This window comes from Odocoileus virginianus, chromosome 3, assembly GCF_023699985.2.
Source record: "Odocoileus virginianus isolate 20LAN1187 ecotype Illinois chromosome 3, Ovbor_1.2, whole genome shotgun sequence".
In the NCBI taxonomy this organism is placed as follows: Eukaryota; Metazoa; Chordata; class Mammalia; order Artiodactyla; family Cervidae; genus Odocoileus; species Odocoileus virginianus.
Window position 1 is genome coordinate 11,646,319 of NC_069676.1, and position 72,089 is coordinate 11,718,407.

Sequence of the window (72,089 nt, forward strand, 5' to 3'; positions counted from 1 at the left end):
TCTTAGCTCCCCAACCAGAGACTAAACCCGCACCCCCTGCTCTGGAAGGTGAAGGCTTAACTACTGGACCACCAGGAGAAGTTCCCAGTCATAGCTTTTAATTCAGAAGTTGAATCATTATTGGACTAGTTAGCTTATTGATGACATACAATCCTAATAGAATTTAATGATCTTACACTCTATTGTATGAGAGAGAGCTAGAATCCTGTCATGTCCCAGAGAATTCATTTATAGAATGAGTGGAAATCCTAAATTGTGTCTCAGTCCACACAATTAAATTCACTTTCCTTTCTCTTTCACTGTCTCTCCTTTAAAAAAAAAAATTATGATTCACTACTTGTTAAAATAATAGAATATTGTAGATTCTATTAAATGTGAAATGATAGGTCCCTTAGAAAATCACACAGAGGCATATGAACCCTGCTTTATGCTTTGTTTAGGCCTACAGGACATGACTGGAAGGAATGAAGGGGCAAGCAGGCAGGAAGGGCCCAGCATACATGCTAAGTCGCTTTAGTCGTGTCCCAGCTCTTTGCGACTCTATGAGCCGTAGCCTGTCAGGCGCCTCTGTCTGTGGGGTTCTCCAGGCAAGAAAACTGGAGTGGGTTGCCTGTGCCCTCATCCAGGGGATCTTCCTGATCAAGGAATTGAACCCAAGTCTCCTGCAGCTCCTGCACTAGAAAGTGGATTCTTTGCCTCTGAGCCACTTAAGAAGCCTAAACTTGAGGATAACAATATCTAAACTTTACTTTGTTGTTACTGCAATGCATCCATGAAATATTTAGCACCCACTTTGTTTCATTCTTACTCACGTAGTTGTATCAACTGGATATCAATTTAGATGACCAGTTTCAGGCTCAAAGTTATTAAGAGCTTACTCATTGTCATTCCGGTACTAAGTGGAGCAGATCAGTTCAGTTCTGTCGCTCAGTTGTATCCGACTCTGCGACCCCATGAACCACAGAATGCCAGGCCTCCCTGTACATCAACAATTCCTGGAGTTTGGTATTTACCCAAACTCATGTCCATTGAGTCGGTGATGCCATTCAAACATCTCATCCTCTGTCACCCCCTTTCCTCCCACCCTCAATCTTTCCCAGCATCAGGGTTGTTTCAAATGAGGTCACCTCTTCACATCAGGTGGTCAAAGAATTGGAGTTTCAGCTTCAACATCAGCCCTTCCAGTGAACACTCAGGACTGATCTTCTTTAGAATGGACTGGTTGGATTAAAAATTAATTTGTGTGTGTATGAGGCTCATGCACTATCCATTCTGTTTCCCTACACTTTAGAGGGTTTAAACAGAGGTTCAGAAATCTCTTCCAAACTTTCTTTTTTTAATTAATTAATTTGTTTTAATTGGAGACTGATTACTTTACAATATTGTATATGCCTTAATACTGTTTCTTGTTTCCTGACCAGCACCCTGACTCTACTCCCTTAGAAGTCCGCAGAGTATAAATTACAAGAATGAAGGCACAAGTTGATAATGAAGCAAAATTCAAGGTCAAAGGCAAGAGAGAGAAGTGCCTTGAATTGGATAAGGTGATGCTTTCTAGGATCCCCAACTTCAGCTCAGCCTGCCTTCCTATAACCAATGTAGTGAAAGGTTGTTGCTGAACCCACAAAAAGACTCCAGGATTCTTGGCCTCCGGGGGAGAAGAATTCAATCCAGGGCCAGAGATGAGGCTTGATTGCTCAGAGTTTTTGTGCAATAGAGTTTATTAAAGTATAAAAGGGATAGAGAAAGCTTCTGACATAGACATCGGAAGGGGGCAGAAAGAGTACCCCCTTGCCTGCATTAGCAATGGAGTTATATACTCCCAAATTAGTTATTACAGTGAATCAAAAGAATGTCTGGATATTGTAAAGACCTCACCAGACCTACTCCCATAATTTACATTTTGAAATAACAGAATTAGCCAGACAGAAGGTTTTTTCCAGAGACTGTCCTCAAGCAGGATACATTATTGTTATATAATCCTAAGGAATGTATAGGGACAAAAAATGTTTGTCCTTTCTTCCTCCTTGAGAATTCCAGACCACTCTCTCCTTGGGGACCCCTAGACTTGGTGTCAACCTGCCTAGGAAAGGACTCACTTAGTAGCAGGTGCCACACATGGTCTCCACCGAGCCTACTGTGAACACCCAAAAGGAACAGCACAGCGAGCAGGGGGTCTGTGCCTGGGAAGAAAAGGAAGAGAGTTTGCTTTTTGCTATTTTTATTTATAGTGGCTTGATAAAACTTACATATGCCTCAAATTCTTAACATTCGTGAAGAGTTCTCATCAAATCCAACTCTCTAATGAACAGTTGAGCAATTTAGGACCAAGGCCATTCTCAAACCCTAAGTTAGCTGGGATTCTCCAGACAAGAATACTGGAGTGCGTTGCCGTTTCCTTCTCCAAGGGAGAAGGACAGTTTAGAGAGATCTATTTCCTGATCATGTAGAAAAGATGCCCAAGGAAGATAGAAAGTGTGGGAGGAAAATAGAAATTTAAATGAGTTCTTGGATCCCCACCACTAAAAACAACATCAACTTCATAAGCCTTTGAGCTGATATATGCATTTTGGTACCCTCCTACTGGCTCTCCTATCTGTTCTCTGCTTTGGTGATGAGAAAACACCCCCCCCCACACACACACACCCTCCACTCAATCCGTCCTGCATTCGTGTCTCCCACTGCACTTGGCACTCACTGGGTTGCGCTTGTCTCCACTGGACCAGGACTAAGGGATGCAGATCACCTGCCCCTCCCTTACCTGGTGTTGGATGAGGGCTGAAGCTTTGTGGTGAGGACTGGCAGCAAGACAGCCTCAGGTGTGGGTTTTCTGGTGCAGACAAAAACTCTGGAAGGAGAAGACACACAGGTATGGAGCCCATTGGACTGGAGCTGGTTAACTGAAGGGCTGGGAAGCACAGGTTGACTATTTAAAGTGATGCAGCCTAGAGACCTCAATACACTTAGGAAATAATTGTCTACGGTCTCTTAAACTCTAAGAATTTGCTAATCTCACGGAGGAGGAAAAGGAGAAAAGTGAATGTATTAGGAAGGATCTAGACTCGTCAGCTTCTCAGGGGAGTTTGACCTCTACTCCTCAACTCTAACTTCCAAGTTTTTTTTTCCCTTCTTATTTCAATTAGAGAAAACTTGTGACTTTCATATCTGAAAGCCCATTGATCCACCTAACACACAGAAAATAAGCATAGGAAAATTATAGAAACAGTATGTAACAAGAAAGAGAGAACTGTGTTTATTTTGTGAAGATAGGAGCAAGAATGCCCATGACCAAGAGTCCTGGGTCATATACAATGAAAACGAGAAGGGTACACTGACGTGCTATGCAAAATCCTAGAAGGGCTACGAATCATTTGGGACATCCAGATAATTTCCCAATTACATTAGAGATATTCTAAGAGGAAAAAATGTGTAAACAGAGCAGAGAGCCTGATAGGTACATGAAAGCTATGTGACCACAGAACAGAATCACTTATTGCACATGTTTGGTTTTGCTAAATTTTCCACTCCCATGAGTCAAAAAAAGATACCACAGTGTTGAGATTAGGGTATTCTGCTGATAATCCTCCACAGAGTACTCTTAATATCTTTGTTCCTTAGGCTGTAGATGAAGGGGTTCAGCATAGGGGTGACCACAGTGTACATCACCGAGGGCACTGCACCCTTCCTGGGGGAAGACAAGACGGCTGAGCTGAGGTACACCCCGAGGCCTGTTCCGTAAAACAAGCAAACAATGGACAGGTGAGAGCCACAGGTGGAGAAGGCTTTGGACTTAGCCGCTGATGAAGAGACTCTCAGAATGGAGGATATAATTCGAATATAAGAGTAAAATATCCCCGAGAGTGGAATCCCACCAACGATGGTACCAATGAAATAAATTAATATTTTACTGGTGGAGGTATCAGAACAGGCAAGGTTGAGGAGTTGAGGAGGGTCACAAAGGAAATGAGGAATTTCCACATTTGTACAGAAAGTAAGCTGTGACATCATCAAGTAGTGCAGCAGGGAGGTCAAAAGACTGACGGCAAATGATGCCAGGACCAGCAAGATACATAGGCGGGGGTTCATGATGACCAGGTAGTGTAGGGGGTGACAGATGGCCACCAACCGGTCATAGGCCATCACTGTCAGAAGGAGACTCTCCAAACCTGCGAAAAGGGACAGGAAGGTCACCTGTGCTAGACAGCCTGCATAGGTGATGGATTTGCTGTGTGTCTGGAGGTTCACTAGCATCTTGGGGATGGTGGTGGTGCTGATACTGATGTCAGCCAAGGACAAATTGGAGAGGAAGAAGTACATGGGGGTGTGGAGGTGGGAGTCAGAGCTGATGACCAGGATGATGAGCAGGTTCCCAAGCATGGCCACCAGGTACATGGACAGGAAGAGCCCAAAGAGAAGGGGCTGTAGGTCTGGATCATCTGAGAGGCCCAGGAGAAAGAATTCTGAGACACCCGTTAGATTCTGTGGTTCCATGTAGAGGGGGCACCTTTGAAAAAGAAGAGAGTATTGAATAAACAATTGTAGGGGTATACAGACAGTACTCTTGCCTGGAAAATCTTGTGGATGGAGGAGCCTTGTAGGCTGCAGTCCATGGGGTCGCTAAGAGTCAGACACGACTGAGCGACTTCACTTTCACTTTTCACTTTCACGCCTTGGAGAAGGAAATGGCAACCCACTCCAGTGTTCTTGCCTGGAGAACCCGAGGGACAGGGGAGCCTGGTGGGCTGACGTCTATGGGGTCGCACAGAGTCGGAAACGACTGAGGTGACTTAGCAGCACATATAAATGTCCATACTTTGGATTTAATCAATTCACAAATATTTAAAAAAAAATTTAGCCATCTGTATGTCTTCTTTGGAGAAATGTCTGTTTAGATCTTTGGCCCGTTTTTTGATTGGGTCATTTATTTTTCTGGAATTGAGCTGCAGGAGTTGCTTGTATATTTTTGAGATTAATCCTTTGTCTGTTGCTTCATTTGCTATTATTTTCTCCCAATCTGAGGGCTGTCTTTTCACCTTGCTTATAGTTTCCTTTGTTGTGCAAAAGCTTTTAAGTTTCATTAGGTCCCATTTGTTTATTTTTGCTTTTATTTCCAATATTCTGGGAGCTGGGTCATAGAGGATCCTACTGTGATTCAAGTCGGAGTGTGTTTTGCCTATGTTCTCCTCTAGGAGTTTTATAGTTTATGTTCTTACATTTAGGTCTTTAATCCATTTTGAGTTTATTTTTGTGTGTGATATTAGAAAGTGGAATGCAAACTAGTACAGCCACTATGGAGAACAGTGTGGAGATTTCTTAAAAAACTGGAAATAGAACTGCCATATGACCCAGCAATCCCACTTCTGGGCATACACACCAAGGAATCCAGATTTGAAAGAGACACATGCACCCCAATGTTCTTCGCAGCACTGTTTATAATAGCAAGGACATGGAAGCAACCTAGATCCCCATCAGCAGATGAATGGATAAGGAAGCTGTGGTACATATACATCATGGAATATTACTCAGCCGTTAAAAAGAATTCATTTGAATCAGATCTAATGAGATGGATGAAACTGGAGCCCATTATACAGAGTGAAGTAAGCCAGAAAGGTAAAGAACATTACAGCATGCTAACACATATATATGGAATTTAGAAAGATGGTAATGATAACCCTATATGCAAAACAGAAAAAGAGACTCAGATGTACAGAACAGACTTGTGGACTCTGTGGGAGAAGGCGAGGGTGGGATATTTCAAGAGAACAGCATCGAAACATGTATATTATCTATAGTGAAACAGATCACCAGCCCAGGTTGGATGCATGAGACAAGTGCTCGGGCCTGGTACACTGGGAAGACCCAGAGGAATCAGGTGGAGAGGGAGGTGGGAGGGGGGACCAGGATGGGGAATACATGTAAATCCGTGGCTGATTCATGTCAACGTATGACAAAACCCACTACAATATTGTAAAGTAATTAGCCTCCAACTAATAAAAATAAATGAAAAAAAATTTTATTATGACACAACTCTGAAAATTCTTGCAACCCTCTGTATACTACACTAGTGAGAATTTCCAAAAGATTTATGCATGCAAGAGTATTGCTTCCATTTTAAAAATTGAAACATTATATTTTTCTATAACTATCTCTACAAGTTATGCTAATGGACATAATCAACCACATGCTCTGATTTTCAAGGTGTAAAACTAGAAATATCTTTGAAGGCTGACTAGGAATAGTCTTTTCATGATACAGTGACATGAAATTTTGAACCTTATATAGGGAACGATGGGGCTTCCCAGGTGGCTCAGGTGGTAAAGAATCCACTTGCCAATGCAGGAGATGCAGGAGACTTGGATTTGATCCCTGGGTTCGGGAAGATCCTCTGGAGGAGGAAATGGCAACCCACTCTAGTATTCTTGCCTGGAAAATTCCATGGATAGAGGAGCCTTGTGGGCTATGGTCCATGGGGTCATAAAGAGTTGGACATTACCGAGCAACTGAGCACAAGGAATGACATTATTATAACTATTATAACTCAGATTTACAAAATGGGCCGGAGAATGCATTACTACCCATAGAAAACCCCATCATCCATAATATTCATACAATAAAGATCCCTTGCAAGCGGTTTGGTCCATTCTGCTAATTTACCTATGAACTCACCACATCTCAAAAGAAGGAATTTGTGGTTTTACTTCTATTGGATCATCTGGGACTAACGTAGGTTTTAAAAGAAAATAATTTGGTGAGACAGAGCCCTGGGGTGGGAATTAGGAGGACTTTGTCTGAGTTCCACATGTTTCACCCACTTAATGTGCAGTGTATGTAAATCTCCTCACTTCTCTGCACGTCTCTGCACTTCTCACGTTGAAGTAGGGCCAATAACACCAATTTGTATAATGTGTGGTGTGGAGGAAGGGGAAATTTCCTCTTCTGCCCCTCTAGAGTTATTGTGGCTGGGATAATAACAAAATTGACACAAGACAGATTAACAGGAGAAAAAGAAACAAATTTGAATTCCTGCACATGGAGGTCTCATTAAAATAGGACCTAAGAAGTGGCCAAAGCAGGCAGCTATTATCTTTTTTAGGCTAAGAGACAGTAAGTTGATGAGGAATTGAGAGAAGAAATGTAGGCTTTTGGTATTTCATGAGTGAAGAATCTAAACAGATTTAGGCTTGGGGTGGTAAATAAAAGAAACAATAAGATTTGTTTACATTGGCTTCGCAAAGAGTCGGACATGACTGAGTGACTGAACTGAACTGAACTGAATTGAACACTGGCTTCTAGTCTCCAAATTCCCTTTCACTGATCGTAAGGGGATCTTTCCACTCCCGATGCAGGAGTGCCCATTTCAAGTACGGATATGAGAGTTGGACCAAAAGGCTGAGTGCCGAAGATTTGATGCATTCGAACTCTGGTGCTGAATAAGACTCTTGAGAGTCCCTTGGACAGCAAGGAGATCAAACCAGTCAGTTCTAAAGGAAATCAACCCTGAATTTTCACTGGAAGGACTGATGTTGAAGCCAAAGCTCCAATACTTTGGCCACCTGATGCGAAGAACTGACTCATTGGGAAAGACCCCAGTGCTGGGAAAGATTGAAGGCAGGGGGAGAAGGGAGCGACAGAGGATGAGATGGTTGGATGGCGTCACTGACTCGACGGACATGAGTTTGAGCACACTCCAAGGAATAGTGAAGGACAAGGAAGCCTGGTGTACTGCAGTCCTTGGGTTAAAAAGAGTCAGACACAACTGAGAGACTGACCAGCAACAAATACAGGCTTCTAGGCTCCAAATTCCCTATCTTTGATCATAAGGTGGTCTTTCCCACTCCTGATGCAGGATTGCCACTTTCATGTCAGAGATTTATTCCCTGCTTTTCCAGGAGACAAGGGAGTTTCCCTCTTGCACTGGCTTCTTCTCAAGCAACTTCTGTAGAAACTAATCAATAAACCATTGCAGCACCTTTTGGGACCAACCTCCTTAATCCTCAGTAGTGGCACATAAGAGTGGTCAGTACTTAAGAAATATTCAGTTACAGTTAATTTATTTTTTTAAAGTTTTTTTTAATGTGGACCATTTTTAAGGTCTTTATTGAATTTGTTACAGTATTGTTTCTGTTCTAGTTTTTTGGCCATGAGACATGTGGAATCTTAGCTCCTCAACCAGGGATCGAACCCAAACCTCCTGCACTGGAAGGTGAAGTCTTAAGCACTGGACCACCAGGGAAGTCCCCAGTCACGGCTTTTAAATCAGAAGCTGAATCATTATTGGGCTATTTATCTTATTGATGAAATACAATCCTAATAAAGTTTGAATGATCTTACATTCTATTATATGAGAGAGAGAAGCCTGTCATGTCCCAGGGAATTCATTTACAGAATGAGTGGAATCCTAATATGTGTCTCAGTCCACCCAATAAAATTAGCTTTCCTTTTTCTTTAACTGATTCTGCTTTAAAAAAACAAAAACTTTTATGTTGTCACAGCCAGTGCCCTGTGAAAACCTAGAGGAATGTGATAGGGAGGGAAGTGGGAGGGGGTTCAAAAGGGAGAGGATACATGTATACCTATGGCCGATACATGTTGATATATGGCAGAAACCATCACAACATTGTAAAGTAATTGCCCTCCAATTAAAAATAATAATAGAGTTAAAAATTTTTTATGATTCACTATTTGTTTAAATAATTATGCTGTACACAAAAAAGAATTCTACTTTTTGAAACTTAGTAATGTTTATCTTTTTGCCAGTTTTTCTAAATGATCTATGGCCATCTAATAACAGCATATGAGATACAAAATTTAAATATATTTGTGTAGGATATGATTAATATAGATTAATTAAATATAAATTTATTATATTTAAATTATTAATGAAATAATTCAAGATGTTCCTCTTCTTATTTTTCTGCATTTGATAAAATATTCTCAGAGAAATGTTAGTATGCCTCACTATGATTATATATTTTTTCTTTTCCCTTATATTTCTTCTGATTTTTGCTTTATGTTTCTTTATTGTTAAGGTGTCTAATGGTATATGATGTCTATCTTTGTGAATTGTACCTTTGACCATTAAAAATATTCATCTTTGTTTCAGACATAGAGGACAGACTTATGGACATAGGGAGAGGGGAGGAGTGGGTGAGATATATGGGGAGTAACATGGAAACTTCATTACCGTGTGTAAAATAGACAGCCAATGGGAATTTGTGTTATGTCTCAGGGAACTCAAACAGGGGTTCTGTATCAACCTAGAGGGGTGGGACGGGGAGGGGGATGGGAGAGATGCTCAAAAAGGAAGGGGCATATGTATACCTATGGCTGATTCCTGTTGATATTTGACAGAAAAACAACAAAATTCTGCAAAGCAATTATCCTTCAATTTAAAAATAAATAAATTTTTTAAAAAATTCATCTTTGTTTCATTTAAAATGAATAATTTTTTAAAAAGAAAAAAATAATTGAGTGTTGTAGATTTTATAAAATGGAAAACAATAGGTCCCTTAGAAAGTGACACAGAGGCAAACAAGTACTGGTTTATGTTTTGTCTAGTCCTATAAGATATTGTGCTGCCATCCATGGGGTCACAAAGAGTTGGACACAACTTAGCAAGTGAACAACAACAACAGGAGACTGTAGGAAGGAATGAAAGGACAGGCAGGAATGCCCCAGCATATGGAAGCCTTAGCCTTACTGCCTACTCTGTGTTTCTGAGAACCCAGCAAGGGTCTATTCGGTATTTAACAGAGATTTTTGTTCTTATAGCCTATTCTGTGCCAAGCAAAGAGAGACTCTGAGGAATCAGATATGAATAAGACTCAGTTTTCCCGGGAGGCCTTCAGAATCTATTTGCACAAGGACAAGAACTATCACATAAAATGTTCTTTCAGGATCTGGGAAAAACCAAACCTCAGATCACAAAATATTTTAATTGAGTAATTGATACTTAAACTCATGGACAATAATAATAACAGCCATACCTAAAATTTACTCTGCCATTATTGTAGTGCAAATGCATTCAGGGAATATTTAATTACATGCTTTTTACTTCTTTTTTCATTCTTACTTAGGCAGTTGTATCAACTGGATATAAATTTTGATGACCAGTTTCAGGCTCAAAGATATTAAGAGCTTGTCCAGTGTCATTCAGATAATAAATAGAGCATAAGATTCAAAATTAAATTGTGGGTTTCTGAGGCCCATGCACTGAATGTGCACTCTGTTTCCCTGCACTTCAAAGAGCTGAAGCAGAGACTGAGAAGTCTTTTCCAAACTTCCTAACATATACCTTTATACTGTTTCTTGTTTCCTGATCAACACCCTGACAATATACTCTCTTAGAGATCTAGAGGTGATAAATGACAAGAATGAAGGAGCAGGTTGACAGGGAAGCAAAATTCAAGATCAAAGACAAGAGAGAGAAGTGCCTTGAATTGTCACAAACTGATACTTTCTCGGATCCACCTGATCAACACCCTGACAATATACTCTCTTAGAGATCTAGAGGTGATAAATGACAAGAATGAAGGAGCAGGTTGACAGGGAAGCAAAATTCAAGATCAAAGACAAGAGAGAGAAGTGCCTTGAACTGTCACAAACTGATACTTTCTCGGATCCCCAGACAGTTAAGAACTGGCCTGCAATGTAAGAGACATGGCTTTGATCCGTGGGTTGGGAAGATCCCCTGGAGAAGGGAATGGCTACCTACTCCAGTATTCTTGCCTGGAGAGATCCATGGACAGAGAAACCTAGCAGGCTACAGTCCCTGGTGTTGCAGAGTCGGACACGACTGAGTGACTAACACTTTTAATTTTTCACTTTCACCTTCAACTCAGTCTTCCTTCCTATCACTGATGTGGCAGGTGCCACACATACTGTCCGTTGTGTCTACTGTGAACACCCAAAAGGAAGAGTACAGTGATCAGGGGTCTCTGTGTGCTGTGCTGGGCTTAGTTGCCCAGTTGTCTCTGACTCTTTGTGACCCTATGGACTGTAGCCCACCAGGCTCCTCTGTCCATGGGGATTCTCCAGGCAAGAACACTAGAGTAGGTTTCCATGCCCTCCTCCAGGGTTTCTTCCCAACCCAGGGATCGAACCCAGGTCTCCTGCATTGCAGGCAGATTGTTTATCATTTGAGCCACCAGGGGAGGCCAGGGGGGTCTCTGCCTGGGATGAAAAGGAAGAGAGTTTGCCTTTTGGTGTTTTCCTTTTTAATAGCTTAATAAAAGTTCTTCGATATGTCTCAAATCCTAAACATTTGGGAAGGGTTGATTTATCATCAAATCCAACCCTCTTATGAACAGTTGAACAATTTAGGAACAAAGCAGTTCTCATGTGCTAAGTTGGCCTTTGTATGCCAGCTAAAGGGCTTTTTATTTCTTTTTCTAAGTTTGAATTCTCATTTAAGATTTTTTAATTGGAATATAGTTGATTTACAATGTAGTGTTAGTTTCAGGTGTACAGTCAAGCGAATCAGTTATTCACATACATACATCGCTCTTTTTTAGTTTCTTTTCCCAGATAAGCCATTATAATGTGTTGAGCAGATGTGCTGTACAGTAGGTCCTTATTAGTCATCTACTTTATATATAACAGTATGTATATGTCAAACTCAATTTCCAGATTTATCTCCCACCCTTACCCCCTGGTAACCACAAGTTTCTTTTCTACATCTGTGACTCAATTTCTGTTTTGTAAATAAATTCATTTATACTGTTTTATAAAAAAGAGTCCACATATAAGTGATATCATATGATATTTGTCTTTCTCTGTCTGACTTACTTCACTCAGTATGACCATCTCTGGCTCTAGCAATCTAAATATCCCCTGACAGATGAGTGGATAAAGAAGATGTGGTAGATATATACAATGAAATATTACTCAGCAATTTCAGAAAAGAACGATATCATGTCATTTGCAGTCACATGGATGGAACTAGAAATTACTACGAACTTTTCAATAAACTCATATAGGGATTACATTTTCCCTAAATTCACCCTTGAATGCAGTTTGGATTGCCAGGAGAGAATACGGTCTAGGTGCCCTACCGTATTCAATGTTTACATTAAAATCTGACTTTACTCCCTTTTTATCACAGGGATTGATAAAAATTGCATTAAAATACTGTGATCTTATCCTCAGTTGTAAAATAATGATAATGCACATTACTGTCTTTTGAGGCTGGTAATGAATATAAAAAGAAAGAAACAAGCTACTTAAAAACTAAGCTTAAAAAAAAAAAAAACTAAGCTTAGCCCCTGGCATGTCGATACCTACCTAAGAGTTTGTGATTCTGTGTTTACAGTCATCATTTTCATCACCATCACCTTCATGATCATTTGGAGCACTTAGGAGACAATTTGGAGGGACTAGATGCCACGATCTTAGTTTTCTGAATGTTGAGCTTTAAGCCAACTTTTTCACTCTCCTCTTTCACTTTCATCAAGAGGCTTTTTAGCTCCTCTTCACTTTCTGCCATAAGGGTGGTGTCATCTGCATATCTAAGGTTATTGATATTCCTCCTGGCAATCTTGATTCCAGCTTGTGCTTCCTCCAGCCCAGCGTTTCTCATGATGTACTCTGCATATAATTTAAATAAGCATGGTGACAATATACAGCCTTGATGTACTCCTTTTCCTATTTGGAACCAGTCTGTTGTTCCATGTCCAGTTCTAACGGTTGCTTCCTGACCTGCATATAGGTTCCTCAAGAGGCAGGTCAGGTGGTCTGGTATTCCCATCTCCTTCAAGTTGGCTTAAAGCTCAACATTCAGAAAACGAAGATCATGGCATCTGGTCCCATCACTTCATGGCAAATAGATGGGGAAACAGTAGAAACAGTGTCAGACTTTATTTTTTGGGCTCCAAAATCACTGCGGATGGTGATTGCAGCCATGAAATTAAAAGACGCTTACTCCTTGGAAGGAAAGCTATGACCAACCTAGATAGCATATTAAAAAGCAGAGACATTACTTTGCCAACAAAGGTCCGTCTAGTGAAGGCCATGGTTTTTCCAGTGGTCATATATGGATGTGAGACTTGGACTGTGAAGAAAGCTGAGCGCTGAAAAATAGATGCATTTGAACTATGGTGTTGGAGAAGACTCTTGGGAGTCCCTTGGACTGCAAGGAGATCCAACCAGTCCATCCTAAAGGAGATCAGTCCTGGGTGTTCATTGGAAGGACTGATGCTGAAGCTGAAACTCCAATACTTGGGCCACCTCATGCAGAGAGTTGACTCATTGGAAAAGACCCTGATGCTGGGAGGGATTGGGGGCAAGAGGAAAAGGGGATGACAGGGGATGACAGAGGCTGAAATAGCTGGATGGCATCACCGACTCGATGGACATGAGTTTCAGTAAACTCCGGGAGTTGGTGATGGACAGGGAGGCCTGGCATGCTTCAATTCATGGGGTCACAAAGAGTTGGACATGACTGAGCAACTGAACTGAACTGATGGCATGATTAGGTAGACCAGATGCCCATGGGAGACAAACCCAGTGTGCAGGGGAAATAGAAATTTAAATGAGAGTTCTAGGATCAAAATATCCAACAACCTCAACTTTGTAAGCCTCTGAGCTGATCTTTGCATTTTGGTGCCCTCCCACTGGCTATCCCAACTGCCTCACAGCCTTGATGGTGAGAAAACAAGGTTCCCCCAATCCCTTCTACCTTCAGTGTCTTCCACTGCATTGGCACTCACTGGGCTGGGCTGTGTCTCTGCTGGAGCAGGGATGAGGGATGCAGCTTGCTTTCCCCTCCCCTACCTGCTCTTGGATGAAGAATGAGGCTTCAGACTGGAGGCAAGATGTACTCAAGTATGGGCCTCCTGGTATAGACAACAACTCCAGGAGGGTGAGACACACAGGTATCAAACCTATTGAACTTGAGCTGGCTAACTGAAGAGCTGAGAATCACAGGCTTATTTACAGTTATGCAGCCTTGAGACCTCACTTCAGGTACCACATAATTTGCCAGATTTGTCCAAGGTCTCTCAGTCTCTGAGGATTTGCTAATTTCATGGAGGAAGAAAAGGAGAAAAAAGAGATTTAGACTTGTCCTCTTCTCGGGGGAGTTTGACCTCTACTCATAGTCTCTGACTTTCACAATGTTTATCTCATCATAATATTCAGACAACTATTTTTTCAATTAGAGAAAACAATGTGACTTTTTAATATGCAGATCCACTGTATCAGTTATGTAATTTAGAGAGATTTACATCTTCTAAAACATGATCTTTTCTATTTCCTTAATTAAGACTTCTGTCTTGGGCAACCTTATTTTTTATTCTATGGTTCTGGTTTAGAGTTTTGGGATATTATGTTTGGAGATTCATGGGTTTTTCTTTTTTCTACTTTGAGTGAGAGTTCCAACTCTAGTTCTAACATTACAGGATTTTAAATTTTAAGTTCTAGTTAATTTAATATTCTAGCTCTAATTTTTCTGCTCAGTAGTTGTATGTTATTGCATGCATGCTCAGTCATCTTTGACTTTTTATGAACCCATGGACTATAGCCCCCCCAGGCTCCTCTGTCCATGGGATTTCCCAGGCAAGAATACTGGAGTGGGTTGCCATTTCTGCTTCCAGGGGATCTTCCTGACCCAGGGATTGAAACTGGGTCTCCTGTGGCTCCTGCCTTAAAGGCAGATTCTTTACTCACTGAGCCACTGTGATATTTTACACAACTGTGAATTTTGACATATTATCTGGAAACTTGCTAGCTTGCTTGACCATTTCAAGGAGTCTCAGAGAGTCTACATTCAAAGTATAGGTCATCAGGAGTTCAGTCTTATCAAGGATAAGTATCTGATTAACTAGGATAGTATCTGATTCCAAGCTCACTTTCATGGTTCTTGGTAGGATTGAGTCCTTGGAGGGCCAGAGGACTCCCTTAGCTTTTTACCAAATAGGCCTCTGACAGTGTGGCACCTGGCTTCCATCAGAGCAAGGTGGTCAGTTGGTGGGAGCAGGCTGGCAAGATAAAACCTGAGCTGTTCTACATATTAAAGTTAAAAAGGACAGTCCAATATTTTTCCAAACTCAATTCATTGAAAGGAAATCACTGTATCCAGTCTATACTCAAGGAGACAGATATATAAGGGCATCAATATAGGAGGAAGGGTTCATTACAAGCATCGTTGAAGCTACCCTCACATAGACCTCACAATTTTTCAGGAGCTGACTCTAAGAAGAATTGAAACTATAGAGATGTTTCTGTGTTTAGTAGCCTTGTCTCCAACCTATCACAATATCATCATTTCAAGAAAAATTCACTGGAGAAGACCTGGCACAGGGAAAAGTTTGCCCTGTTGTGGGTACTTCTGCAGATCCTGCCATGCTTCTTCTGGCCATACAGTCAGGAGTCCAGAAGTAACTTCCTTTAGGCATTGATTACTGAGGGCTGAATACACCTAACATTGGAGCAATATGTCCCTCATTTTTGATAGGACATATTTTTTTAATCATTTTACAGTACACAGTTCAATGGCATTAGTACATTCATATTGCTTTGCAACCATCACCACCATCCATCTCCACATCTCCAGAATGTTTTCATCTTCCCCAACTGAAACTCTGTGCCTATTAAACACTAACCACCAACTTCCCCTCCTCCTCCAAAAGCCTCTGGCAATCACCATTCTACTCTCTCTCTCTCTCTATGAATTTGACTATTATATCTGTGAGTCATTCAAATTTTGTCACTTTGTATCTGTTTATATAACATGACTGGGGAAATGTTAGATGGAATGGGATGGAGAGTCATTAGAAAAATTGGGGATCAATTTTGCTCTGATAGGTTCTCTCCCATCTACTCCTTGGGAAACACGCAATCCCATTTTCCTAGGAAAATTCCAGTTGATAAATGTTTATGAAAACTTAATATTAACAGTGTCCTGTTTCAATTTCAAAATAATCTGGTTTGGAAATGAAATGAAATAGACATCCCATTTGCTCAAAAATCCTTAAGGAGTAAAAATATATTAGACACCTTGGTCATTAAATTAGGGTTTGCATGTAGGTGTGCTAAGTTGCTTCAGCCATGTCTGATTCTTTTCAGCACTATGAACTATAGCCCACCAGGCTTCTCCACCCATGGGGATTCTCCAGGCAAGAATACTGGAGTGGGTTGCTATGCCCTCCTTCTGGGGATCTTCCTGACCAGGGATCAAACCCGTGTCTCTTATGTCACCTGTATTGGCAGGAAGGTTCTTTACCACTAGCGTCACCTGGGAAACAAGTTAGGATTTAGTTTCACCTAATACATAGGAAAAAAATCATAGAAAAAGTACATAAGAAGTAAATTTCTCCCTCCTGAGAAAGAGGGAACTATGATTATTTAGTAGATAGAGACAAGACTACCCATGATGAAGAGTTTTGAGCAATGCATGATGAAAGTGAAAAGGGTATACTGCTGTGTATGCAGAATTCTGGAAGGGATATGACTCATATGAGGTGTCCAAATAAGCTCTCAATTCCATTAAACTTATTCTAAGAGGAAAAAGCTGGAATCAAGATTGCTGGGAGAAATACCAATAACCTCAGATATGCAGATGACACCACCCTATGGCAGAAAGTAAAAGGGACTAAAGAGCCTCTTGATGAAAATGAAAGAGGAGAGTGAAAATGTTGGCTTAAAACTCAACATTCAGAGAATGAAGATCATGGCATCCTGACCCATCACTTCATGGCAAATAGATGGGGAAACAATGGAAACAGTGAGAGATTTATTTTGGGGGGCTCCAAAATCACTTCAGATGGTGACTGCAACCATGAAATTAAAAGACACTTGCTCCTTGGAAGAAAAGCTATGACCAACATAAACAGCATATTACAAAGCAGAGACATTGCTTTGCCAACAAGGGTCTGTCTAGTCAAAGCTATGGTTTTTCCAGTAGTCATGTATGGATGTGAGAGTTGAGCTATAAAGAAAGCTGAGTGCTGAAGCTTTTGAACTGTGGTGTTGGAGAAGACTCTTGAGAGTCCCTTGGACTGCAAAGAGATCCAACCAGTCAATCCTAAAGGAAATCAGTACTGAATACTCATTGGAAAGACTGATGCTGAAGTTGAAACTACAATACTTTGACCACCTGATGTGAAGCACTGACTCATTGGAAAAGACCCTGGTTCTGGGAAAGATTGAAGGCAGGAGGAGAAGGGGATGAGAGAGGATGAGATGATTCGATGGCATCAACATCTTGATGGACATGAGTTTGAGTAAGCTCCAGGAGTTGGTGATGGACAGGGAACCCTGGCGTGCTGCAGTCCATGGGGTCACAAAGAGTCAGACATGACTGAGCTTCTGAACTAAACTGAAGAGGAAAAAAATGTGTAAGCAGGAAGCAGATCCAGAAAGACACATATATACTATGGGACTGCAGATCAGAATTTCTTCTTGCACATGATTGACCTTACTGCCTTTTCCAGTCCTATGAATAGAAAGAAGATAGCATGGATGTTGACCTTAGGCTATTCTGCTAATAATCCTCCAGAGGGCAGTCTTGATGTCCTTGTTCCTCAAGCTGTAGATGAAGGGGTTCAGCATAGGGGTGACCACAGTGTACATCACTGAGGTCACTGCGCCCTTCCTGGGGGAAGATGAGGCAGCTGAGCTGAGATACACACAAAGGCCTGTTCCATAAAATAAGCAAACAACTACCAGGTGAGAGGCACAGGTGGAGAAGGCTTTATACCTCCCACCTAATGATGAGATTCTCAGAATGGAGGACATAATCTGAGTATAAGTGTAAAGGATCCCTGAGAGTGGAATTCCACCAAAGATTGTACCAATGAAATAGATTAATATGTTATTGGTGGAGGTGTCAGAACAGGCAAGGTTGAGGAGTTGAGAAAGGTCACAAAAGAAATGAGGTATTTCCACTTCTGCACAGAAGGTAAGCTGTGCCATTACCAAGTAGTGCATCAGGGAGGTCAAAAGGCTGACAGAAAATGACACCAGGACCAACAAGCCACAGAGGCGGGGGTTCATGATGACCAGGTAGTGCAGAGGGTGGCAAATGGCCACCAACCGGTCATAGGCCATCACTGTCAGAAGGAGACTCTCCAAACATGCAAAAAGGGAAAAGAAGGCCACCTGAGCTAGGCAGCCTGCATAAGAGATGGATTTGCTGTGTGTCTGGAGGTTCACTAGCATTTTGGGGATGGTGGTGGTGCTGAAACTGACATCAGTCAATGATAGGTTAGAAAGGAAGATGTACATGGGAGTGTGGAGGTGGGAATCAGAGGTGACAGCCAGGATGATGAGCAGGTTCCCAAGGATGGTGACCAGGTACATGGACAGGAAGAGCCCAAAGAGGAGGAGCTGAAGTCCTGGATCATCCGAGAGGCCCAGGAGGAGGAACTCTGAGACACCTGTTAGATTCTGTGGTTCCAGGTTGATGGGACACCTTTTGAAAAAGAAGAGAATATTGAATAAATGAATCAATTGTAGAGGGACCCAGATAACTGTCTATGCTTTGGATTTAAGTGGATCTCAAATTGTTTAGGCTTGAAGACCATACATCCCACGGTCTTCAACAATACTTCTTAGCTGTGAACACATATTTTGTTATTGTTGTTCAGTTGCTAAATCATGTTCAACTCTTTGCAACCCCATGAACTGTAGCATGCCAGGCCCCTCTGTCCTCCTCTGTCTCCTGGAATTAGCTCAAATTCATGTCCACTGAGTCAGTGATGCTATCTAGCCATCTCATCCTCTGCTGCCCGCTTCTTCTGCTGCCCTCAATCTTTCCCAGCATCAAGGTCTTTTCCAATAATTTAGCTCTTTGCATTAGGTGGCCAAAGTATTGGAGCTTCAGCTTCAGCATCAGTCCTTCCAATGAATATTCAGGGTTGATTTCCTTTAGGACAGACTGGTTTGATCACCTTGCAGTCCAAGGGACTCTCAAGAGTCTCCTCCAGCACCAAAATTCAAAAGTATCCAATCTTTGAAGGATCATGAACGTGTTGTGGTGAAGGGGTTTGCATAATTCAATGAAACTATAAGACATGCAGTGCAGGGCCACCCAAGATGGATGCATCATAATGAAGAGTTCTGACAAAATGTGGCCCACTGGAGAAGAAAATGCAACCCATTCCAGTACTCATGCTATGAGAACTCCATGGACAGTATGATAAAGCCGGAACACATCTTCACTGATGCCCAAAATACTGACAAGTTTTTTGTACACCTACTTTAAAGGTATGAGGCCAAAGAATTGGAGAGAAGTAATGACAATTTGAGATCAGAACTTAATGAACACAGTAACATATTTGTCCCCTGCTTTTTTTTTTTCATTTATTTTTATTAGTTGGAGGTCCATTACTTTACAATATTGTAGTGGGTTTTGCCATACATTGACATGAATCAGCCATGGATTTACATGTGTTCCCCATCCTGATCCCCCCTCCCACCTCCCTCCCCATCCCATCCCTCTGGGTCATCCCAGTGCACCAGCCCTGAGCACTTGTCTCATGCACCCAACCTGGACTGGTGATATGTTTCACACTTGATAATATACATGTTCTGATGCTATTCTCTCAGATCATCCCACCCTCACCTTCTCCCATAGAGTCCAAAAGTCTGTTCTATACATCTGTGTCTCTTTTTTGTCTTGCGTATAGGGTTATCGTTTCCATCTTTCTAAATTCCATATATATGCATTAGTATACTGTATTGGTGTTTATCTTTCTGGCTTACTTCACTCTGTATAATGGGCTCCAGTTTCATCCATCTCATTAGAACTGATTCAAATGAATTCTTTTTAAGGGCTGAGTAATATTCCATTGTGTATATGTACCACAGCTTCCTTATCCATTCGTCTGCTGATGGGCATCTAGGTTGCTTCCATGTCCTGGATATTATAAACAGTGCTGCGATGAACATTGGGGTGCACGCATCTCTTTCAGATCAGGTTTCCTCGGTGTGTATGCCCAGGAGTGGGATTGCTGGGTCTTATGGCAGTTCTATTTCCAGTTTTTTAAGGAATCGCCACACTATTCTCCATAGTGGCTGTACTAGTTTGCATTCCCACCAACAGTGTAAGAGGGTTCCCTTTTCTCCACACCCTCTCCAGCATTTATTGCTTGTAGACTTTTGGATAGCAGCCATTCTGACTGGCTGTCCCCTGTTTTTGAAGGAAGTGTATGAAATTGAAAGTATTCTTTTCTCTCATTTTTTTAAAAAAAAATCTGATTAAAGGACACTAAGAAACACTCAAATGTACTGTATCTTATCCAAATGCAGTACAGGAAGTTTCCTTGATGTGCATCTTAGTCCTAAAGAGCTAGAGTCATGTTAACTGGATCCTAAATTAAAATGAAATGTTCAGAGATAGCATTTCTATGCAAATTAAGGGTTTTTCCATATTTACTTGGTTTTATGTCATCCATCTTCCGTGGAGATAAGGGTGGGTTGTCAGGTCAAAGTTCCTTCACATATAACTCAAATACAAATATTTGGCCTTGGTGAACTTCATATTTTGATAAATATATTTTTGTTGAAAGCATAAAATAATACAGTGTCATTGGTCCTGATTACTATACGATATGCCAATGATTAAAGAATAATTCACTTTTAATAAATGCTTAGTTTTTTTCATTTTTGAAGTGCTATATTCTCTCATAGAAAGGTCTGAAGTTGAGTTTGCCTTTTGCTGTTTTTGTTTGTATGGCTAATTAAAGCTTCTTAAATATGTCTCTAAATTATTTTAGTTGAGTCTGAGTCTTTGCGACACTATGAATTGTAGTCTGCCAAATTCCTCCGTGGGATTTTCCAGACAAGAATAGTCCATGGGATTTTCCAGACAAGAATACTTGCGTGGTTGTCATTTCCTTCACCAGGGGATCTTCCTCACAGGGATTGAACCTGCACATCTTGTGTCTCCTGTATTGGCAGGCAGGTTCTTTACCACTAGCACCACCTGGGAAACTCCAATGTATCTCTTCCTATACATTTGTGAAGGGTTGATTTCTCATCAAATCCAACTCTCTTACACACAGTTGAAAAGTTTAAGACCAAACTAATAAAAATAAATGGAAAAAAAAAAGAAAAGTAAAGTTTAAGACCAAAGCCTGTTCTCAAATGCTATGTTGGTCCTCTTATACCAGCTTTTTAAGTCATTCTTCCTTATTGATAAATTACATTTCTCCTACATTCACCTTCCTGAAGGCAACTCAGGTCTTCATTTCTCCTGACAGGTCAAAACATGATGTAATTTGGGAAAAATCAAAAGGGGAAAAGCTAAACACTAATATCAGAAAAATAGGGTAAAAAGTATACTTTCCATCTTGGGCAGGAAAGCTTGTAACCCCTGATAAACAGTGGTAAAATATTTAACCTCGTTTCTTGGGATTGAGACTATGTACCTCTTGAAATTTACCAATAAAAGACTTCATAAGGAAAAAGCAATATATGAGTAGTTTGTATATCTGTAAAGTTGTTGTATTAATTGAACTGGACTCAGAGTTGCTCTGATAGCTCAGTTGGTAAAGAATCCACCTGAAATATCAATAACCTCAGATATGCAGGTGACACCACCCTTATGGCAGAAAGTGAAGAAGAACTAAAGAGCTTCTTGATGAAAGTGAAAGAGGAGAGTGAAAAAAAAAAGTTGACTTAAAACTCAACCTTCAGAAAGCAAAGATCATGGCATCCAGTCCTATCACTTCATGGCAAATAGATGGGGAAACAGTCGAAACAGTGACAGACTTTATTTTGGGGGGCTCCAAAATCACTGCAGATGGTGACTATAGCCATGAAATTAAAAGACACTTGCTCCTGGAAGTAAAGCTATGACCAAGCCAGACAGCATATTAAAATGCAGAGACATTACTTTGCCAACAAAGTCCATCTAGTCAAATCTATGGTTTTTCCAGTAGTCACATATGGATGTGAGAGCTGGACTATAAAGAAAGCTGAACACCGAAGAATTGATGCTTTTTAACTGTGGGGCTGGAGAAGACTCTTGAGAATTCCTTGGACTGCAAGGAGATCTAACCAGTCCATCCTAAAAGAAATCAGTCCTGAGTATTCATTTGAAGTTCTGAGGCTGAAGCTGAAACTCCAATACTTTGGCCATCTGATGTGAAGAACTGACTCATTTGAAAAGACCCTGATGCTGAGAAAGACTGAAGGCAGAAGGAGAAGGGGATGACATAGGATGAGATGGTTGGATGGCATCACTGACACAATGGATATGAGTTTGAGTAGGCTCCAGAAGTTGGTGATGGACAGGAAAGCCTGGTGTGCTGCAGTCTATGGGGTCGAAAAGAGTCAGACATGACTGATTGACTGAACTGAATGGAACTGAACTGAAGTACATTCATTTGTTTCACTACATAAAATGAACATAGTATATCCTGAGGGATAAGTTTAGTTTTCAGTTAAGGAAATTTTTGTACCATCCTTCATAATACACAAATGAGAATTTCCAAAAGATATATGCACACATTATTGTTTCAATTGTAAAAATTGAAACCTGTACAATTTTACTATTAATTACCTGTAATTGTTTTCCTGATGGAAAAATCAGACCAGATCAAGGACACATTCTGATTTTCAAAATTAAATCAAAAAGATTCCTGAAATCTGACTAGCAATAGTTCTTCATGATAGAGCCACGTGAAATTCCTGTTTTGTATAGCCACTGTTATTTCCATGTGTCAAATTTTCAAAATGGGCTGGAAAATGCACTACCATTCATAGAAAATCTTATGGCCCATAATATGTATGCAAAAAGTCCCCTGCAAACCATTTGATACATTCTGCTAACTCATAGATGGACCCATCAAATCACACTAGGATAAATTCATCGTTCTATTTACTTCTATTTGTTCATCTGGGACTAAAGCAGGTTTGGAAAGAAAGTAATAAGTTGTTGCACTCTGGTGCAGATGGTCTGGTGCAGACCTTTGTCTGAGTCCCACATTTTTCACCCGCTAAACATGGAGTTTGTGGAAATCTCCCCACCTCTGGGCACTGGTACTCCTTACATTGAAGTTGGGTGAATAACATCCACTTGTAGGAGACGTGGGTTATCAAGGAAGGAGAAATTTCCCCTTCTTCCCTCTTGGGTTCTTGTGCATGGAATAATAATAGCATCAACACATGACAGATTAATAGAAGAAAAAGAAACACATTTGAATTCATGCACATGGAGGTTTCATAGAAATGGGACCTAAGAAGTGTCCAGAGCAGGTAACTTTTATACTTCTTAGAGGAAGAAACAATAAATTGGTGAGGAATTGGCAGGACAAAGAATCTTAGTATTTGGGTGCTTAATCAGTGAAGAATCTAAATAGTTTGGGCTTGGGGTAGTAAATTAAAGAGATATAGAGTGCTGTATATATAGGTTTCTAGGCTCCCAATTCTCCATCTCTGATGATAAGCGGGTCCTTCTATCTCCAAATACAGGGAGTACACCTTTCATAAGAGAGGTTCATTTCCTACTTTCACGGAGACAGAGGACGGAGTTTCCTTCTTATATCAGCTCCTCCAGAAAAACCTTCAGTTCATACCAATCAATACATCATTTTGGTATGTTTTGGGGAGACCCATCCTGATCCCCTGGAGGATGACATGGCAACCCACTCCAGTATTATAGCTTGGAGAATCCTATAAAGAGAGGAGCCTGGTGGGCCACAGTCCATGGGGTTGCAAAGAGTCCGACACGACTGCAGCAACTTAGCATATAGCACATCCTGATCCTCAACAGTGGCCTCTAACAGAGGTCAGTGCTTAATAAATATTCAATTCTGATTCTTAAATCAGAATTTGAGACATCCCTGGAGTAGTTAGGTGTTGATGAAGTACAATCCTAATAAAGGCTTAATAATCATATATTCTATCCTATAGCAGAGGCACAGAAAACTATCATGGTTCAGGGAAGTCTTTCATAAAATGAGTGGAGATCCTAAAATATGTCTCAGACCACACAATCAGATTAATTTCCCTTTTTTTTCCCTTTCTCTCTGGCTCTCCTTTTTTTCTGAAAAGGGCTGTTTGTTTTCATTTTCTTTTTTTTTTTTCATTTTTCTTTCTTTTTAATTTTTAATTGGAGGATAATTGTCTCACAATATTGTGCTGGCCTCTGCCACACATCAGTATGAATCAGCCATAAGTATACAAATGTCCCTTCCCTCTTGAACCTCTGTCCCACCTCCCACCCCATCCCACCCTTCCAGGTTATCACAGAGCGCCTGATTTAAGCTCTCTGCTGTCATACAGCAAATTTCCACTAGATATCTATTTTACATATGGTAATTTCTTTTAGGACCCAGTGTTGTTTTTTTAAAAAATAACCTTATGTTTTAAATTCTATTAAATGGAAATTAATAATTCTTGTAGAAAGTGACACAGAGGATTACAAACACTGATTCACCTATTGTTTAGTCCTGTAAGATTTCACTGGAAGGAATGTCAAAACAAGCAGGAAAGTGCCCAGCGTGTGGAAGTCATGTTGCCCACTCTTTTTGAGAACCAAAGAAAGGTCTATTTAATATTTTAACAGAGAGTTTTGTTCTTGTATCTTGTTCTGTGCCAAGCAGGAGGAGGCTCTGAGAATTCAAGAAATGAGAGAAACTCACATGTGTCCCACCGGGCACTCAACTCTACTTGCAGAACAAAAATAAAATGTTCAGACTTCCCTGGAGGTCTGGTGGTTAAGAATTTGTCTACCAATGCAGGGGACACAGGTTCAGTCTCTGGACCTGGAAGCTCCCACATGCCTCGGGGTAATTAAGCCCGTAAGCCACAACTCCTGAAGCCCACGCACCCTAGAGCACCTGCTCTGCAATGAGAGAAGTCATCACAATGAGAAGCCCATGCACTGCAGAGAGTACCCTACTTGCCGCAACTAGGGAAATCACATCTAGTCATGAAGACCCAGTGTAGCCATAAATAAATAAATTGCAAAAGAAAAAATTCTCTCAGGATTTAGGGGGAAAAAAAAATCTTCTGATCGCAGCATATGGCACTTAGTCTTGATGCTGCTGCTGCTGTTGATGATGATAAAGATACCTAGCTTATTTATTTATTTTCATTTATTTTTATTAGTTGGAGGCTAATTGGGGCAAGATACTGAATTCTTATCTCTAAAATTAATTGATTTGGAGCTAATGAATTCTTATGTGAATTAAGAATTAGGTTATATTTTTAAAATCTGTGACTGCTAGATATGCTTTGGAAATAAATACCTAAGTGAAACTCAGAAAAAAAAAAAGATACCTAGTTTACTCTGGTATTGCTATAATGCATCCTTCACACATTTAGTCACATACTTAATACTCATTCTGTTTAATTCTTATGCACCACAGTTCTATCGACAGATATCAATTTAGATGACAACGTTCAGGCTGAAAGATATTAAGATCTTTCTCAGTGTCATTTAAATACACACAGCAGATATGATTCAAAATTGACTGTGAGTCTCTGAGGTCTGTGCACTGAACTTTTCCACTGTTTGTGTACACTTCAGAGAGTTTAAGTAGGGGATCAGAGGGGTCTTCCAAACGTTCTAAGGTATACCTTTAAACTATTTCTTGTTTCTTACCTAAGAATAAAGTCCAACACCCTCACTCTGTACTCCCTTAGAGATCAAGAGGATATAAATTAAGAATGAAGGAATAAGCGGATACAGAAGCAAAATCCAAGAGCTGGCTCAAGAGAAAGAACCGTCTTGAATCCTTATAAACGGAATCTTAGTGGGATTCCCACCATCAGCTCAACCTTCTCTCCTATAGTTGATGCAGCAGGTACCACCCCTGCTTTCCACTGTGTCTACCATGAACCCCCAAAGGAAAGAGTCCAGTGAGCAGGACATCTCTGCCTAGGATGAAAGGAAGAAAGTTTGCTTTTTGCTATCTTTGTCGTGGGTTGATAAACTTCTTAAAGATGTGGCAAAACCTAAACATTTGTGAAGGGTTGATTTCTCATCAGATCCACCCCTCTTATGAATGCTTGAGAAATTTAGGAACAAGGCCGCGTCTGAAACCTAAAGGTAGCCTTTTATGACAATTTCAGAATTTTCAAGCCAATTTTCCCTTTTAGAGGACTGCATTTCTTCTAAATTCAGCTCTTTGAATACAGGTTGAGTTAGCAGAAAAGACTACTGTCTAGATGCCCTATGGATGGAATTTCATTGTCTACATTCAAATCTTAATTTAATCCTTTTCTACCCCAGAGCCTAGTAAAACATTGTATTAAAGTCCTGTGTTCCCATCCTTAACTGCAAAATGATGCTAAAGCATATTTGGGAGGTGATAATGCAAGTAAAAGGAAATGAGCTATACAAAATCTTAACTCAGCTCCTGGCATGAGGAATCCCTAGGTAAAAGTTCATAATTTTGTGGTTACTGTTCATTTTCATGACCATCCCCTTCATGATCATCTGGAGTACTTAGGGTATAGCTTAGAGGTTCCTATTTCTTGTTCAGGTAGAAAAAATGCCCAAGGAAGAGAGAAGGGAGGAAAATAAGCACTTAAGTAAGAGTTCTAAGATCCCCACTGGTAACAACAACATCAATTTGCTAGGCCTCTGAGCTGAATCTATGTATTTTGGTGCCTTCCCACTGGCTTGATGAGAAATGTCCCACTGTTTTGATGAGAAAACAAGGCTCCCCCAATCCCTCCTGCATTCAGCGTCTCCCACTGCGCTTGGCACTCACTGGGTTGCGCTGTGTCTCTGCTGGGGCAGGACTGAGGGATACAGATGGGCTGCCCCTTTTCCTCCTGGTGTTGGACGAGGGCTGAGGCTTGTCCTCAGGACTGGCAGCAAGGCAGACTCAGGTGTGGGCCTCCTGGCGTGGACAACAGCTCTGGGTGGATGGGACACACAGGTATGGAGCTGGCTAACTAAAGGTCTGGGAAGCACAGGCTGATTATTTATTGTGGTGCAGCCTTGGGACCTTGATGCACATAGCAAATAATTAGCCAACTTGGTCCATGGTTTCACAGTCTCTGAGGATTTGCTAATTTAACGGAGGAGGAAGAGGAGAAACTGACTGTTTTAGGAGGGATCTAGACCTGTCCTCTTCTCAGGAGGAGGCTGATCTCTTCTCACTTCTGACTTCCAGGTTGTTTACCTCATCATAAAATTCAGGCACATTCTATTTAATAAGAGAAGGGAATATGTGACTTTTATATCTGCACATTTATTGAGTTCATTATGTAAACTAGAGAGATTTAGGTCTTCCATAACAGGATTCTGACAGTATTTCTAATTCTTTAGTTAAGATTTCTGTCTCTGAAAACTTCCTACTTTTTATGTAGTCTTGCTTTGAAGTTTTAAATTTTATGCCTTGGAGATGTATGGTTTTTGCTATTTTGAATGACAGTTCAAGTTCTAATTTAGGTGGAATTTAAAATATTTAATTGAAATTAATTTAAAATTTTTGCTCTAATTTTACTACTCAGTTGAAGTACATTTTCACATTGCACAAATCGTTATTTGACATATTTATCTGGTTACTTGCTACTTTGCTTAAACTCTTCAAGAGGCCTTAGAGATATCCACATTCAAAATGTGTTAGGGCTACAGTCTTTATAAGGCTTGCCTGGAAAAGTATCTGATTTCCCTCACTTACAAGTCTGTTGATGGGATTCAGTTCTTTGAGGTCCAGAGAATTCTCTTAGCTTCTTACCAAATGGACCTCTGACAATATGGCAACTGGCTTCCATCTCACCAGAGCAAGGTGGTGAGATGGCCGGAGAGTGTTGGCAAGATAAAAGCTGAGTCCTTCTACACATTAAGGTTTGAAGGGACAGTCCAATAGTTTTCCAAATTCTGGGTTTTTTTTTGTTAATATTTCAGTAATCATTTAATGAATGAACTATTGTTTCTTGGCTACCCATTTACTATTTTACATTAGTTCATCATTGTATATTTACTTGGTTACAATTTTTTTATTTTTTATTTTTTAATTTTTTTTCATTTATTTTTATTAGTTGTAGGCTAATTACTTTACAATATTGTAGTGGGTTTTGCCATACATTGACATGAATCAGCCATGGATTTACATGTGTTCCACATCCCGATCCCCCCTTCCACCTCCCTCCCCATCCCATCCCTCTGGGTCTTCCCAGTGCACCAGGCCTGAGCACTTGTCTCGTGCCTCCAACCTGGGCTGGTGATCTGTTTCACCCTTGAAGCAAGTCACTGTTTCCAGTTCACTCAAAGAGACAGGTATCTACAAGAGCATGAACACAGCTTGCTGGTTTCACTGGGAGCATCTTTGAAGCTACCCACCAAACAGAACTTACCCTCTATCAGGACAGTTGACTTGGAGAAAGGTAAGACTGTAGAGATATATTTTTTTTTTCCAGCCTCATCTCCAATCCATTAAAACTTCATCTTTTCCAGAAAACTTTCCTGTATAAGAACTGGAACATGGAATGATTTGCACTGTTTGGGGTATTTTTGCAGATGCCACCATACTGCTCCTGGCCATGTAGTCAGAAATTCCTCTAGTTGCTCTAGAAGAGCAACTAGGCTCACCATAGAGCCCTTCCATCAATGTTCAAATAAGCCACAGTCATTCAGTGCCCCAGTTCTACAGTTCCCAAGTGACTCAGTGGTAAAGAATTTGCCTGCCAATTCAGGAGACACAAGTTTGATCCCTGGGTCAGGAAGATCCCTTGGAGGAGGAAATGGTAACCCACTCCAATATTCTTGCCTGGGAAATCACATGGGCAGAGGAGCCTGGCTGGCTACAACCCTGGGAATTACAAATAGTCGGACATGACTTAGCAACTGAGCATGCACGCATGGCCTGAAGTGAGGCTAGCCCTGGGAACTGCTGAACTTGTGCTGGTATCTGAAATGAGGACAGGCTTGTGAGTACTGTTTCCTTAGGCTTTGTGGTTTAGCAAACTCTTTGCAGTGAGGAAAGGCAGTAGAAAAAAACAAGCCAAGTTGAAGCCCCTCAAAGGCCTCTGAAAACCTCCAGGGGGCTCTGGAGTTAGGATGATCCCTTGGGTCATCCTGGAGTTGGGGCAAAGAAGATAAATGCTTCCACCGCCGCATCATATAGTAACTGGATGTGGGCTGCCTGCCTAGAGGCAGATCCCTCTAGAAGTAGATTGCTGAGTGAGTGCTAACACCCAACATTGGAGTGGTATGTTTCTCATTCCTGATAGGAGATTTTTTTTTATTGTGGTAAAACAATATAAAATTTAGTCTTAGTCATTTTTTAAAAATTTTATTGAAGTATAGATGTTTTACTTAGTTGTGTTTAACTTCTGCTGTATAGCAAAGTGACTCAGTTGTATATATGTATATATTCTTTTCCATTGTGGTTTATCACAGGATATTGAATGTATTTCCCTGTGGTATACAGCAGGACCTTGTTGTGTATCCATCTCTATATAATAGTTTGCATCTGTTAATCACAAACTCCTAATCTTCCCTCTCACCTCTCCCCTCCCTTGGCAAATACAAACCTATTCTCTATGTTGGTGAGTCTGTTTCTATCTCCTAGATATGTTCATGTGTGTTGCAGTTCAGATGCCACATATAAGTCGTATCATATTTGTCTTTCTCTTTCAGACTTACTTTGCTTAGAATGATAATCTCTAGATCCATCCATGTTGCTGCAAATGGAATGATTTCTTTCTTTTTAATGGCTCTAATATTCTATCACGTATGTATATCACATCTTCATCGATTCATCTGTCAGTAGACCACATTAACCATTTTTAGGTGTACAGTTAAGTGGCATTAAGTGCCTTCATATTGTTTTGCAACCATCACCATCAATCATCTCCAGGAATTTTTCATCTTCCCCCAAATGAAACTGTTTGTATTAAACACTAACTACCCATTCCTCCTCCCAAATTTTCTCTATGCATGACTCTGCTCTCCAGTAGTATGAATTGGACTTCATTTGGTATCTAATACACATGGAATCATTTAATATTTGTCCCTTTCTGTCTGGTTATTTAACATGAATGGGGAGAAGGTTGACGGACTAGGAAGAGGAATTATCAGAAACATTGGGGATCAACTTTGCTCTGGTAGGTACTCTCCATTCTATTCCTGAGGAGCATTTGTCAGTTTTCTTAGAAAAGTTCCATGTGAAAAATCAATATTAATAGTGTACCACTTGAATTTCAAAATTTGAGCAGGATCTTACTCATCCTACATGTTAAAAAATCTGGCCACAATCATTAAGAAATAAAAATATACTGTCTATTTAAAATGTCTAAATGTAACTGTCTACTAAAATATACTAAATATACTAATATCTACCTAAAGAATGTCTACATAAAGGTAGTGTTTAGATACTGTTATTAAATAATGGGAAAATCATAGGCAAAGTATAGAAATAATCAATAATAAGAAGAAGAGAGCTACAATTATTTTGCAATGATAGAAACAAGACTGTCTGTGGTCAATACATTGTCTGTATATATCCTGGATAATACATAGGAATGTGAGAATGGTATACTCATATGCCATGCAAAATCAAGAAGAATTATGACATAGTGAGAAACCCAAAATAATTTCCCAATCCTGTTAAAGCAATTCCAAGAGGACAAATTGTGTAAAGAGAAAGCCAAGAGCTAGATAGATACATATATGTGACATTACCACAGCATCTGAGTTTCCTGCAGCACATATTTGATTTTCCTGCTCTTTCCAGCCCCATGAACCAAAAAAGACCAAAAAAAAAAAAAAAAAAATGACACTAGCACTAAGATTAGACTATTCTTCTGATATTCCTCCAGAGGGCATGCTTAATGTCCTTGTTCCTCAGGCTATAGATAAAGGGGTTCAGCATTGGGGTGACCACAGTGTACATCACTGAGGCCACTGCACCCTTCCTGGGGGAAAATGAGACAGCTGAGCTGAGGCATACACCCATGACTGTTTCATAAAATGAACAAGCAACTGCCAGGTGAGAACCACAGGTGGAGAAGGCTTTGTACTTCCCACCTAATGAGGAGACTCTCACAATGGAGGATATAATTCGAGTTTAAGAGTAAAGGACCCCTGAGAATAGAATCCCACCAATGATGGTACTAATGAAATAGACTAATGTGATATTGATGCAGGTGTCAGAGCAGGAGTTGAGAAAGGTCACAGAAGAAATGAGGTGTTTCACCATCTGCACAGAAGGTAAGCTGTGACATCATCAAGTAGTGCAGCAGGGAGGTCAAAAGGCTGATGGAAAATGACACCAGGACCAACAAGCCACAGAGGTGGGGGTTCATGATGACCAGGTAGTGCAGAGGGTGACAAATGGCCACCAACCTGTCATAGGAAATCACCATCTGAAGGAGACTCTCCAAACATGCAAAAAGAGAAGAAAAGGTCACCTGAGCTAGACACCCTGCATAGGGGATGGATTTGCTGTGTGTCTGGAGATTCACTAACATCTTGGGGACAGTGGTGGTGCTGAAACTGATGCCAGCCCAAGGACAAACTGGAAAAGAAGGAATACATGAGGGTCTGGAGGTGGGGGTCAGAGATGACAGCCAGAATGATGAGCAGGTTCCCAAACACGGTGACCAGGTACATGGACAGGAAGAGTCCAAAGAGGAGGGGTGGCAGGTCTGGATCATCTGAGAAGCCCAAGAGGAGGAATTCTGAGAGACCTGTTAGATTCTGAGGTTCCATGTTGATGAGGTATCTTTAGAAAAAAGGATAGAGTGTTGAGTAAACAACAATTGTGGAGGCACCCAGATAAGTGTCCAAACTTTGTATTTAATAATTCACAAATAGTTTTCAGTCTTGAAGACCACACACTCCAGCACCTTCAGCAATATTTCTCAATTGTGAGGACTTCTTTTTTGATGCCCAGAGTATTCACCGGTTTCTTTTTCTTCTTTTTTTTTCAATCCAGAGCTTCTATTTAATCAAAAGACACTGTAGGAAGTGAAAGGAAAGTCACAGAGGGACAGAACCCTTTGGTAACATGTTGGTTAGTAGTTTTCTACTGCTGCCTCAACTCATTACCAACAACCTAGGGACTTCAAAAATAAGGGAAATGTGTTATCACATAGTACTACAGCTAGAAGTCTCGAGTGGGTATGACTCAGGTAGAAGAAGGTTGTCAGCAGTGCTGGTTCCTTCTCAAGGTTCCAAGGAGGAGTTTTTTTCCAGCTTCTGGATGCTCCTTCTTCAAAGCATCAAGGGCTCACCCCTCTGACCCTACTTCCGTGGACCATCTCCCTCTGGTTGTGGCCAGGAAAGCCTCTCTGCTCTGAAGGACTCATGTGATTCAATGGACCCACCTGGATTTCACAGTGTCATCTCTCCATCTCAAGATTTTTAGTTTAAGCACATCTGCCAAGTTCCTGTCCCCATGTACTGTGACATACTCATCAGTCCTGGGGATTAGTGCAGGAAATCTTTAGCAAGGGAAACATTCTGCCTACCACAACCTACTAAAAAAATCATGGTCTCATACACAGGATTTTTTTTTCAAACTTTAAACCTTTTATTTTGTTTTGGGGTATACCCGATTAACAATGTTGTGGTAGTTTCAGGTGAGCAGTGAAGGGACTCAACCATTCATATACATGTATCCATTCTCCCCTCCCATCCAGGCTGCCACATAACATTGAGTAGAGTTCCATGTGCTATACAATAGGTCCTTATTGATTAATTTTGAATATGGCTGTGTGTACATGACCTCCCTACACTTCCCACCCTGACCCTGGGCAACCATATTTTGTTTTCTAAGTCCGTGTCTCTTTCTATTTTGTAAGTAAGTTTATTTGTATCATTTCTTTTTAGATCCCACTTATAAGGGATGTCGTATGATATTTCTGCTTCTCTGACTTATTTCACTCAGTATGACACTCTCTAGGTCCATCCATGTTGCTGCGAACATACCGGAATGATTAAAGAACTCCTAGTTGTTGTTCAGTTGCTAAGTCATGTCCAACTCTTTTGTGACCCCATGGACTGTAGCCTGCCAGGCCCCTCTGTCCATGGGATTTCCCAGGCAAGAACACTGGAGTGGTTTGCCAATTTCTTCTTCTAGGAATCTTACTTGACCCAGGGATCTAACCCACATCTCCTGCACTGGCAGGCAGACTCCTTTACCACTGAGCCTCCAGGGAAGTCATTATTAGTTTCTTTAGCACTGATTTTAAAGGCATAGGGCCAAAGAATGTTAGCAAGATAAGGACATTTTGAGATAACAAATCTATGAACACAATAATATATCTGCTCCCTAGTTTTAATGAGAAAATAAAAATGAAAAAATACTCTTCTGATTTAAAAAAATTATATTTAGAGGACACTAAAAAGCACTCAAATATTCTGTATCTTATTTAAATGCAGTACAAGAAAGTTCATTGATTTGCAATGCAGTTCTAAAGAGATAAAACCTTACTCACTGGATTCTAAATTAAAATCAAATGTTCACAGTCAGATAGCATTCATGTTTGCTAGTTAACTTTAAGGGTTTTTCCTCAGTTTTTTGGTTTTACGAAATACATCTCTCATGGGGATAAGAACTCACTCAAATGTGTGGGTGGTTTGATCAGTATCTTCAGATGTAACCGATAAACACTTGGTCTGTGTGAACTTCACATTTTGATGAATATGTTCTTGTTGAAAGAACAAAGCCATTTGGCATTGCTGATCTTGAAGATAGTATTGATATACAATGCACCAGTGGTTAACCATTAAATTTTAATATACATCTGAACTTGTTTCTCATATTTGCAAATTTTTAAAAATTGGAGTATAGTTGCTTTACAATGCTGTGTTTCTGTGTTACAACAAAGTGAATCACATATGTGTACACACATACCCCCTCCCTCGTGGACCTCACTCCTGCCTCCCCATCCCACCCACCTAGGTCACCACAGGGCACCCAGCTGAGCTCTCTGCGCTATACAGTAGCTTCCCACTGGCTATCTCTTTCATACAGTACACAAATGTCAATTCTAGTCTCCCAATTTATCCCACCCTTCTCCTGCTGCGTGATGTCACAAGTCCATTCTCCAAGTCTGTGTCTCTATTCCTGCCCTGCAAATAGGTTCATCTGTACTATTTTTCTAGATTCTTTTTCTAGATATTTGTTTTTCTCTTTCGGACTCACTTCACTCTGTATGACTGTCTCTAGGTCTGGTCCATGCACGTCTCTACAAATGACCCAATGTCATTCTTTTTTATGGCTGAGTAATGGTTAAGGCTATGGTTTTTCCAGTGGTCATGTATGGATATGAGAGTTGGACTGTGAAGAAAGCTGAGAGCCAAAAAATTGATGCTTTTGAACTATGGTGTTGGAGAAGACTCTTGAGATTCCCTTGGACTGCAAGGAGATCCAACCAGTCCATCCTAAAGGAGATAAGTCCTGGGTGTTCACTGGATGGACTGATGCTGAAGCTAAAACAATACTTTGGCCACCTCATGCAAAGAGTTGATTCATTGGAAAAGACCCTGATGCTGGGAGGGATTGGGGGCAGGAGGAGAAGGGGACGACAGAGGATGAGATGGCTGGATGGCATCACCGACTTGATGGGCATGAGTTTGAGTAAACTCTGGGAGTTTGTGATGGACAGGGAGGCCTGGTGTGCTGCAGTTCATGGGGTCGCAAAGAGTCAGACATGACTGAGCAACTGAACTGAACTGAACTGAATATTCCATTGTATATATGTACCACATCTTTATCCATTTATCTGTTGATGGATGTTTAGGTTGCTTGTAAGTCCTGGTTATTGTGAATAGTGCTGCAAGGAACATTGGGGTGCATGTGTGTTTTTGATTTATGGTTTTCTCAGTGTATGCCCAGCACTGTGATTGCTGGATCATATGGAAGCTGTGTTTTTAATTTTTAAGGAACCTCAATACTATTTTCCACAGTGGCTGTATTAATCTACATTCCTACCACTCCCTAACACCATACACAAAAATAAACTCAAAATAGATTAAAGACCTAAATATAAGACTGGGCAGTTTAAAGTTCTTAGAGGAAAACATCAGAAGAACACTCCTTGACATAAAGCACAGCAAGATCTTTTTTGACCTACCTCCTAGGATAATGAAAATAAAAGCAAACATAAAAATGGGACCTTGGCTCCAAAACATCATCTTTTCAAGAAAAACTCCCCAGAGAAGAACTAGAACATGAAAAACTTGCCCTGTTGTGGGTACTTCTGCAGATCCTACCTTGCTGTTCCTAGCCATACTGTCAGAAATACCTCTTGTTTCTCTTACACCCATAGAGTCCTTCCATCACTGTTAGAATAAGCAACAGTCTTTCCAGTGGCAGAGTTCTACAAACATCTCAGTGTTCATCCCTCAGTCATGTCCGACTCTTTATGACCTTTGGACTATAGCCCACCAGGCTCCTCTGCCCATGGGATTCTCCAGGCAAGAACACTGGAGTGGGTTGCCATGCTCTCCTCCAGGGGGTCTTCCCAACCCAGGAATTGAACCCAGGTCTCTGGCATCTCCTGCATTGCTTATTTCTACTCAATAAAGAGGTCATACCTCTCTCTAAATATATTTTTCTTTAAAACCTTTGTGTTTGAACTCTTGGTGTTCATTAAGACAGTGTCCTTTTAGTTTTAAAGCAGGATATGTGAGATGTGGTCTGTTGTGACCTTCTACACCTTATCCTTGCAGTACTCCTGGCTCATAGTCTAGGTATGAGGAACTCAGAGATTAATTCCTCATTAACTGATAGACAGAAAACTAGATATGCAGTTTTCTCAATTAAACTGCATATATTTATCTAGTTTTCTGCCATCAGATAATAAGAATATTCAATTACATTGGACATGGGACTTCCCAAGGGGCACAGTGATAAAGAACCCACCTGCCCTACAGGAAACACAAGAGATGCAGGGTCTATGCCTGGGTTGTGAAGATCCTCTGGGATAGGAAATGGTAACCAGCTCTAGTATTCTTGCCTGGAAAACTCCATGGACAGGGGAGCCTGGTGGGCTACAGTCCATGGGGTTGCTAAGTGTTGGATACGATTGAGCACTGAGCACATTCAGCACAAATTGGACATCCCTGGGAACCGCTGCACTTGTGGTGGTATCTGATATGAGGGCAGTCTTGTGAGGATGGTTCTCTCGATTTTGTGGTGTGGCAAGTTCTCTTCAGTATGAAAGGGCAGTGGAAAAAGTAAAGCCAAGTTGAAGCCCTTCAGAGGTCTATGAAAACCACCAGGGTGCTCTAAAGATGATCCCTTAGAGTTGGCTGCAGTTGGGGGAAAAGGAATCAAATGCTTACATACTCACATCATACACAGTCTTCAGATGTGGGCTGCCTTGGGCTCTCTGTAGCAGAGGGAGATCCCTCTAGAAGTTGATTCTTTTCTAAAAAGTTTCTTTATTTTAATTGGAGCATAATTACTTTATAATACTGTGATAGTTTTGCCATACATTTACATGAATCTTGAGGGCTGAGTAACACCCAACATTTGGGGAAATTGTCTCTCATTTCTGACTGATTGTGTGTGTGTGTGTGTGTGTGTGTGTGTGTGGTAAAACAACATAAGATAAATTTTACCCTGTTAACTGTTTTTAAGTGTACAGTTAAGTGGCATTAAGTATATTCATATTGTTTTGCAACCATCACCACCATTCATCTCCAGAACTATTTTGTCTTCTCCAACTGAAACTCTGTGCCCATTAAACACTAACTCCCCTTTCCTCCTCCCAAAGCCTCTGGCAACCATTATTCTCTTCTCTGTCTATTCTTTGACTATGTTAGGTCCTTCATATCAGTGGAATCATTCAATTTCTGTTCTTTTTGTCTGATTATGTAATATGATTGGGCTTCCCTGGTGGCTCAGAGGGAAAAGCATCTGCCTGCAATGAGGGAGACCTGGGTTCGATCCCCGGGTTGGGCAGATCCACTGGAGAAGGAAATGGCAACCCACTCCAGTACTCTTGCCTGGAAAATTCAACAGACGGAGGAGCCTGGTAGGCTACAATCCATGGGATTGTGAAAAGTCACACACAACTGAGCAACTTCACTTATGTAATAAAATTGGGGAGAAGTGAGACGAAATGGAAAGGAGAATTATCAGGGAAATTGGGAATTGACTTTGGTGGGTACTCTATATCTACCCCTCAGGAAACACACATCCCAGTTTCCCTAGTAAAGTCCAAGTTAGCAACTTCTTTTTCAAACTTAGTATTCATAGTGTCCTATTTTGATATCAGAATACTTTGGTTTGGAAATGAAATGAAATACCCATCCTATTTGCCCAAAATTCGTTAAGGAGCAAAAATATATGAGATGTCTTGGTCATTAAGGTAGGGTTTAGATACATGTAACAAATAGGGAATAATAATAGGAAAACATAGAGTCAGTTGTTGTTTAGTCACTAAGATGTTTTGGGACCTCAGGGACTGTAGCCTGCCAGGCTCCTCTGTCCATGAGATTTCCCAGGTAAGAATACTGGGGTGAGTTGCCATTTCCTTCTCCAGGAGATCTTCCCAACCCAGGGATTGAACCCCCATCTCATGTACTCCAGGAGGATTCTTTACTGTTAGGCCAGCAGGAAAGCCCATAGATTCAGTATATGACAAGAAATAGATCTGTGTTTATCTGGAGGTGATGGAAATAAGACTGCCTGTGACCAAGGGCTTTGGGTAGTACATAAGGAAATTGAAGTGTACAATGAAGCAGTGTGCTAAATCTTGGAAGGGTTATGACTCCCAAATAATGTCCCAATTTCAGTAGAGCTAATTTAAGAGGAAAAAAATGTGCAACCAGAAAGCCAGATTGCTACATATATGCTATGGAACTGCAGATTCACAGTTACTTGTTGCACATATTTGATTTTACTGTCTTTTACAGTCTTAACAAACAACAACAGAAAAATTACACAAGTATTGAAATTAGGCTTTTCTGATGATAATTCTCCACAGGGCACTCTTGATGTCCTTGTTCCTTAGGCTGTAGATGAAGGGGTTCAGCATAGGGGTCACCACTGTGTACATCACTGAGGCCACTGCACCCCTCCTGTGGGAAGATGAGACAGTGGAGCTGAGATATACCCCAAGGCCAGTTCCATAAAATAAGCAAACAACTGTCAGATGAGAACCACAGGTAGAGAAGGCTTTGTATTTCCCATCTGATGAGGAGACTCTCAGAATGGAGGATATAATTCGAGTATAAGAGTAAATGATCCCCGAGAGTGGAACTCCACCCAAGATGGCACCAATGAAATAGATTAATATGTTATTGATGAAGGTATCAGAACAGGAAAGGTTGAGGAGTTGAGAAAGTTCACAAAAGAAATGAGGAACTTCCACTTTGGCACAGAAGGTAAGCTGTGACACCATCAAGTAGTGTATCAGGGAGGTCAAAAGGCTGATGGAGAATGACACCAGGACCAACAAGCCACAGAGGCGGGGGTTCATGATGACCAGGTAGTGCAGAGGGTGACAGATGGCCACCAACCGGTCATAGGCCATCACTGTCAGAAGCAGACTCTCCAAAATTGCAAAAAGAGAAAAAAAGGTCAGTTGAGTTAGGCAGCCTGCATAGGTGATGGATTTGCTGTGTGTCTGGAGGTTCACTAGCATCTTGGGGATGGTGGTGGTGCTGAAACTGACGTCAGTCAATGATAGGTTAGAAAGGAAGATGTACATGGGGATGTGGAGGTGGGAGTCAGAGATGACAGCCAGGATGATGAGCAGGTTCCCAAGCACAGTGACCAGGTACATGGACAAGAAGAGTCCAAAGAAGAGGGGCTGCAGGTCTGGATCATCTGAGAGGCCCAGGAGAAGGAATTCTGAGACACCTGTTAGATTCGGCGGTTTCATGTTGATGGGACACCTTTCAAAAAAAGTAGAGAGTGTTGAATACACAAAACAATGGTAGAGGCACCTAGATAAGTGTCCAAACTGGATTTAATGAATTCACAAAAAAAGTATTAGAGGAAAAACATAGGAAGAACATTACTTGACATAAATCACATATGTCCATAACCATAAATAAGATAACCATAAATGAGATGAAAAGACAAACCTCAAAATAGGAAAAAATATTTGCAAATAAAGCTACAGACAAAGAATTAATCCACAAAATATAGAAAGAGCCTGTGAAACTCAATATCAGAAAAAAAAAGTTGATAAAAAGTGGGTGGAAGGCCTACATAACACAGAATTTTTTTTCAATTGGTATCAAATACTTTCAGAAAAAGATTGGAGGCTGACTTTACATTTTGCTGTATTTGTTTGTCATGGCCAGGTAAAACTTCTTAAACATTCCTCTACTCCTGAATATATATGAAGGCTTGATTTTTCATCAAATCCCACCTCTTATGAATAGCCAAAAAATTTAAGACCTAATCAGGTCTCAAACACTAATTTGGCCTCCTTATGCCAGCTTAAGAGAGCTTTTCATGCCAATTCTTCCTTATAGAGAGTTTGTGTTTCTCCTGAATTCAACCCCTTAAATGTTGGCTGGATTGGCAGTAGAGAATACTGTCAAGGTTACTTGCAAATGGAGTGTCACTTTTGCCCTGTAAATGGATTGTCACAAGTGACAACACTGTCAAGGTGCCTTATAAATGGAGTTTCATTGCATTTGAATCTGACTTTATCCCCTTCTCTACCACAGAGCCTGATCAAAATTACATTAAAATTAAAATTCCTATCCTCAGGTGGAAAATGATAATAATGCATGTTGCTCTCTTTTGGAGGATGGGAATGCAGATAAAGGGCTTCCTTGTTGGCTCAAAGAATAAAGAATCTGTCTGCAATAGAGGAGACCTGGGTTCAGTCCCTGGGTTTGGAAGATCCTCTGAAAAACAGAATGGCAACCCACTCCAGTATTCTTGCAGTTTCCCTGGTGGCTCAGATGGTAAAGAATCTACCGGTAATGCAGGTGACCCAGGTTTGATCCCTGGATTGGGAAGATCCCCTGGAGAAGGGAATGGCAACCCACTCTGATATTCTTGCCTGGAGAATTCCATTGACAGAGGAGCCTGGCAGACTACAGTCCATGGGGTTGTAAAGAGTTGGACATGAATTAGTGACTAAAACATTCACACTTCCAATGCAAATAAAATAGCAAACTACATTAAAAAATTACTCCAGCCTCTGGCATATGGATTCCTACATAAGTCTTTGTAATACTGTGGTTATTGTCATCATTTCATCACCATCACCTTCAAGATCAACTGGAGTACTTAGGGAACACTTTTAGAAGGACCCATTTCCTAATCAGGCAGAAAAGATGCCCAAGGAAGATAGAATCAGTGTGGAAGGAAAACAAAACTTGAATAGGCATTCTAAGATCCCCACCACTAACGATAACATAAACCTCATAGGCTTTGAACTGATCTTTGCATTTTGGTGGCATCCCACTGACTATCATAACAGTCCCACTGCCTTGATGGTGAGCATACAAGTCTCCCTCATCCCTCCCAAATTCAGTGTCCCCCACTGTACTTGGCACTCTCTGGTCTGGGCTGTGTCTCCACTGGACCAGGACTGAGGGTTGCAGATTGCCTGTCCCCTACCTGCTGTTGGATGAAGACTGAGGCTTTGTCCTAAGAACAGGCAGTAAGACAGACTCAGGTGTGGGCCTCCTGGTGCAGACAATAACTCTGGGAAGACGAGACACACAGGTATGGATCCCATTGGACTAGAGCTGGCTAACTGAAGGTCTGGGAAGAACAGCCTCATTATTTACAGTAATTCAGCCTGGAGACCTCCATGCACAGAGCAGATAATTAGCCAAACTGGTCCATGGTCTCTCAGTCCCTGAGGGTTTGCTAATTTAATGGAGGAGGAAAAGGAGAAAAGTGAGTGTATTAGGAAGGATCCAGTAGAGTCTAGAAGAGGCTGATTTTTATTCCTCACCTCTGCCTTCCAGTTTATTTTCTCATCGTAAAATTCAGACACTTTTTCCCCCCCTCAATTAGGGGAAGCAATACATGATTTTATGTCTGTAAATTCACTGAATTAATCATGAAATCTAGAGAGATTTTGGTCTTCTCTTCAAAGAATGTGATTATATTTCTATTTTCATGGTTAAGTTTTCTGTTTCTGGCATTGTCATATTTTTCTTTCTGTAGTCCTGATCTCAAGTTTGGGGCTTTCTGTCTTGGAGATTTATGGTTTTTGTTATTATATTTTTTGAATTTGGAGCCAAGATACCCAAAGTGAGAGTCACTCTGGGAACCACTGCACTTGTGTTGGTGTCTGAAATGAGGACAGTCTTGTGAGAACTGTTCCGTAGACTCTGCGGTTTGGCAAACTCTCTGTAGCGTGAAAGGGCAGTGGAAAAGTGAAGCCAAGCTGAAGACCCTCAAAGATCTATGAAAACCACCAGGGTGCTCTAAAGATGATTCCTTAGAGTTGGCTGCACTTGGGGGAAAGGAACCAAATGCTTACACCTCCCCCCACCCATTATGCAGTCATCAGTTGTGGGCTCTCTGAAGCTGAGGCAGGTACCTCTAGGAGTTGATTCCTGAGGGCTAACAACCAAACTTGGAGCATTTCATCTCTCATTTCTGACAGGAGAGTTTTTTGTTGTGGTAAGAAAAAAAAACATACCATAACATTTACCTCCTAACTATTTTTAAGTGTACAATTCAACAGCATTAAGTACATTCACATTATTTGGCAACCATCACCACCATCCGTCATCTTCCCCTAATGGACACTCTGTGCTCATTAAATACTAACTCCTCTTCTGATCCCAGAGCCTCTTGCAACCATCATTTTCTTTAAATTTGAATACTTTAGCTGTGGAATCATTCAGTTTTTTTGTCCTTTTCTGTCTCATTAAGTAATATAATTGGGGAGAAGTTAGATGGAATGGGAAGAAGATTTATCAGAAAATTTTGGAATCAATTTTGCTCTGGTAGGTAATCTCCTCACTACTCCTTGGGAAGCATATACCCCAGTTTTCCTAGGAAAGTCCCAATTGATAACTGCTTATGTAAACTCAGTATTCATAGTGCCCTATTTCAATTTCCAAAGTTCTCTGATTTGGAAATGATATACCCATCCTATTTTCACAAAAAGATTATTAACAATAAGCTATTGTTAATAGATTATTAATAAGCAATTAAATAAAGAAATTAATAAAGCAATAATATATTGGATGTGTTGATCATTATAGTACAGTATAGATACATATGACAAATACTGAATAATAAAAGGATAAGTATAGAATCAATATATAGCAAGAAATAGAGCTGTGTTTCCTTTCTTGCAAGGAAAGTTATGACAAACATAGATAGCCTATTAAAAAGCAGAGACATCACTTTGCTGACAAAGGTCAAAATCGTTTTTCTAGTTATGTACAGATGTGAGAGTTGGACCATGAAGGCTGAGCACCAAAGAATTGATGCTTCTGATTTGTGGTGTTGGAGAAGACTCTTGAGAATCCCTTGGACTGCAAGGAGATTAAACCAGTCAATTCTAAAGGAAATCAACCCTGAGTATTCTTTGGAAAAACTGATGCTGAAGCTTCAACTTCAATACTTTGGCCACCTGATGTGAAGAGCTGACTCATTGGAAAATACCCTGAGGATGGGAAAGATTGAGGGCAGGAAAAGTGGGTGGCAGAGGATGATATGGTTAGATAGCATCACCAAATCAATGCACATGAATTTGAGCAAACTCCAGGAGATAGTGGAGTACAGAGGAGCCTGCTATGCTACAGTTCATGGAGTCGCAAGAGTTGGACATGACTCAGATACTGAACAACAACAGCAAAGAGCTGAATTTATTTTGTAACTAGAGAAACAAAACTGCCAGGGACCAAGGGCTCTGTGTAATACATAAGGAAATTGAAAAGGTGTAGTGATGTGGTATGCAAAATCTTGGAATGGTTATGAGTAGGGTGACTAAATAATGATACAATTTCATTAGAGCTATTTTAATAGGAAAAGTATATAAACAGAGAGCCAGATAGGTAGATATATGGTGTGAGAGTGAATATTCAGAATCACTTGTTGTACATATTTGTTGTTACTGCCTTTACCAGTCTTAGGAACATACACACACACATACACATATATAGGCACATATGACACAGGTATTGAAATTAGGTTCTTCTGATAATAATCTTCCAGAGGGCACTCTTTATGTCCTTGTTCCTTAGGCTGTAGATGAAGGGGTTCAGCATAGGGGTGACCACAGTATACATCACCGAGGCCACTGCACCCCTCCTGTGGGAAGATGAGACAGCTGAGCTGAGGCATACCCCAAGGCCAGTTCCATAAAATAAGCAAACAACTGACAGATGAGAACCACAGGTGGAAAAGGCTTTGTACTTCCCACCTGAAGATGATACTCTTAGAATGGAGGAAATAATTCGAGTATAGGAGTAAAGGATCCCTGAGAGTGGAACTCCACCCAAGATGGCACCGATGAAATAGATTAATATGTTATTGATGAAGGTGTCAGAACAGGACAGGTTGAAGAGTTGAGGAGGATCACAAAAGAAATGAGGAACTTCCACTTTGGCACAGAAGGTAAGCTGTGACACCATCAAGTAGTGTATCAGGGAGGTCAAAAGGCTGATGGAGAATGACACCAGGACCAACAAGCCACAGAGGCGGGGATTCATGATGACCAGGTAGTGTAGAGGGTGACAGATGGCCACCAACCGGTCATAGGCCATCACTGTCAGAAGGAGACTCTCCAAAAAGGCAAAAAGAGAAAAAAAGGTCAGTTGAGTTAGGCAGCCTGCATAGGTGATGGATTTGCTGTGTGTCTGGAGGTTCACTAGCATCTTGGGGATGGTGGTAGTGCTGAAACTGACATCAGTCAAGGACAGATTGGAGAGAAAGAAGTACATAGGGGTGTGGAGGTGGGAATCAGAGATGACAGCCAGGATGATGAGCAGGTTCCCAAGCATAGTGACCAGGTACATGGACAAGAAGAGTCCAAAGAGGAGGGGCTGCAGGTCTGGATCATTTGAGAGGCCCAAGAGGAGGAATTCAGAGACACCTGTTAGATTCTTTTTTTCCATGTAGATGGGACACCTTATGAAAAGAAGAGTGTTGAATAACCAAAAACAATAGTAGAGGCACCCAGAGAAGTGTCCATTCTTTGGATTTAAGCAATTAACAAATAAAATATTCACACTTGATGACCACATGGCCTAGCAGCTTTAGCAATATTTCTCAGTTGTGACCTCATCTTTAATGAGACCCCAAATATCATTTGCTTCTTTACTTACCTATTTTAGAGGCATGGGGCCAAAGAATTCAAGAGAAGTAAGGACTTTTTGAAATAATAAATCCATGAACATGATGTAATATGTGTCCCCTTAGTTTTGAAGGAAAAATCTTTAATAAAAGCTTTTTCTCTCTTAAAAAGTCATTCTAATTAAAGGACACTAAAAAGCATTCAAATATACTATATCTTATCCAAATGCTGTACAAGAAACTCTCTTGGTTTGTAACATAGTCCTAAATAGCTAAAACCACTCTCTCGGGTATAAATTTAAAAAATATTCATAATCAGATAGCATTTCTATTTTTTAATTAACTTCTAGAGGTTTTTCATATTTATTTGGTTTTATGACATCCATCTTCCATGGAAATATGTGTTCACTCAAATGTGTGTGTTGTGGTCAAAGTCTCTTCACATACAACTCAAATATAAATATTTGCTCTGAGTGGACTTCATACTTCCATAAATGCATTTTTAATATCTCTTTTTCCCTTAATTTATTTATTTTTAATCAAAGGATAATTACAATATTGTGTTGGTTTCAGCCATACGTCAGCATGGATGAGCCACAGGCATACCTGTGTCCCCTCCCTCTTGAGCCTCCCTTCCACCTCCCACCCCTCTCTGTTGTCACAGAGCCCAGTTTGAGTTTGCGGAGTCACACAGCAAACTCCTACTGGCTATACATTTTTTTTTAATTGAATGATAATTGCTTTACAAAATTTTGAAGCATAAAATCATACACTATCACTGAACCTGAAGATAGCACTCATATGTTATGCACCCAATGATTAATTAATAAACTGTAATTAAGACCCTGAACTTGCTTTTCTTATTGCAGAGTATTTTTCTATCAGTGCTATAACAGTCTCAAGGAAAGTTCTGAAATTGAGATTGCTGTTTGCTGTTTGTTTGTTTGTTTGTTTGTAGTGGCTAGGTAACATTTCTTAACTATGATATATCTTTAATCTTAAAGGTTTGTGAAGGGTTGATTTCTCATCAGATCCAACCTGTTATGAACTATCAAAAAATTTAAGACCAAATAAGTTCTCAACATTAAGTGGGCTTCTCATGCCAGCTTAAGAACTTTTCAAGCCAATTCTTTTTTTTCTCATTTAATTAATTTATTTTTTATTGAAACATACTTGCTTTACAGAATTTTGCTGTTTTCTGTCAAACCTCAATATGAATCAGCCATAGGTAAAAATTCTTTCTTACAGAGACTTTGTGTTTCTTTTAAATTCAGCTCCCTGAATGCAGTTTGGGTTGGCAGGAGAGAAATCTGTTTAGGTGCCTTGTAAATGGAGTTTTGGGCTTCATTTGTGGCTCAGTGGTAAAGCATCTGCCTGCAGTGCAAGAGACCTGGGTTCAATCCCTGGGTTGGGAAGATCCCCTGGAGAAGAAAATGGCAACTCACTCCAGTATTCTTAGCAGGAAAAACCCCATGGACAGAGGAGCCTGATGGGCTATAGTCCCTTGGGGTCTCAAAGAGTTCAACGTGACTTAGCCACTAAAGAATAAAGAAAATGGAATTTCACTGTCTGTATTCAAATGGGACTTTACCTCCTCTCTACCACAGGGCAAGAAATTACATTAAAATACTGTGCTCCTATCCTTAAGTGTAAAATGATAATAAAGCAAGTTGCTCTCTTTTGGGGGGTAATAATGCAAGTAAAAGAAAACAAGTCACATAAAAACATTGGTTCAGAGCCTGGCACATGGCTTCCTACATAAGGCTTTGTGATATTGTGGTTATGGTCATGATTTTCATCACTATCACCTTCACGATCATTTGTAGTACTTGAAGGACACTTTGCTGTGCTGTGCTAAGTCACTTCAGTCATGTCCAGCTCTTTGAGACCTCACGAACTGCAGCCCGCCAGGCTCCTCTGTCCATGGACTTCTGCTTGCAAGAATACTGCAGTGGATTGCCATGCCCTCCACCAGGGGATCTTCCTGACCCAGGGATCGAACTTGCATCTCCTGAGGCTCCTGATTTGCAGGCAGATTCTTTGCCACTGAGCCACTGGGGAAGCCCAGAGGGTATTTCAGAGAAAACTATCACTTGCTCAAGTTAAAAAAAAAAGATGCCTAAAGAAGACAGAATAATTATGGGAGGAAAACAGGCATTTAAATAAAAGTTCTAGCATCCCCACCGGTAACAATAACATCAACTTCATAGGCTTCTGAGCTGATCTCTCCATGTTGGTGTCCTTCTACTGGCTATTCTATCTGTCCTCTACTTTGATGATGAGAAAACAAGGCTCCCCCAATCCCTCCTGCATTCAGTGTCTCCCACTGCACTTGGCACTCACTGGGCTGTGCAGTGTCTCTGCTGGGGCAGGACTAAGGGATGCAGATGTCTCACATCTCCCCTACCTGGTGTTGGATAAGGGCTGAGAGTTTGTCCTCAGAACATGCAGGAAAACAGTCTCAGGTATGTGCTTCCTGGTGCAGACAACATCTCCAGGAAAATGAGACACACAGATATAGAACCCATTGGACTGGAGCTGGCTAACTGAAGAGCTGGGAAGCACAGGTTGATTATTTACAGTGATGCAGCCTGGAGACCTCCATGCATCTAGAAGATAATTAGCCAAATTGGCCCACGGCCTCTCAATCTCTGAGGATTTGCTAACTTCATGGAAGAAGAAAAGGAGAAAAGTGAATGTATAAGGAAGGACCTAGGCCCTTCCTACTCCCAAGAAGAGGTTGACCTCTCCTTTTCACCTCCGAGTTCCAAGTGATTTTAATATGTGATTTTAATCTGTAAATCTTTGATTAGTCATATAATTAGAGAGATTTATGCCTTCCATGGGCTTCCCAAGTGGTGCTAGTGGTAAAGAACCTGCCTGCCAATGCAAGAAACACAAGAAACATGGGTTCAATCCTGGGTCAGGAAGATCCCCTGGAGGGGGGCAGAGCAACACACTCCAGTATTCTTGCCTGGAGAATGCCTTGGACAGAGGAGCCCGGCAAGCTACAGTCCATGGGGTCGCAAAGAGTCCAACACTATTGAAGCGACTTCACCTGCACATATGCATGTCTTCCATACCAAAATTCTGATAGTATTTTTATTTCCTTAATTAAGATTTATATCTCTGAGAGCTTGATACTGTTTTTTGTTGTTCTTAATAGTCCTGTTTGGGGGTTTTGGAATTTATGCCTTGGAAATTTATGGCTTTTGCTATTTTGAATGACAGCTCCAATTCTAATTCTAATTCTATTGGAATTTAAAATGTTTCAATTCAATTAGTTTAAAATTTAGCTCTACATTTTCTGCTCAATTGGTGTATGTTGTTATATTCCACACTGTTTATTGTGACACATTCATCTGTTATTTTGCTTAAATACTTCTAGGTATCTCAGAGTCTACATTCAAAATGTGGGCCTGGGCTATATAGTCTTGTCAAGTCTTGACTGGAAGAGTATCTGAATGCCAGCTCACTTACATGGCTATTGGTAAGATTGAGTCTTTTGTGGGCCAGAGGACTCCCTTAGTTTCTTATCAAATGGGCTTCTGACAACAGGACAATTGACTTCTATCAGTGCAAGGTGGTAAGATGTCAAGAGAGGGCTGGCAAGATGAAATCTGAATCCTGGTGATGGAGGGTGGGAAGGGATGGATTGGGAGTTTTGAATCAGCAGATGCAAACTAGTGTATATATTAATAGAATGAATAAACAAGGCCCTACTATGTAGCACAGGTAACTATATTCAATATCCCTTAAAAAGCAATAATGGAAGAGAAAAAAACAAAGCTCAGTCTTTCTGGATGTTTGTGTTGGCAGATTGAGTTTTTTCTCATTTTAAGAAATTTTGGACTCTGTGGGAGAAGGCGAGGGTGGGATGATTCAAGAGAACAGCATGTATATTATCTATAGTGAAACAGAACACCAGCCCAGGTGGGATGCATGAGACAAGTGCTCGGGGCTGGTGCACTGGGAAGACCCAGAGGAATCAGGTGGAGAAGGAAGTGGGAGGGGGGATCGGGATGGGGGATACATGTAACTCCATGGCTGATTCATGTCAATGTATGACAAAAACTACTGCAATGTTGTGAAGTAATTAGCCTCCAACTAATAAAAAAAATGAAAAAAAAAAAGAAAATGGGCACACTACAGAGCTTTACTTTGCTGTTATTTTATAACTTATGAGGCTGTATATACATATCCATTTGTTAACCATTTACTCTCTTAATCAGAAATTGTGAGAGTCCTTTGTATGGTGTGATTGGAATAATTGCATTCTGTCTTTGATCACATTATTTTAAAAGAATTGGTTTTATTTTTTCCACAAAATGACTGTCATTTAGTTATTTTATGTATATATAGGTATATTTGTGAAAATGTTTGAATCAAAACAAATTTTGTGTGGCCAAATCTAGCATTCAGTCATATGTGTTCTCTATTTTGTTTTTTATTTTTATTTTTTTACCCAGTGAATTGTGTCATTATGACATTATTCACTTGAAAAATTCTTGTTTTAAACAAAAAAGAATGGTCTGCATATTTTTTAGTGCTAATTACCTATTATACATATTTCTAACTAACATATACATATACACATATACATATCTAACATATACATAATTATATATATTTATAACTTTTAATCTCATCTCTCCTATTCCTTATTGTTCCTTGTAGTCTTTGTGGTTAAATGTAATTCTAAAATTTATGTCACCTTTGGTCATTATCTAAAAGACATTCTTCTTTGTCATTTGAGTAAAGGTCAACTCTGTCTTACATGAGCACAAAAAAAAAAAAAGAAATTAGAATCTAACAAATTATTGCTTTTTTCCTTCAGTTTCCTCCTGAAACCCTATGCATGTTGCTTCTTCTCCAATTGGTATGTTTTGAAAAAAAAAATGTGCTACTTTATCACATCATGAGAAAAATATTTTTATCTTGAAGTAATTGGGGGGAAAAGATAGTATCATTAACAAAGTCATGTGATTTATCTCACATGTATTATGACCATAGTCATAAGAGCTTGGAGTTGCAGGTAACATATTCTAATCTTGACCTCAGGTCCTGAGTATGAATCCTGTTGGATGCTTTCAGCTCAAAAACTCAACATCTTTGTGGTCAGAAATGAGATCTTGAAAATCAGAAAAACTATTTGGGACTTTATTCAATTGGAAGTTTTCAAAAGGTAAGTGATGGAATCTGATTGACTCTTCAAGTCACATAATCCTTTTCTACTCTGGGGTCATATTACATGGTGGCATGAGGTCAACTCTAAAGTCTGGAAGCCTGAGTTCAATCCCTTCACCACCTCTTACAAAAGCATGAATCCATGTATGTATAACTTAAACTTACCTTATACCTAAGTGAAATTATGGTAAAGTGGGGCATGAGAAAAGTACCCACCTTATAGGTGTGTGGGAAGAATGAAATTAGCTAACATAAGTAGATACTGATATAGCTGCCTAGCAGTAACCATAACTCTGTTATTAGTGGTGGCGGTAGAATATATTATATTATTATATAATTATAATTTTAATTATATTTATTTTTAATTTATATACTTAAATATAAATTAAATTACATTTAATTTATATTTAATTATAATTATATAATTATAATAATGATTATTTCAGTATTATGAAAGTGAAAGTGAAGTGAAAGTCACTCAGTCATGTCTGATTATTTGTGACCCCATGGATAGTCCATGGAGTTCTCCAGGCCAGAACACTGGAGTGGGTAGACTTTCCCTTCTCCAGGGGATCTTCCCAACCCAGGGATTGAATCCAGGGATCGAACCCAGGTCTCCTGTACTGCAGGTGAATTCTTTACCAGCTGAGCCGCAAAGGAAACCCAAGAATGCTGAGTGGGTAGCCTATCCCTTCACTAGTATATCTTCCCGACCCAGGAATCGAACCAGAGTTTCTTGCATTGCAGGCGGATTCTTTACCAGCTGAGCTACCAGGGAAGCCCATTTCAGTATTATGATTTCTAGTCATTTTACTGTTAATCAGAAAATTTAGAACACAGATTTTGTGATAAGAACTCAAATGGTAGGACATAGAAATGAAAATAAAAATTAGAAGAACAGATTTTTAAGGATCCATTGACAAGGAAGAGGCTTAATTCACTCATGGATTTGAACTCCCAGCAGAGCTATGATGATCTGGGTCACCATGTGCTCAGGAAGTGTACTGGGTTTGTACAAGCCAGTGGATGTGTTAATTATCCATGCTCCATAATGGTCAATGCTTTAGAAGAGTGGCCCTTGTGCGTGACCATCACAGGAGCAACATCAACATTTAGGAATATCTTTAGAAGGGCACATTAAAAAAATATTTATTTATTTTTGACTGCGCTGGGTCTTCGCTGATGTGTGTTGGCTTTTCTCCGATTGCAGTGAGCAGGGGCTACTCTCTGGTGCCCAGGCTTCTCGTTGCAGTGGCTCCTGTCGTGGCAGAGCACAGGCTCTATGGCACGCAGGCTTCAGTAGCTGTAGCACTTGGGCTCGATTGTTGTGGCTTCCAAGCTGTATATCACAGGCTAAGTAGTTGTAGTGCATGGGCTTCGTTGTTCTGCAGCATGTGGAATCTTCCTGGATCAGGGATCAAACCCGTGTCTCCTGCATCGTAGTCAATGAAACAGTCAATGTTTTTTCTGAAATTCCTTCGCTTTCTCTATAATCCACCGAATGTTGGCAATTTGATCTCTGATATCTTAACTAGGTTTATAAATATATTATTTGGCCAACATGTAAAACAGGTTTCCACACTTAAAATTGGAATCAGGCTTTCTGACTTTATATATTAAATAGAGATGCCTTTGTATGTAGCATTAATAAGGAATAGATTGGGAGTTTGGGATTGACATGCACATATTGCTATATTTAAAATATAATGCCTTTCCATGAAAAAATAAATAAAATAAAATTCTGTGCCCCCCCACAAACAATAGGAAGGAAGCCTGGAATTAATTAGAAAAGGAATGTTTATATGTGAAATGCAGGTGTATGTGAATGGGTGGATAGAATACATGGCGTACACTTGGTCTAAGAAGGTCAAGGGTTATCCATCATAAAATTCTTTCTTGTACTGCTGTGGTCTTTAAGGATTTGCACAGCCCAGGGATCAGAATGCACCAAAAATATTTGTCTAATGAGGAGCATCGGTTATTGATCCCCAGGGGTATAGCTATGGCTAGCCATCAGCCTGTGATATGAAGCAGCCCTTGCCTTCCTAGGAAAGGCACACCCGAACCACCTCTCAGAGCTGATCCTTCTTGACCAGGAGTCCATGGTCTTACACTCTGCGTCTGCCCTCCCTGAGGACAGACCTTCTGTCTCCAATATCCAAGTGTCATGTCAAGCATCATTACACACTGGTGCCAGTCAGGTAAAGTCCCTTAGTTAATGATTTGGGGATTTTTTTTTTTTGTAGCAGGAAGTGTTTTACTAAAAATTTATCTAAGGGACACAAGAGGAGAATTCAAGCATGTAGTGATCAGAATGAAGTGTCCTATGAGATTCCAGACAACCTGCCTTTTTGCTGATAAGTTTGTACCAATGCTCACCCAGTTCTCAATCTGCTGGTCTATTTCCTCTAAAAATGGAAGAACTCTTTATCCACTCTTTATTCTCCTAAGCAGAAATATGCCCTTTCTCAAACCTGATGCCTCATAAAACTTTCTGACATTTTGCTTGAGTACCGTGGTGGTTGTGGGGAAGAGATTTGGTCAGTTTTGCCTTTATTTCCCTTTCTGGTTCTTCAAATACCACTGCACAGAAGTTTGTTTGCCTTATTGCTGTACTTGGGCTGTGAAGACACCAGGAAAAGTAGAGACATGCGGAGCCTTAGCTGGCTGTCCTCCTAGAACACCTGTTATCTATAAAATTTACAAGAATTTAACACATGAACAGCAAAGATAGTATAATACATTTTAAAAAATATAACCATCCTTACATGTATTCCCCATCCCGAATACATGTAAATCCATGGCTGATTCATGTCAATGTATGACAAAAACCACTACAATATTGTAAACTAATTAGCCTCCAATTAATAAAAATAAATTAAAAAAAAGAAAAAAAAATATAACCATCCTTAAACTCCTTTGAAACTTTAAAATGGTGACATTCTGTTCCCAACTTCAGATCTGTAAATATAATGTAAGAAAATAATACACATTCAAAAGGCATCCAGTTTGTATCCCCCTCAGATCTCATTCCCTCCTCCTGAGAGTCAAAATCATCTTGCATGTGATAGTGTTCCCCCTTGCATTGTTTTATATTGTGCGTGTGTTCACAAACATATGTAAGACAAGCGCATTAACAATAACACCTATCATTTAGGAAACAGAGAAATAAAGGATGATATAATAATAAAGTGTTAAAATCTGCCTGCAGTGTTGGAGACCTGAGTTTGATCCCTGGTTGGGAAGATCCCCTGGAGGAGGGCATGGTGACCCACTCCAGTAGTCTTGCTTGGAGAATCCCCATGGACAGAGCAGCCTGGTGGGCTATAGTCCATGGGGTTGCAAAGAGTCGGACACGACTGAGTGACTAAGCACAACAGTATAGTGAGGTTTCCCAGGTGGCTCGGTGGTAAAGAATCTGCCTGCCAATGTGGGAGACACAGAGACGTGGGTTTGATCCTTGGGTCAAGAAGATCCCCTGGAGGAGGAAATGGCAACCCACTCCAATATTCTTGCCTGAAAAATTCCATGGACACAGGAGCCTGATGGGCTACAGTCCATGGAGTTTCAAAGAGTTGGCCACGACTGCATGACTGGGCACACACACAACAATATAGTGGAATACTCTCTGGTAATTAAAATTAATGAAGAGGGATTAAAAATACAACAATAAAGAGGAGATAAATTACACAAGAACACCGATTGTAAATGACGTATACTATGTGGTCCTAACTATATAAATGGACTTCCCTGATGGCTCAGATGGTAAAGCGTCTGCCTACAATGCGGGAGACCCTGGTTCAATCCCTGGGTCAGGAAGATTCCCCTGGAGAAGGAAATGGCAATCCACTCCAGTACTCTTGCCTGGAAAATCCCATAGATGGAGGATCTTGTTAGGCTACAGTCCATGGGGTTACAAGGAGTCAGACACGACTGAGCGACTTCACTTCACTTTACTTCAACTATATAAAACTTCAAAATGCAGTACAATGCAATTGTCCTCAAAACAATAACCCTGCTTATAATAAAAATTGTTGAAGAATAATGTATATTTAATTCATTTAGTGGTTCTCTTGAGGAAGGAAAAGCATCAAGATTTGCCAACACATGCTGTGGGGACTCCATATACATCTGTGTTATTTATTGCAATAAAACACCTAGAACGAGGACTGTGATGTGTGTGAATTTGATACTTTTCACAAGATGGGAATGCTGCTTGTACTTATTTCTGTATTTCTTTGCTTGAATAATCTTCCAGGTTTATATTTGTTGTGGATTATTGCTTATAAGTGTTCAATATATATTTTACATTTTCTAATGTTGTAGACCTTGTCATTCAAAAGATTTATCTTACCGTTTTCATAATTGATTTGTGTATCTGGTTTATTTTATCATTTATTTCATTTTAATTTCTATCTATTTCATCATGTGTCCATGGCCAATGAACATGAATATCATCAATGTTTCCTTCATATTTTTTCTATGTGATGATGATTTCTAACTGGAGTTTAAGCCCATAACACCTCCCTGAAATTTTCAGTTGCCATGGAAGAATATTCATTCCCCCTTTCTATTGTCTTCTTTCAATATGATCACTGCTTCCTTCTGAGGAGTGTAATGAGACAGGTGCCTTTGTTCATGAAGACAGTTTTAAAATAGGATAGGTGAGTACAAGGGTCTCATATGCTGAGTACTATACTGATGTCTCTTTATTCATTTCTCATCATTTCAATATTCCATAATATTTTATAATAGCTCCCATTAAACAAATAAGGACTTTGAAGTTTCTTAAACAGTTGAACAATTTTTGAATTCTGAAAGAAAGTGCTGGTCCTGGATTAAGTTCATAGTGTTTGAGTCTAAATAATATACTAGCTAATAAGGACTGACATAGCCACTTCTGTCTCCCCCAGCTGCGGAGGACTATTGCTTTATAGTCCTGTAGGATGCCTGAATATTTATGTTGTTGTTCAGTCACCCAGTCATATCCAACTCTTTGTGACTCCATGGACCGCAGCACTTCAGGCTTTCCTGTCCTTCACCATCTCCTGGAATTTGCTCATGTCCATTGAGTCAGTGATGCGATCTAACCATCTCAAGCTCTGCCACCCTCTTCTCCTTTTGCCCTCAATCTTTCCCAACATCAGGGTCTCTTCCAGCCAGTTGACTCCATCAGATGGCCCAAGTATTGGAGCTTCAGCTTCAGCATCAGAACTTTCAGTGAATATTCAGGGTTGATTTTCTTTAGGATTCACTGGTTGATCTCCCTGCTGTCCAAGGGACTCTCAAGAGTCTTCTCCAGCACCACAGTTTGAAGGCATCAATTCTTTGGTGCTCAGCTATACAATTTTTATTTTGCCTGCACTGGGTCTTTGCTGCAGTGCTGGACTCTGTTGCTAGTGGCATGCGGGCTTCTCCCTGTGGTACACAAGCTTTGCTAGTTGCAACAGGAGGCTCTAGAGGAGGTCGGCTCAGGAGTTATAGTGCACAGGCTTAGTTGCTGCATGGCATGATGTATCTTAGTTCCCAGACCAGGGATGGAACCCACGTCCCCTACATTAGGAGGTGGATCACTAGGGAAGTCTCAATGCCTGAATATTTTTGAAGTGTCATATGTCTGTCTTATCTTGTAGTTTTCTGTCTTCTAAGGACCAAAACTTGTTGCTCTGCAGGCATGCTCAGGCTCTTCAGTCGTGTCTGACTCTTTGTGACCCCATGCACTGAAGCCCACCAAGCTCCTCTGTCCATGGGATTTCCCAGGCAAGAATATTGGAGTGTTGCCATTTCCTCTTCCAAGGAATCTTCCCAATCCAGAGACAGAACCCGTGTATCCTACAGCTCCTGCTTTGGCAGGCAGATTCTTAACCACTGAGCCAACTGGGAAGCCCAAATTTTTGCTATTTTAATCTATTTTTTTAAGCTTATGAATTCAATTCTCTCTCATCTAGCTATTTTGTTTTAATGATATCTCACCTATCATCTTAGGGGAAGAAATTCCCCTAGGATGAAACACAATGTGATATTTGTCCAGCTTCTCTTAGAATTAATTGCTAATGCAGCTGAGTTGCATATCATGAAGGAATCTACATGATATTTTCTTTTTTAAAGTGAAAATTGATATAATGAAATGTCAAACTCAAACATAATCAACATCTTTTCTAAAACTATTCCATTTTGTTACTATTGTAAATGAATCTTACTTTTGACCTTTATAAACTACCAAAAATAAAGAGCTGGTTTTATTAAAAGATCAAATAAAAAATTGTTATGGGTGAAGATATATGTCATTTCTAGTCTTTGCTCAGGTGCAGAGCATATACTTGTATAGATGCCACGACCTGCTACACAATACTTCATGGGGAGAGACAAACATATGTTGTAGGCAGGAGAAAAGATCTGGTGCATTTTCAAGATGAAAATATTAAACTGTTAAAGGGAAATTATAAAATCTGAATGTTGGTTTTGGAATGCTAATTCTGTACTATCCAGAGTCAACTCAGTGGTGAGAGGATCTGAGCTCAGACTTAATATTTTCTATCCACTGTGTATTTCATGACCTTGATGTAACCTCACCTTACCTAAGTGTTCCCTGGATGAATAGAGATATATTATAACTCAGATATGTAACTTAGATCTGATAACTCATCTATAGTCTGATAAGCCCCTCAAGTCATTTTGAGGTATGTCATTTGGGGCACCACACTCCACAAGACAGATTAAATAAATGCATTCTCATCTTTCTGCTTGTTTGAAGCAAGAAATAATTCTGAAGAAAATGTCACATTTTATTCTTTATTTCAGTCTCAGCACTTGGCACAAAGTGTGAACAAGTGCTGGTGATCAATAAAAATAAGAGCCAACAAAGTGTGAAATGTGATGATGGAGGGAAAAATTAGCAAAGGGAAATACTTAAATGCTCTCTTGGATTTACAATATACATAGAATTTTATTTCTTTGTATTCAATATTTAAGCACTATTTTTTCAAACTTTATCATATATCAAATTCATCTGGTAGGTTTATTGAAACTTGAATTTCTGGCCCTTACCCCTAGAGTTTATAAGCAGTAAATCTAGTGATACCAAGAGTTTGCAGTTCTAATCAGTTCCCAAGGGCTGCTGCTGCTCACCTGGGGACCCTTCATTCTATTTTGTTTTCACTCCATTTTTCCTTCAGATTCATCAACAATATGGAAACCAGAAATCAAACAGATGTTTCCAATTTTTATCTCCTGGGATTGACAGATGATCCAGACATACAGCTCCACATCTTCTTCCTGTTCCTGTCCATGTACCTGATCAGTCTCCTGGGAAACTTGCTCATCATCCTGGCTGTCAGCTGTGACCCCCACCTCCACACCCCCATGTATTTTTTCCTCTCCAACCTGTCCTTTACTGATATCTGCATGAGCACAACCACGATCCCCAAAATGCTGGTCAACATCCAAACACAAAATCAGAGCATCACATATTCAGGCTGCCTCACCCAGATGTGCTTCGTCATGGTTTTTGCCTTTCTGGAGAATTTTCTCCTTACTGTCATGGCTTATGACCGCTATGTGGCCATTTGTCACCCCTTAAGATACTCAATTATCATGAACCCGCAAAACTGTGGCCTGCTGACTATATTCTCACTGTTGCTAAGCATTCTGAATGCTCTGCTCCTCAGTCTGACAACATTGCGGCTGTCCTTTTGCAAGGACCTGGAAATCCCTCACTTTTTCTGTGAACTTGCTCAGGTTGTCAAGCTAACATGTTCTGATACCCACATCAACGACCTTTTGTTATATTTGGTGGGTAGCATATTTGGTGTCGTTCCTCTCTCTGGGATCGTTTTCTCTTATACTCGAATTGTCTCCTCTGTTTTGAGAATGCCATCAGTGGGTGCAAAGCTGAAAGCTTTCTCCACCTGTGGATCTCACTTGTCAGTTGTTTCCTTATTCTATGGGACAGGTTTTGGAGTTTATATAAGTTCTATACTGACTGGCTCATCCAGAAAGACTGCAGTGGCTTCAGTTATGTACATCGTGGTTTCTCAGATGATGAACCCTTTTATCTACAGCCTGAGAAACAGGGACATGAAGGGAACCTTGAGAAAGCTCGTCAGCGGGACACTTTCTTTTCTGTGGTTCTGCCCTCTACCTTGGACTTGTGTTTGTAGAATGAGGCAAAATAATAGTTAATAGATATATGTAGAATATTCCATTTGTAAGTGGCAGAATATACATTTTTGTGTGTGCATGGACATTCTGTAGCATAGATCATATGTGGATCATTGATATACAAAAAAGGAGGCAAGAATATGCAATGGGTAATTGACTATATGTATATAAATGAATTATATATAAATAATATATATAAGAAACCTCCTTCAAAAAAGGAGACCCAGGTTCAATCCCTGGGTCAGGAAGATCCCCTCGAGAAGGAAATGGCAACCCACTCCAGTATTCTTGCCTGGGAAATCCCATGAACAGAGGAGCGTGGTGAGCTACAGTCCATGTGGTCACAAAGAGTTAGATGCAACTGAGCAACTAACAATTTCACACTTTCATGTATGTATATGCAATATTACTCAGCCATAGACAGGAATGAAATTTTGCCATTTGCTACAGCATGAATGGGCTTGGCGGGGTGGGTACTATGCTTAGTGAAATTAGTCACAGAGAGAAAGACAAAGTATGCTATCACTTACATGTGGAATCTAAAAAATAAAATGCATGAGTGGATGTAACAAAATTAAGCAGACTCACAGATACTGAGAACCACCCAGTTGTTACTAGTGAGAAGAATAAGGTAGGAGAAGCAAGAAATTGGCAAGGGATTAAAAGGTACAAACTACTATGTATAAAATAAATGAGCTACAAGGATATATTGTACTGTAAATGTAGCCAATATTTGATAATTCACTTCATTGTACAGCAGAAACCAGCACAACATATACCCCAATAAAATACATAATAACTTTAAATGCAGATTAATTTATAAAAATTTTGGATGACTACATTGTGCAACTGAAACTAATCTAATAACATAAATCATCTACACCTCAGAAAACATAAATAAACACTAGGGGTGCAATGTACAGCATGATGACACTACTTAACATTGACGTATGATTTATAGGAAAGTAGTTAGAGTAAATCTTGAAAGTAAGAAAATGTATTTTCTTTCTTTTTTCTGTCTTTTTATTGTATCTCTTGATTATGACTGTTAGCTGAACCTGTTGTGATAATCATTTCACAATATATGTAAATCAAATTATCTGCTATATACCTCAAGCTTATACAATGATGTGTGTTAATTATTTCTCAACAAACTAAGAAAAAGGAAATGTACAATGAAATTACTGTGCCAAAGTTGGAAAAGGTGAATATGAACTCTGAAAAGGGATTAACTACCTATGTTGATTGAAACAAAGCTGTCCAAACAGAATTGGAAAGAAGTAGATGGTGTGCAGCTACCTTGCCTCAGAGGGTCAGACATTGGCCATCATAAACTCATCCATTCTAGAGTCTTGATCTGGAAGGTCCAGGGGTCAGCATGATACTAAAATAGCTTGTCTAATGAGGAGCTTTAGTTATTGATCCCCAGGAATGTAGAGACTGCAAGAGTCTGCCAGTGACCACCTCACTTAACAGTCCTCGCTCAGGAGGAGACCTGAACCTCCTTCCAGAGATGATATTTCTTGGCCTGGAGCCCGTTGCCTCAACCAGTTTGTCTGGTCCTTCTGAGGACAGATCTTCTGTCTTCAAGATCTATGGGAGATATTAATACCAAGTACCAGACTTTAGTGATGTCAGCCAGGAAACACAGTCTCTTTGAGATCACTACATTATCATTTCTTACAGGAGAAGCAGTGAGGAGAGACATAAGATTAAAACCAAGACCCTCGTGTCCCCCAACAAACCCGGACTTTCTTTTTTGACATGTTCACATATATGTTTGTATGAATTCTCACCCAGCACTTTTTCCCTGGGATCCTACACTCTGTCTACAATGGCAGGACCCATTTTTCTCCTGAGTAGAAATCCTCCCCTTCACAAACATGGGTGCTATAAAATGTTTCCTTGAATTCTTGTGCTGGTGGTGAAGGGGCTTGTACACTGTATTAGTTTGCTGTGCTGTGTACTTAGTCACTTAGTCATGTCCGACTCTTTGTGACCCCATGGACTGCAGCCCACCAGGCTCCTCTGTCTATGGGGATTCTCCAGGCAAGAATACTGAAGTGGGTTGCCATGCCCTTCTCCAGGGGATCTTCCCAGCCCAGGGACTGAACCCAGGTCTCCTGTATTGCAGGCATTCTTTACCATCTGAGCCCCTGGGAAGCTAGTGCTGTCATAACAGAGTAGCACAGATTAGGTGGCTTAATAACAGATTTATTGTCACAGTTCTGGAGATTGGAAGCCTGGTTCAAAGTGTCAGCAGGACTGGTTTCTTCTGAGGCCATTTTTCTTGGCTTGCAGCTGGCCATATTCTCTGTGTTTCTTCATGTGGTCTTGCCTCTGTATGCATGTATCCAAATCTCTTCTTGTTGGATTAAGTTTAACGATTCCATTTTAACCAAATTACATCTTCAAAGATCTTATATCAAATACAGTCATATTCTGAAGATTAGGATGTCAACATATGAATGAAATTAAATTAAAAGACACTTCCTTCTTGGAGGGAAGCTTCATGGAGTTCCCTCTGTCCTTGGAATTCTCCAGGCAGGAATACTGGAGTGGGTAGCCATTCCCTTCTCCAGGGGATCATCCCAACCCAGGGATTGAACCCAGGTCTTCTGCATTGCAGGCAGATTCCTAACCATCTGGGCCACAAGGAAAGTAAACAGAAACAGGGAAGGAGCAGTCAAATGGGGGTGCAACCTTGGGGCAGGGTGCTGGTTCCTCCTCAAGGAGTATATATTGAGTATATATAGCAATATCTTTGAGTTCTGAAGAACTGTATCCCCCATCCAGGAGGAAGATGGTAACTTCAGGCTGAGTGCAAAATTCCTGGAGCCCTGTTACCTCAATACCAAATGATCAGGAGAAAGTCATACACTCTGTAGCCCTCACTCCCAATTTTGCCTTCCTTTTCTGGAAACAGCAATGGCATCCTGTTAGGCCTTTTTTTTGGACCCTGCCTATTACAATTACTTATATCTCTGACAGTTTCAGGCTAAATTTTTGTCACTACAATAGTGGATATCAGTTTCAGACATAAAGATACTTCAATTTAGAACAGATGGAGAGAAACTTCTACTCTACTAGGCAGGACAATGTTCATTCTCAACAGAAAATAGTTACAGAAGAAAGATCTCTGCCCCAGTTCTCAAGAAGTTATCTTCAGTATGAAGTCCTGGCAGGGGAGGGGGTTGGGAGGCATATTTTTAGGGAAACCACTGACTGAAACTACCAACTCTGGCCAAGCATGAGAGTAACCACTTGTATGGGTTATCTTTCAATGGGTGTTCCTGCTAAGGGATGCAGAACTTAAAAGCTACGACCAACTGAAAGAATATGGGGAAGGTCAAAAGTAGGTAGGGATGCAGTCTATATACCCTACTGACCTCCAGGGATCCTTCTCGCTGGAATCCATCCTGGTTGAGTAATGCGTGACACCAGGAAGGACCCTGAGTCAGAATGATTGACCAGAGACAACCCAGAAACTAACCCCATTACCATAAAACCTGAAACTGTGAACCACGTGGCAGAGTAGTTCTGAATTCCCTTACCCTGCTTCGTTCTGCCCAAGCTCCCTTTTCCAATAAAGCCTCTTGCTTTGTCAACATGTGTGTCTCCTTGGACAATGCATTTCCAAGTGTTAGACAAGAGCCCTCTCTCAGACCCTCTTCTCTCCTCTTCTTGTTTTGCAGCCCAAAACTACTATTCTTCTCTAGCACTATTCCATCTTGCCCAACTGAAATTTGTCTCCATTAAACCCTAACTCCCCATTCTTCCTCCCAAAGATTCTGGCAATGACCATTCTAATCTCTATCTGTATGAGTTTGACTACTTTTGGTACCTTTTAGAAATGAAACCATTCTATTTTTTCCCCATTGTGTCTGACTATGTAGTATGATCAGGAAGAAGTTAGATGGAGTGGCAAGGAGAATTATTAGAAAAATTGAGAATTGACTTTGCTCTGGAAGGTAGTCTCTCATCATTCTTGGGAAATCATACATCCTATTTCCCAAAAGTACTAGTTGAAAACTCTGTGTTACTAGTGTCCAAATTCAGTCCCAAAATATCCTGGTTAAACAGGAAATTAGTCAACCTACTTACTCAAAAATCTGAACAACATCATAAAGAAATAAAAATATACTTAAGGTAGGGTTTAAGTCCAGCTAACAAATGGGGGGGGGGCAAATAATATGAAACCTATAGAAACAAAAAATAACAAAAAAGAAAGCTATGATTATTTTGTAATCATTGAAAAAATACTGCTCATGACCAAGGGTCTGACATAATACATAAGAAAATTGAGAAGGGTACACTGATGTGCTATGCAAAATCCTGAATGGGCTATGACTCACATGGAATGTCCAAATGATGTCACAATTCCATTACTATTCTAAGTAATTACTATTCTGAGTAATTCTACTATTTCCAACTATTCTAAGAGGAAAAATTTGTAGACTGAAAGATGAAAGCCAGATAGGTATATATACACTATGGAACTGCAGATTCAAATCATTTGTTACATATATGTGATTTTACTGCCTTTTCCAGTCTTATGAACCCAAAACAATATGGCACAAGTGTTCAGATTGGATTATTCTGCAGAAAATCCTCCACAGGGCATTCTTGATGTCCTTGTTCCTTAGACTGTAGATGAAGGGGTTCAGTATAGGGGTGACTACAGTGTACATCACTGAGGCCACTGAACTCTTCCTGGGGGAAGATAAGACAGTTGAACTAACATACATCCCAAGGCTTGTTCCAAAAAATAAGCAAACAACTGAGAGGTGAGAGCCAAAGGTGGAGAAGGCTTTACACTTCCCATCTGATGAGGAGACTCTTAGAATGGAGGATATAATTTGAGCGTAAGAGTAGAGGATTCCTAAGAGTGGAACTCCACCGAAGATGGTACCAATGAAATAGATTAATAGGTTACTGATGAAGGTGTTGGAACAGGCAAGGTTGACAAGTTGAGGAGGATCACAAAAGAAATGAGGGATTGCCACATTTTCACAGAAGGTAAGCTGTAACATCATCAAGTAATGCAGCAGGGAGGTAAAAAACTGATGACAAGTGATGCCAGGACCAACATGCCACAGGTACGGGGATTCATGATGACCAGGTAGTGTAGAGGATTACAAATGGCCACCAGCCAATCATAAGCCATCACTGTCAGAAGTAGACTCTTCAAAAATGCAAAAAGAGAAAAAAGGGTTAGTTGAGTCAGACACCCTCTATAGGTGATGGATTTGTTGTATGTCTGGAGGTTCACTAGCATCTTGGGGATGGTGGTGGTGCTGATACTGATGTCAGCCAAGGACAGATTGGAGAGGAAGAAATACATTGGGATGTGGAGGTGGGAATCAGAGCTGATGACTAGAATGATGAGTAGGTTCCCAAACAAGGTCGCCAGGTACAATGACAGAAAGAGCCCAAAGAGGAGGGGCTGCAGGTTTGGATCATCTGAGAGGCTCAGGAGGAGGAACTCTGAGACACCTGTGAGATTCTGTGATTCCATGTAGATGGACACCTTTTGAAAAAGAAGAGAGTGCTGAAAACAGGAAATAAAGATAGAGGAACCTGGATAAATGTCGCTACTTTGGATTGAAACAATTCACAAGTAATGTATTCAGGCTTAAGTGTCAAACACTGGAGTACATTCAGCAGTATTTATCAATTAAGAGCTCTTCTTTATTGATGCCAAGAATATTCATTTGTCTATACTCCCATTTTAGAGTAATGGGGCCAAAGAATATGAGCGAAGTAAGGAGACTGTGAAATAACAAGTCCATGCACACAGCAAATTATGTACCCCCAACTTTTGAAGGGAAAATATAAAATAAAATGTATTCTCCCTTAAAAATGTCATTCTAACTAAAGTACATTACAGTGGAAATAGATGGGGAAACAATGAAAACTGTGAGAGACTTTATTTCTCTGGGCTCCAAAATCACTGCATAACGTGACTGCAGCCATGAAATTAAAAGATGCTTGCTCATTGGAAGAAAAGCTATGACCAAACTAGACAGCCATATGACTCAGCAATCCCACTGCTGGGCATACACATCAAGGAAACCAGAATTGAAAGAGACACATGTACCCCAATGTTCATCGCAGCACTGTTTATAATAGCCAGGACATGGAAGCAACCTAGATGTCCATCAGCAGACAAATGGATAAGAAAGCTGTGGTACATATACACAATGGAATATTACTCAGCCATTAAAAAGAATACATTTGAATCAGTTCTGATGAGGTGGATGAAACTGGAGCCTATTATATAGAGTGAAGTAAGCCAGAAAGAAAAACACCAATACAGTATACTAATGCATATATATAGAATTTAGAAAGATGGTAACGATAACTCTATATGCAAGACAGAAAAAGAGACACAGATGTATAGAACAGTCTTTTGGACTCTGGGAGAAGGCGAGAGTGGGATGATATGAGAGAATAGCATTGAAACATGTATATTATCATATGTGAAACAGATCGCCAGTCCAGGTTCAATGCATGAAACAGGGTGCTCCGGGCTGCTGCACTGGGATGACCCAGAGGGATGGGATGGGGAGGGAGGTGGGAAGGGGATTCAAGATGGGGAACACATGTAAACCCATGGCTTATTCATGTCAACGTATGGCAAAAACCACTACAGTATCGTAAAGTAATTAGCCTTCAATTAAAATAAATGAATTAAGAAAAAAAAAAAAGCAGAGACATTACTTGGCCAACAAAGGCCCTTGTAGTCAAAGCTATGGCTTTTCCAGTAGTCATGTATGGATGTGAGAGTTGGACTATAAAGAAAGCTGAGCACCAAACAATTGATGCTTTTGAATTGTGCTGTTAGAGACGACTCTTGAAAGTCCCTTGGACTGCAAGGAGATCCAACCAGTCAATCCTAAAAGAAATCAGTCCTGAATATTCATTTGAAGGACTGATGCTGAAGCTGAAACTCAAATACTTTGGCCACCTGATGTGAAGAACTAACTCATAGGAAAAGACTCTGATGCTGGGAAAGATTGAAGGCAGGACAAGAAAGGGATGACAGAGAATGAGATGGTTGGATGGCATAACTGACTCGATGGACATGAGTTTGAATAAGCTCCAGAAGTTGGTGATGGACTGGGAAGCCTGGCATGTTGCAGTCCATGGGGTCACAAAGAGTTGGACACAACTGAGTGACTGAACTGAACTGAACTGAGCTCACAGTGGAATATTACTGAGCCATAAAAATAACAAAATAATATCATTTGCAGCATGTACCTAGAGATTGTCATACTGAGTGAAGTAAGTCAGACAGAAAAAGACAAATATAATATGACATTATATTTGTGGAATCTTAAAAATGGGTACAAATACATTGATTTACAAAACAGAAATAAAGTTAAAGATGTAGAAAACAACTCATGGTTACTGGGGTCAGGGGGGCAGGATAAATTGGAAGGTTGGGATTGAAAGGTACACACTCCTATATATAAAATGATAACTAATAAGGACCTACTGTACAGTACAGGGAACTCTATACTCTGTAATGGCCTATATGGGAAAATAATCTTAAAAAGAGTAAAAGTACAGATATGTATAAAAGACTCACTTTGCAGTATACCTGAAACTAACACAACACTATGAATCAACTATACCCTAATAGAAATTTTTTAAAGTACACTTATAAAGCATTCAAATGTACTTTATCTTATTCAAATACAGTACAAAAATTCTCTTAATTTATAGGGTAACCCTAAATACTTAAAACCTTAATCACTGGGCTATAAATTAAACTCAAATATTTATAGTCAGATACCATTTTTATATGCCAATTATCTTTTATGTTTCTTCTTTATTTGAGTTTTAAAAATATTTATTATTTATTTGTCTGTGCCAGGTCTTAATTGTAGAACATGGTTTCTGTGTTACAGCATATGGGATCTATTTCCCTGACCAGGGATTGAACCCAGTCCCCCTGCATTGGGAGTATGGAGTCTTAGCCCCTGGACCATGAGGGAAGTCCTTTTATTTAGTTTTGACATCTGTCTTTCTTGGGGTAAAATGCTCATTCCAATGTGCAGATTGTCTGATCAATGTCTCTTAATTTGCACATCCAACACAAATATTTAGCATTGGTGGGCTTCACATTTTGATAATAATTAATTGTCAGAAGTGCAAAATCATATGGCATCACTGATCTTGAAGATAACATTAATATATGGTACACCAGTGATTCAGTAATAATTAATAAACACTGTGTACCTATTTTTTTGGCAGGGTTTTTTCTATCAGTGTTATAAACCCTTGGAGAAAGATCTGAGGCTGAGTTTGCTTTTTCTTGTTTTTGTTTGCAATGGCCTAGGTAACACTTCTTAAATAAGTCTCTCATCCTAAACATATGTGAAGAGTTGATTTCTCATCAAATCTAACTCTCATATGAACAATCAAGAAATTCCATACCAAAGTCGGGTCTCAAACTCTAAGCTGGTCTTCTTATGCCAGCTTAAAAGCCTTTTCAAGTCATTCTTTCTTATCAAGTAATTGTGTTTCTCCTACATTGAACTCCCTGAATGCAGTGTAGGTCTTCATTTCTCCTGCCAAGTCAAAACAAGATGTAATATGGGAAAAATCAAAAGGAGAGAAAACCAAAGACTAATATCACAAATACTTGGGTAGTTTACTCATCTATAAAATAGGTATATTAGTTTCACAGGCCTAACCAGGTTACTGTAAAGTAGTAAGTTAAAATAAAGATAAAGTACTTCAACAGTGGTTGTCAGTGTTAGTTCATCTTTATAATTGCCTTTTTAAAAAACTTTTTATTTTGTATTGGTGTATAAGTGATTAACAAAAAATGTGATAGTTTGAGGTAAACAGCAAAGGGACTCAGCCATGCACATACTATAATTACCTTTTGACCTTTTATAATTTAACTGTGGACTGGCTACAGCCTAGAAGCAATTAAATCAGAATCTCTACCCATAGGTCCTTTTGGTATATTAACATATCGCCAGGGTAGAGAACCATTGCCAGGCAATCAATTAATATTGCATTCATGTTACCTATTATTAACATCATTATTATACACTTCATGTATTAGAATATAAATATTTAATAATACTTGCATTAGAACGTATATTTATTACTGAAAAAAAAGCAGAGGGTTTTGCTATCCCTGTATGGTCCTACTCCCCTGTGTTTCACTGTTGTTCAGGATAAACATTGTCATGAATCCAGTAGATGTATTTTCCTTTCAGTGCGCCCATAATATTTCTACTGACTTCTGTGTTTATAAGTAGTTTTCTTGTAAATTGGCCTAGATTCCAGCTAACATAAAGTTGTCATTTACCACAGTATTGCATTTTAAGTACATATATCTATATACTTAAGGACATGTATCTATGTACCTATATCTCTTAAGTACATATATGAAATATATATATCAACACATAAAATGATGCACAGTATTACCTGAGGATTAAATTTCATTTGTTTTTCAATTTCTTATTATGACACAGATAAATGAATTATCATACCACCCACCATTCTACACAAGTGAGGGTTTCCAAAATACATCTGCATACAAGAGTACTGTTTTAGTTTTAAAGATGGAAACTTCTGCAAGTTTACTGTTAATTGCTAATTTTCCTGATGGAAATATCAGACAAAAGCAAATGCACACTCTGATTTTCAAGGTATCAAATCAAAAAGTTCTTGAAATTTGGCTAGCAAGACTTTTCGTGATAGAGTCATATGAACATTTCTGTTTTTCGAAGATAATGATATTTCCATGGCTCAGATTTACAAAATGGTCTGAAAAATGCATTATTATTCATAGAAAACCCTATCATCTATAATATTCATGTAAAAGGCCCCTGCAAATCACTTGTTCCATTCTACTAATTCACAGATAGACTCACCAAATCCCAGAAGAAGCAATCCATTGTTCTAATTGTATTTGCTCATCTGGGACCAAAGAAGGTTTCAAAAGAAAACAATTCATTCAGGCGGTACAGAGACTTGGGACTGGAATTAGGAAACCTTTCACCCACTAAAGGTGGAGTGTGTGTAAATCTCTCCACGTCTATGCTGATATCCCTTACACTGAAGTAGGATCCGTAATATCCACTTGTAGGACATGTGGAGGCTTCCCAGGTAACTCATTGGTAAAGAAGTAACAGTGTGCTAGAATCAACAGAAGCGTCAGGCAGGGAGCTGTTCCCCCAGGTTTGGTGCTGAAAATAAAACAACTCCTCAACTCCAATGAGCGCTGAAGAATTGATGCCTTCAAATTGTGGTGCTGGACCTGAAGATCCCACATGCTGTAATGGAAGAAAGAAGATACTGTGTGCTACAACTAAGACCTGGTACAACTAATTAAATAAATATTAAAAAGAAATTGTGGTGCTGGAGAAGATTCTTGAGAGTCCCTTGGACTGCAAGGAGATCAAGCCAGTCAATCCTAAAGGAAATGAACCCAAAATATTCATTGAAAGGATTAATGCTGAAACTGAAGCTGCAGTACTTTGGCCACCTAATGCGAATAGCCAAAAGACCCTGATGCTGGGAATGATTGAAGTCAGAAGGAGAAGTGGATGACAGAGTATGAGATGGTTGAACGGCTTCATTGACTCAATGGACATGAGTTTGAATAAACTGCAGAAGATGGTGAAGGACAGGGAAGCCTGGAGTGCTGCAGTTCATGGGGTCACAAAGAGTCGGGCACAACTTAGCAACTGAACAATAGCAACAACTAGCTCCAATAAAGAATCTGCCTAAAAAAAAAAAAAAAAAAAAAAAAAGAATCTGCCTGCCAGTGTTGGAGACACAAGAGACGTGGGTTTGATCCCTGGGTGAGAAAGATCCCCTGGAATACAAAATGCAACCTGCTCCAGTATTCTTGCCTGGAAAATTTCATAGACAGAGGAGCCTGGCCAGCTACAGTCCATGGGGTTGCAAAGAGTTGGACATGACTGAGAGCACACACACACATGCACATACAAACACACACACATGGGTTTCACAGCCTAAGTTACCATTCTTATGTCAGGTGTAGAGCCTTTCAAGTCATTTCTCCCTTATAGAGAGTTTGTATTCATGTGTGCTAAGTCGTTTCACTCATGTGCAACTCTGTGTGTCCCCATGGACTGTAGCATGCCAGGCTCCTCTGTCCTTGGGATTCTCCAGGCAAGAGTACTGGAGTGGGTTGCTATTCCCTCTCCAGGAGATCTCCCTGACCCAAGGATGGAACCGCTGTCTCCTGCATTGGCAGATGGATTCTTTACCCCTGAGCCACCAAGGAAGCCCAATAGAGAGTTTGCATTTGTCCTAAATTCAGCTCCCTGAATGCAGGTTGAGTTATCAGGACAGGATACTGTCTAGGCACCCTATGGATGGAATTTCATTTTCTGCTTTCAAATCTGACTTTATACTCTATTCCCCAGGGGTTGATCAAAATTATATTAAAGTAAAATGTTTATATCCTAACTGTAAAATAATGATAACGCATTTGCCTTTCTTTGAGAGGTGAAATGCATATAATAGGAAACAGGCTGCATAACAAACTTAGATCAGAACTTGGCTCTTAGAACCATCGAGTAAGGTTTTGTGATGTTGTGGTTACTGTTATCATTTTTTTAAAATATTTTTAAAAGAAAGGATTTTTTAAAATAATTTTTAAAATTTATTTTTGGCAATGGTGGATCTTCATTAAAATGCAGGTTTTTCCCTAGTTTCAGCCGGTTAGTGGGGAGGTGGGGGTGACTATGCTTCATTGCAGTGCACCGATTTCTCATTCCAGAGGCTTCTCTTGTTGCAGAGATGGACTCTAGTATTTGTCATACATGGGCTCGATAGTTAGCAGCTCCAGGACTCTAGAGCATGGGCACTCAATAGTTGTGGAGCACAGGATTAGTTGCTCTTCAGAGTGTGGGATCCTCCTGGAATAAGGATTGAATGCATGTCTCCTGCATTGGAAAGTGAATTCCTTAGCACTGAACCACCAAAGAAGCCCATACTGTCATCATTTTCATCATCATCACCTTCATGATCATTTCGAGCACTTAGGAGATATTTTAGAAGGACCTATTTCCTGATCAGGTAGAAAAAATGACCAAGGAAGACAGAACCAGCATGGGAGGAAAATGGAAATTTAAACGAGTTATACCATCCCCACTACTAAGAACAACATCCGCTTCATAGGCTTCTGAGCCGAGCTATGCATTTTGGGGCCCTCCCACTGGCTATCCTAACTGTCCCACTACTCTGATGGTAAGTAAGCAAGTCTCCCCAATTCCTCCTGCATTCAGTATCTCCCACTGCACTTGGCAGTCACTGGGCTGTGCTGTGTCTCTGCTGGAGCAGGAATGCCCCTCCCATACCTGGTGTTACTTGAGGACAGAGGCTTTGTCCTCAGGACTTCCAGTAAGACAGACTCATGTACGTGCCTTGTGGTACAGACAATAAATTCAGGAGCATGAGATACACAGGTGTGGAACCCACTGGCTGGAGCTGGCTATATGAAGAACTGGGAAGCACAGGGTGATTATTTATAGTGAAACAGCCTTGAGACCTCTATGCACATAGCAGATAATTAGCCAACTTGGTCCATGGTCTCTCCATCTCTGAGGATTTGCTAATTTCATGGTGGAGGAAAAGAAGTAAAGTGAATATGTTAGGAAGGATATAAACCTGTCCTCTTCTCAGGAGGGGGCTGACCTCTATGCCTCACCTCTGATATCCAAGTTGTTTGCCTCATAAAGTTCAAAGATATTTTTTAAATTAGAGAAAACAATATATGACTTTTATATCTGCAAATCTATTGAATCGGTCATATAAGTTGGAGAGATTTAGGTCTTCCATACCAAGATCCTGATTGTATTTCTAATTTCTCAGTTTAGATTTATGTCTCTGAGAACTTTCTATTTTTTTGTCTATAGTCCTTGTTTGGGGTTTAGGATTTTCTACCTTAGAGATTTATGGTTTTTGCTATTTTGAATGACAGCCCCAATTCTAGTTCTAATTTTATTGGAATATTGAGTTTTAAGTAATTTAACATTCTAGCTCAATTTTTTCTCTTCAGGTGAGGTATGCTCTATGTGTTCCTCCCTTTAGCTGGTTCTAATTTGTATCCTTTTGCTATAAAACTATTATAATGAGTAGAGTGCTTTTCTGAGACCTGAGTAACTCTAGTGCATGACGGGACTTGAGGGAGTCTTCTCCGTGTGAATCATGTTTGAGAATTATTGAATGTGAGAAAGTTCCCAAATTTGTAGCAAACTGGCCTATAACAAGCATGGCCCTGGAGATGCTTGAGCTAGTGCTGGGGTCTGGTAGAGGGCGGTCTTGTGTATGTTCCTTGGGCTCTGCTGGTTCACAAACTCTCTGTAGTGAGGAAGGGAGGGGAAGACATCAAGCCAAGTTGAAGCCCATCAAAGGTCTCTGAAGACCACAGGGAAGCTCTGGAGCTACAGCGACCCTTGGAGTTGGCTGGAGTTGGGGCAAAGGAGCCAAATGCTTGCAACCCCACATCATACCATCACCAAAAGTGGACTGCCTGGGGGCCCCTCTAGCTGAGGCAGCTCCCTCTCAGAGTTGATTGCTGATGGCTGAGTAACACCCAACATTGAAGCACTGTATCTCTCATTCCTGTAGGAGATTTTTTTATTGTGGTAAAGCAACTGTCAACTTAAAAAATATTCATACCTAAGAAAACATAGACAGAACACTCTATTACATAAATCACAGCAAGATCCTCTCTGACCCATCACCTAGAGTAATGGAAATAAAAACAGAAAGAAACAAATGGGGCCTAATTAAACTTAAAATCTTGCAAAGCAAAGGAAACTATAAACAAGGTCAAAAGACAACCCTCAGAATGGGAGAAAATTATAGCAAATGAAGCAACCAACAATGGATTAATTTCCAAAATACACAAGCAGTTCACGCAGCTCAATACCAGAAAAACAAACAACCCAGTCAAAAAGTGGGCAAAACATCTAAACAGATATTTCTCCAAAGAAGACATACAGATGGCTAATAAACACATGAAAAGATGCTCAACATCACTCATTATTAGATAAATGCAAACCAAAACTACAGTGAGATATCACTTTTGATATCAATTTGAGTCAATTGTTAATGAGGTGGATAAACCTAGAGTCTATTATAGAGATGAAGTAAATCAGAAACAAATATCAAATCCTAATGCATATTTGTGGAATCTAGAGAGATGGCAATGATGAACCTATTTGCAGGGCAGCAACAGAGATACAGACATAGAGAGCAAACTTGAGGACGAGGCAGAGGAAGGAGAAGGTGGGGCAAATGGAGAGAGTATCAAGGAAGCATATGCACTATCATATGTAAAACAGACAGCCAGTGGGAATTTGCTGTGTGATTCAGGGAGCTCAGATTGGTGCTCTGTGACAACCTAGAGGGGTGGGATGGGTTGGGAGCTGAGAGGGGGGTTCAAGAGGGAGGAAACATATGTTTACATATGTGTGCCTATGGCTGATTCATGTTGATGTATGGCAGAAAGCAATACAATATTGTTAAGCAATTGTCCTTCAATAGAAATTAAATTTTAAAAATATATTCATAACCTAAGAGTTGAGAGTTATGCTTTATTCAGCAGGAACTTTTAGGACTTAAGCA

General features: G+C 40.1%; 5 protein-coding genes and 2 pseudogenes across 5 annotated transcripts; 1 reads left to right on the forward strand and 6 right to left on the reverse strand.

Annotated features, from left to right (window-relative positions):
• Window positions 1-3,561: 3,561 nt before the first annotated feature.
• LOC110134247 (olfactory receptor 7E178-like) lies at window positions 3,562-4,503 on the reverse strand. The gene has a single exon (XM_020888609.2). It carries the CDS (start codon window positions 4,489-4,491, stop codon window positions 3,562-3,564), a length of 930 nt encoding a protein of 309 aa, XP_020744268.2. The 5' UTR covers window positions 4,492-4,503.
• A 12,963-nt stretch (window positions 4,504-17,466) lies between these two features.
• Window positions 17,467-19,427, reverse strand: LOC110134249 (olfactory receptor 7E178-like). The gene is made up of 2 exons (XM_070458568.1): window positions 19,416-19,427; window positions 17,467-18,384 (listed from the first exon to the last, which is right to left on the reverse strand). The coding sequence occupies exons 1-2, from the start codon at window positions 19,425-19,427 to the stop codon at window positions 17,467-17,469; spliced, it is 930 nt and encodes a 309-aa protein (XP_070314669.1).
• Window positions 19,428-30,698: 11,271 nt separating this feature from the next.
• LOC110134248 (olfactory receptor 7E24-like) lies at window positions 30,699-31,618 on the reverse strand (annotated as a pseudogene).
• Window positions 31,619-37,821: 6,203 nt separating this feature from the next.
• On the reverse strand, window positions 37,822-38,763 carry LOC139032174 (olfactory receptor 7E178-like). Its single transcript, XM_070458584.1, has one exon. It carries the CDS (start codon window positions 38,749-38,751, stop codon window positions 37,822-37,824), a length of 930 nt encoding a protein of 309 aa, XP_070314685.1. The 5' UTR covers window positions 38,752-38,763.
• A 4,231-nt stretch (window positions 38,764-42,994) lies between these two features.
• Window positions 42,995-43,933, reverse strand: LOC110134245 (olfactory receptor 7E178-like). The gene has a single exon (XM_070458596.1). It carries the CDS (start codon window positions 43,922-43,924, stop codon window positions 42,995-42,997), a length of 930 nt encoding a protein of 309 aa, XP_070314697.1. The 5' UTR covers window positions 43,925-43,933.
• Window positions 43,934-56,477: 12,544 nt separating this feature from the next.
• On the forward strand, window positions 56,478-57,470 carry LOC110134236 (olfactory receptor 7G2-like). Its single transcript, XM_020888600.2, has one exon. It carries the CDS (start codon window positions 56,478-56,480, stop codon window positions 57,468-57,470), a length of 993 nt encoding a protein of 330 aa, XP_020744259.2.
• Window positions 57,471-62,002: 4,532 nt separating this feature from the next.
• LOC110134235 (olfactory receptor 7E24-like) lies at window positions 62,003-62,967 on the reverse strand (annotated as a pseudogene).
• Between the last annotated feature and the right edge of the window lie 9,122 nt (window positions 62,968-72,089).

Bases quoted from the DNA above. Each gene is read 5' to 3' on its own strand.
- LOC110134247 (XM_020888609.2), bottom strand. From the start codon at position 4,491: ATGGAACCACAGAATCTAACGGGTGTCTCAGAATTCTTTCTCCTGGGC.
- LOC139032174 (XM_070458584.1), bottom strand. From the start codon at position 38,751: ATGAAACCGCCGAATCTAACAGGTGTCTCAGAATTCCTTCTCCTGGGC.
- LOC110134245 (XM_070458596.1), bottom strand. From the start codon at position 43,924: ATGGAAAAAAAGAATCTAACAGGTGTCTCTGAATTCCTCCTCTTGGGC.
- LOC110134236 (XM_020888600.2), top strand. From the start codon at position 56,478: ATGGAAACCAGAAATCAAACAGATGTTTCCAATTTTTATCTCCTGGGA.